At 33.8% G+C, this 64372-nt stretch overlaps 1 protein-coding gene across 5 annotated transcripts; it reads right to left on the bottom strand.

Moving 5' to 3' along the window:
• Window positions 1-12350: 12350 nt before the first annotated feature.
• On the bottom strand, window positions 12351-49220 carry LOC147382070 (mediator of RNA polymerase II transcription subunit 15a-like). 5 transcript variants are annotated; one of them, XR_015174149.1, is made up of 7 exons: window positions 48777-49220; window positions 39203-39384; window positions 38484-38595; window positions 25912-26035; window positions 13389-13460; window positions 12488-12562; window positions 12351-12412 (listed from the first exon to the last, which is right to left on the bottom strand). XR_015174149.1 is itself a non-coding variant. In XM_086429589.1 (4 exons), the coding sequence occupies exons 1-4, from the start codon at window positions 48881-48883 to the stop codon at window positions 15643-15645; spliced, it is 348 nt and encodes a 115-aa protein (XP_086285715.1). In that variant the 5' UTR covers window positions 48884-49218; the 3' UTR covers window positions 15433-15642. The 5 variants fall into 5 exon arrangements, 1 of the variants encoding a protein (XP_086285715.1); XR_015174147.1 differs by lacking the exon at window positions 39203-39384 and having other exon boundaries at window positions 48777-48883; window positions 48993-49219; XR_015174146.1 differs by lacking the exon at window positions 39203-39384 and having other exon boundaries at window positions 48777-49217.
• Window positions 49221-64372: the final 15152 nt, after the last annotated feature.

Here is a 64372-nt window from a genome sequence, read left to right as displayed (position 1 = left end):
CCTGTGATTTTGTTAAAATCTATGACACTCGATCTCCCTGGTAGCGACACCAATTTGTTCGCACGTTCTTGCAAAATCGCTTGCAGCTCATTAGGGTTTTCGAACAAATAAAATTAAATACCTTAACTGATAGATCAAGTAAGGGGTCGATCGTAAGGGAGAAAGATTCACAATAAATCAATTTAAACCTATGAAAAATATTTATTATTCCATCAAATTTTTTAAAAAGGGTTTTTTGAAAAAGGGTTGTTGAATTGAAACAAAATTAAAAATAAATTAAATTGAAAAATACGAAAAATTCTGAATTGGAAAGCATTTAAGGAAACTGAATCTACCAAGAGCTATTATTTTAAATCAATTTATTCTTAAGTTCTATTTATAACTCAAATCAAGAAACCGATAAAGACTATTGATTCATATGATTTAACATTAATTATCTAGTTAATTAGAAATGTGAAATTGACTAAGATTTCCTTTCTTTAAATTTTTTATCACTCAATGATCCTACATCACAGCGAGCATACGATATAATAGATTTCTCAATAGTAATGAATCATGCCAGAGATGAGGGATAATGAGAAATAAATAGCAAAGTACTGATAAACCAAGGTTTTGAAGAGAAATCTACTAAAAACGTGTAAACTTTATAAAGAACTTAATAAAATTAAATTAAAATGATGCATCTTGGATTCATCAAAATAAATTAAATTAAAATATACAAAATGACCTAATTATTCTAAAAACCATTAAAAATAAATAAATACTCATCCTAGAGAATTTATTCATTAAAAACAATACTTTTGGTTGGAAATCCTGATATATGCCTTATAAATTAATATTTAATTGGACATTTTCTAGTATTTATCAAATATCAACATTAATGTGCGACATGATTGTTTAAAAAAATATAAGCACTTATTAACTAATTTCAGACAATTAACCCAAATGAAAATAAAGGAACATAAACTCTGAATCTACACAAATGAGTATAAACTCAAAACCTTAAATTTTTTTCAGAAATAAATAATCAAATTTTAAAATAATTAATCATAATAAAGACAAATGAACCCTAAGCCTTTTATTTCAATCTTTTAAAAAAGTTAAAGAAATTATACCCAAATTTCACAAACAAATAATAAATTTAACAATCAATTCTAAACCCTAAAAATCTGAAATTTCATAAACAAACAATTGAGGTGCATTTATAAACAAATTTCATAAATAATCAATTGAGGTGCACTTATTAATAAATTTCAAAAAGAAATTAAAAATAAATAGCGTACTAAGATTTCAGTCTGTTGAAACAAATAAACAATGTGTTAGTGTTGAAATAAGCTCTTCATGCTTAGACTTTCAGTGTGTTGAAATAACCCAAGAAAAAGATATCAATGTGTTGAAAATGATGGGATCGGTGTGCTAAAATAATCCAAGAAAACGATATGATCAAAATATAAATCCTAAAACAAACAAAAAAAATTCAAAATTTAAGTACTAGTTGTAATGACTTGAAAATTTTAATGCGAATCTCGAGGAAAGAATTATAGATTTTGTCGTTGATTTAAAACTATGAATCCTTAATTTCAAATATTTGAGATAAACTAATTTCACCAATAGATTCAAAATGATCGAGAAATATACTTTATAGCCTATAATAAGCATGTTCAAATCAGAAGTCACATGAAAAAGTTGTCGAATCCTCAAGTTTCATGTAAACTTTTACGCAATAGGTAAAAAGTTAATATAGATATATAATTTGAGCAAGCCGATTTCACCTTTAGGTTCGAGTAAAAAAATACCCAAAATAGAATACAAGAATGTTCAAATTGGCATTCGGAAAGAATAATTTTCGAAATGACGCTTACATCCCTAGTTAAGTATAAATATCAGAAAACTAAAAAAAATTTGATTTTTCTTATTCTTTTCTCCAAACAAAATCCAACACCTTTTTCCTCGACTTTTATAATTCAGATCTACACCAAACTAGAACGATTCGAGGTTTGTCACAAAAAGGAAAATCGTACACGTCGTCGAGGACTACATTTGGACGCAAAGATTTTCAATTTTCATTGGAGGAAAAATTATGAGATTAGCTGGAAGCGATCCTAAACTTCATTAAATCGTCGAAAATAGTTTGAGGTAGGATGCTTGTCCTTCTACCCTCTAATTGTAAGATATTTTTCATAGAAAATAATTTTGATCATTGATATTATTCTCGTTTTTTCATTTATCGATAAATCGACGAAATTCGCGTATGTTCGTTTCGATTAAGCATAGTTTTAAGGTTTCTATCGATTAGATTATGTTTTCTCAAACGTACATGAAGTTTTAGATGGATAGAGTTGAAGTTTTCATGAGTTTTAGTCAAAATTCCGAAGAAGGACATTTCAACTCACCTAGTGAAAACAACAAACATGCAAACAAATTCGTGATTTTTCGCTTGCTGTTGATTCCACCAACCCAAAACAATGCTCCTACTGGCCTAAAAATCGATCCCATCGATTTTTGAATTTTTCTTTTGTTTTGTCAAGGTGGTTACATAGAAGGACCACCTTTATTTAATTAAAAACATTTAAGTGTTCCATTTACTTTAAGTTCGTTAATGAAATTAATGTTTTACCCCTCATTTGAAAATTTTGAAAATAGTTTTTAGATCAAAATTTCATTTTATTAAAATTTGATTTTTAGTTTCAAGAACAAAATGTAAATTTTGACGTTTTTACCCGATTTTCAAAATTCGATATCTTTGTCGTTATTTTGAATTAAGCTATAAAAATTACATGGTGTTTCTCATATTATCCAGGGCTTTCATTTGTAAACTGTTTTCAAGTTTGACAATTTTGAAATTTTACTTTTTTCAACACTTAGTCAAATTTTCACAGTTTTTCAATTTTACATCTTATGAATAAATCGTGTTTTCCTAGTCTTTCTACGCAACCAAAACCATCGAATGGAATTAATTGACATTCTATGGATCTCGAATAACTTTAAAAGCAATATTACTTTGATAAATATGTATGAAGTTAGACGATGAATTGATCGATTTATTGATGGATAGATAGAGAGAACGCATGTTCTTGATGGGACAGTACCTCCATTTTTATGTAGTGATCATGCCACGTAAGACTTGATAGATGGATGGATGGATGAAAATGACAGATGAATGTCACTAGAGAGCACTATCGAATTTTACTTATTTTTTTGATAAAAAGAAACTAGTATATAGTATATAAAACAAACTATTTTGTTTATCAGAAAAGATTCGTAGAAAACTTATAAAGAGTAACATATTTTTATATATCTGAAAGTGGCGAGTCAATCTAAGATAATGCTATATGTCATATGCTTTTCGGTAATATGAGATATCTTAGAATATATTACAACTTATGAGATCTGAGAATTTCTCCTACTTATTTCTTGGAGAATCTTGTGTATAAAGACAGTCTCTGTATAGTGTAGAGGTAGGTGGGGTTCACGTGCATTGTCTCTTGATAGGCTTCGATGCGTGGTATGCTAGACCGACTACAAAATCAGATTATAACGATAAGATTCCACGTCAAATTGGAAGTCTGACATATCAAATTGCCATAGGCGAGGCGGTAATATCGACGTGTTTCATTGCTTTCTTATTGACTATACCACCGTGTTTGTATTATGTATATTTCTTTATTTTGTAATGTTAATAGATGTTTTCCATTTGAAAGTTGTATGTATTATTTGAAATGATAGAAATGATAGATTAAAATTTATTACAACTATTTATTAATTATGCTTAGACATTTATTGTATGTTGTATTATGAAAACATGTATTATTTAACTATTAAGATGTTTACTTGTACATGTATGACTTGCTGTTAGAACGACGTTCATCCTATTAAATAACATTCTCTTGTTACTCAACCTATCCTTCGCATTACAAATTATTCAGCTTTTGAGAAACATTTCTTTAAGGAGTCATTCATGGAGGTCCCTAAAGAGGATCATGTTGATGTTTTGCTACTACCGTCTATTTGAGAATTTTTAGAAGACCTTAGTGGTTATTTGTTTATAGACAAGAAACATGTTTGTTTGAGAATTTTTATAATATAATGTATTAGAATATTAAGGATTTGGATTATTATTAAATTGATGACAACTTTTGATACTCTAGATATTTATGAATGTTAGTTATATTTGTTGTTCCACTACGTAGAATTTCATTTCTTAGGTATATTTGTCTATGTTAGTTCTAACAGGTTATATATGTGTTTACCTTATACCTTGAGATTCTAAATGATGAGTCCTTGGGACTCGTGTTGGAATTTTGAGACATGAGATTAGTAATTGCAATGATCTAAAATATATTTGATGCTCGAATTGATTCGAACTGATCCAATCCGAAAACATATAAAAAATCGGATTGAATTCAGATTGAAATCTTAGATATGAAATAATTATGAATCGGATTCGGATGTATACCAATCCGATCCAAACATATTTGAATAATTATTTTTATTATTCTTAATTTCATATAAATACATATAGATAGAAAAATCCTTTCAAACACATAAAATAACAAATCGAAACCAAATAAATCATTTCGCCAATTTTCACAAAATTCGACAAAATTATGAAAATGCCCCTCATAAAGTTCACTATCATTTCGCACAAAAAATTTCATAAACGACACAAACCAATATTCCCATTGAATTTCTTACGAAAAATCAATTTCCAAACATCCTAGAACATTGAAAAACGACTTAAAACACAAAAAGTCCTCTTTAAGGGCAAAATGATAATTTTATAATTTTAATAATTAAAATTCTGAAATTAATAATTAAAACATTAATTAATGTAAAGTGAAATCCTAATTAAAATTAAGTCAATCAAGTAAGACTTAAGTCAAAATCCTAAAATCTAGTCAATTAAATAAAACTTAAGTCAAAATCTTAAAATCAAGTCAATCAAGTAAGACTTAAGTCAAAATCCTAAATTCTAGTCAATCAAGTGAGACTTAAGTCAAAACCCTAATCAACCTAATAAGACCAAATTCAAACCCTAACCCTATTGGAATTCTAATTAAACTCTAAAACTATCTAATGGAATTTTAATTAAACTCTACAACTATCTAAAAGAAACATAATTAGACTCTAAAACTATCTAAAAGAAACATAATCTAACTCTAACTCTATCTAAAAAATTCTTAAAAAATCTATAAATAGGGGTCCATACAACATATTTTCGTATAAAAAAATAAACCCTAAGAAAAGTGGGTCAAAAAGCTTCCCTAGCCTCCCATAAACCCTTAATTTTAAAGTCCCAACTTTAACTCAAAAAGAACACCTAGAAACCCTTCAAAAACACCCAGAAATCCGTAAAAAAAATTAGAAAAGGTCTGAAGCAAATCCGATGACAGAACGAAACGAGGAATACTATACGAGGAACTATTCTATTAGATCTTAAGGAACAAAACCGTTGCGTTGCAAAGGTAAATATTTTTATTTATTTTTATTTTATTATTTAAGTCTTATTAGCAATGTAATTTTATTTGGGAATTAGTAGAGATCGGTATTTGCCGGGCGGGGTTGGTGCCTAACACCTTCCAACCCCGTAATGTGATCCCTAGACTCAGTATTTTTTAGTAGATTAGTTATTTGTTTATCCGTTTCGAGTCAATGTTCGATTTCTAGATCGTAATAACTAGGTGGCGACTCCCAAACCTCAAAGTCAAAAGCGGATTCGTGCACCCCGCGGATCAAGGGCGCTTTCAGCCTAATTCGACAATTTGTCACCCAATTATGGGGATTCCTAATGATAAACATAAAGAACTTGAAAGCTTGAAAGTACTTTCCCAATTTTCCCATTTCTCGTCTCTTTTATGTGATGTTGAAAATCACGCACGCTTAGGATCGCTATACCTTACATCTGATGTAGCAACCACGGACGCTTAGATTCGCTATACATTTCGAAATCTAGAGATCTCGCGACATTAAGAAAATGTGACCTTGACATTTAGAAATAATAATACTGGGACCGAAAGAAATCTCACGCTAAAATTCAAAAATTCACAATTCGACAAAATGACAAAAATACTCCTTGGGGCTCTACATCTTCAAAATGTCCCAAAAATATCTTCATTGGTCTTGAAATGTGATTCCGAGTCTAAGGAGACTAAAATTAATGAAAATAGATAATTTCTTCAAAAAATTATAAAAATGACCAAAATGTCCCTTGATGTTTGAATTAGAAACATCGATTTCTAAGAAAACATGATTGAAGAATATATTTTCAATAACATTCACGTACATCGAGAAAATTTAAAAATCTCAGGCTTAGAAAATATGAAAATTTTCATGTGAAATAATGAAAAAATCCAAAATTTTTAATAAAACAACCAAATTTAAAACTTTTTCAAAATCAAAATTAAAATTCAATTGATCAACTAAAATTAAAATTGACCAATCAAAATCGAAATTAGAATTCAAACAACCACTTATCTAAAAAATTTTAAGATTCCATCAACCAAACAAATTGAAAATAAAGTTCAATCAAATTAAAAATAAAATTCAACCAACCAATCGAATTGAAATTAAAAATCGATCGATCAAATTAAAATTTACATCCAAGGAACCAATTGAATTAAAATTAAAATCCGATTGACAAAATCAAATTAAAACTAAAATTCAATTAACCGATCAAAGTAAAATTAAAAATGCACCCAATTGATAAAGGATTATCGATTTGCGAATAACATGGGATCATTAACCATATCCCTCTTCAAACGTGCAAGAGAGAAAATTTGAAAAAAAATCGAAAATAGAAACCTCTCGTATGGGACATCCTATTAAAGAAGAATCTAAAAAAAATTAGAAAGAAAAAATGTATAAAATCCTCTATTCTCCCACAAGTTGATGGGGCACTCATTTTTTCTCTCTTTGAATGTCACATTCTCTATTTTCTCACTCCTCATTCTTCCTTGACATTTTCTCTCAAATTCTCCCATTCTCCCATGTAAAATCCCAAATTTTTAATTCGTATCTCGAGAAAAAAATAAATAGTGGAATTTTAAGAAAATCTTGAAAGTGGGATTTAGGGGTAAAACTTTAGGATGTTTCTGATCATTTTTAATGGAATCTGACCTCACCATTAGATTCAAAATGATTGAAAAACATAGTTTAGCCTGTAAGCACGTTCAAATGCGAGTCCAAATATAAAAGTTGCAAAATCCTCGATTACCGGATCGGACTAGGCTAAAATAGTGACTTTTTATTAGAGCAATAATTTTTAAAATTCGATTATACCATTGGATTCATAACGAAAAATTATTCAACATGGACTATTTATTTGTCATTTTTGGAGATCAGGAAGTCGAATTATCGCCAAAAACGAAAACGACATCAAGTTTAGGGGTCACATCAGGCTAAAAATGTAAATTTTTTATGGAGACATATTTTGTAGAAATTGACTATACCATTAGATCCAGAACGAAAAATTAGGTGAAATAGAGTATTCATTTGTCAGTTTTGGAGTCCGGATGATCAAGTTATCATCGATCGAAACAATTGACAAAATACCGAATTCGTCCCACATTTTATTTAAATAATAATTTTAATTTTTTTTTATACGTCATCTTCCCCAACGCGTCCATACGGCCGAGACATAAAAAAAAACGAATTTTTTTTCTCTTTGATCTTCCACCTCAGATCTCTTACAAACGGCTCATCGTAGACGATCGACGCAGAAGGGAGAAATGTCCGCAGCTACGTTCTCTACAAAACCCACCCAACCTTTCTTCGTTTCACTTTCTATTTCACACCCGATATCGTCAAAATCAGTCGTATTTGGATACGAAAATTTCGAAACTTTGACCTCGGATTTCGTCCGTTTCGGGATCAAACCGTCTTCCGACGCAGAAGGAAAACGTCTGTAGCCTCATTCTCTAAATAACCCAATCAATTCCTTCCGTTTTCTCGTCTTTTTCAACCCGTATCGTCAAAAATCAGCCGTACGTATGTACGTGGATTTCGAAAACTTCAACCTCGAATTTCATCGATTTCGGGGTCATACCGTTTTTTCGCCGTAGAAGGGAGAAGAGACGAGCACATCAAGATCTTCGAAACCACTGGGCCGGTTTCGAAAATCGCTTGCTTCGAAGTTCGATCCGTCTCGATTTCCGCATCGTTCGCCTCGATTTTCGCACACGTGCTTCAATTCCGCGCCTAGTGATTGTAGGAACTCTCAATTTCTATTAGTAACGTAGATTGTGAAAATTGCATTTAGGATTTTTATTAAAAATTTGTGGTGAGTTTTCCAAAATAAGAATTCTTATGGTTATTTAAAAATTCACGCCAGAATTGGCATGTTTAATGTGTTAATGTATTTTTAAACAAATTATAGTGGGTAATGATATTTTTCGGGTTATTTAAAGTTTCTATTCTGCCAGTTGGGTCATGTGCACCGCTCGGACCCTATTTTAATATAAGATTGCTTTTTTTTTTTATCAAAGATTGATGATAGGTCTACTAATTTCTAATAATTAGAAACTTTTAATTTTAACTAATTATTTACTTCTCCATGTTGGTTGAAAGAAAAGAGTCAATGGTTCAATGTTGCTTGCTTTACATGCATTTTTCAATTTTTTTTTCTTTTTTAATTTGTTGGTTCTAATTTCTAACTGGTTGTTGTTTACAGTCTGATGGATATTGTTGAAATCATTAAGGAGGCTTCAATTAATGGAACTCTCATTCGAGACTCTCAAGGTTTGAATTATAATTTAATATATATGTTACTTTTAGTTAATCCCCAACTAATTAAAATTTTTTGTATATCTTTTTAATTAATTTTCTTCTGATTCTGATGTAGTGGATACAACTTCTCATGCATAATGGAGTTCCTTTAATTAATTTTCTGATTGAATTTTTTAAGATACGGACATTGGAAATGTTGTTAACTCTCTTCGGAAAAAGTACAAATCAGAGCAGATTCGTAACATTTCTCAGACTCTTATTATGTATGATCAAATAAATATATGATCTTATTATCTCTTTAATTAATAAATAAGTATACATGCCATAATACTTAATTAATGGACTACACTAGCTAATTAGCAAACTTTTTTTTGTCTATTAATTCAAATTTCAAATTCTTGATTGTTTGTTGATGATTAACTTTAAATTTGAATATTGCAGTGGGTAGAGGAAAGTGGTAGATGAATGATCAATGTTACACCAACTATTATATCGGATTGTGTTATCATTTCTGCTAATAAAACCTCATCTGTTGTTGACAAAGAAAATGTTTCTAATTATCAAAATCACTTGGAATATGACAAAAAAAAACCTTTCTAATACTACAGAGCTCTCTCAACCTCAGCCTCAGCTTCAGGTAATAGTGATCATAGTTTTTCTTCATATATTAATTCTAATTAAAGTACAAATCATGACTAAATTCTATTTTTGTTGTGTGTGATCATAAGAATGATTATGAAAGGAAAGATAACAGTGATAAAAAGAAAATGATCATGGTCATGAGAAGAACATGAAACGAGCGACCATGACATCAAAGAATGAGAGTTTGAGGGAGGTTTTGATGATCAAAGACATCTTCTTCTATCCAATAATAAATATGAGGTTTGTCTCTTTACAAATATACTAACTAATCTATATCCAAAAATATTCTTCATATTTGTTTAGTTACAATTTAAAATTCTGTTGTTTATGGATCAAAGATTTTATTATCTTTGTTTACGTACGTACATAATTTTTTGAATTTAATTTTTGTGGTTGTTGCTAATAGTCTAATAATGGGGTGTTGTTGGGATTGTTAAAGAGGTTTCAATTGATGGATATTTCTGTCTAGACTCTCTAGGTTTGAATCCTTAACTAAAACTAAAATTTTTGTTACAAAAAATCTTGTTTGTTGATGAGGATTTGTTTTAATTGTATCTATTATTTTAAGAAATTGGATTGGATTCTCTAATTAAATTCATTTATTTATTTATTTCCTTCCTTCCTTGATGTCTGGAGAAGTTGGTGGACTACGTCTCATACATGCATGGAGTTCCTTTAATTAATTTCCTAATGATTTAATTTGCAGGATATAGAGATTGGAAATGTTGTTAAGTCTCTTCGGAAGAAGCACAAATCAGATTAGATTCGTAACATTTCTCACATTCTAATCATGTATGATCAAATAAAATGATCTTATTATCACATTAATTAATTATGTGTATTTCTTCTATCTATTCCATTCCCCAACCTACAATTGAAAATTTGAATTGATGGATGGATACTAATATAAAATTGCTTTCTGATTTACTAATCAAATCTAATATGGAATTATTTCTTTTTATATTATCTTTTGTAATTATTTCTTTAGAGTTTAAAACTATTTTTTTTTTTACTTTGAATTGCAGTGACTGAGTGGAGGAAAATGGTAGATGAATGGATTAAAGTTACATCATCAACTATCGTAGTTAGTGATCAACGTGGACAACCCTTTGTTCTAAAAATACAACCACCTAATGATCATACAAATGTTCTCATCAACAATTAAATTGCAAATAGATTTTCAATTTGACTCTTAGCACCCCTCATCAAAGAAACATTAACTTGTATATTAAAATTAGAAAAATAACCTTACCATAGAAATTATTCAATTTTTTATTAAGTTTTTTTTTGCTAACCCAATGTCCAGACCAGCTTGTGCGCACCACGACTAATCTCGGGGAAGACTACCACAGTAACCCCCACCGCCAAATAATCATAAATAAATAAATAAATAATAAAAAATAAGAAATAAAAAAATAAAAATAAAATAAAATATTTAATTTTTTAAGTTCATATATATGTAAAAGTAAGAAGTATTACTATGCTACTGTTAATGGGTGCATTTGAATAAATTCATATGGTTCCCACATAAAGGCTTGGACAAAGACAGGTTAGTTTCAACTGGCTTCATACATCTTACATATTGTAAGACAATTATATTTCCTAAGCATCCATCAACCAATAAACTTATGCCGTAAGTATCCTAGAAACATGAGAGCATAAGACGGAGAGTTTTTTATATTTTGTTTTTGGCGGGGGATCAAGTTTTTTTTGGCTAATGGTTAAAAATGAGGGCATTAAATCATTTTTCATTAATCTACTAAGAGAGCTCAAGGAGCAAGGCGTCAGTTTAAAAATTATTCACAAAAAAGGAAAGAGGTTATGTCTAAATCACCAAATATTTAATAACTAGTACTTAATAATCTTTATAAATAAAATCCACAAAGACAAATAAGAAATCCAACAATCTTTAAGTCTCACAATTGCCTAGCACAAATACTAAAGGTCTTGAAGCTTGTCCTTCATCAACTTCAAGCATCTCCACAACACAAGAATCGCCACGCAACGATAAAAAGAAGAGAAGAAACAACACAAAAGGGGATGGTGCCTGTGCAAAACTTTTCTTCTTTGTCTGCCCAGCATTTCCAGCATTTGAGAGCGCCTGTTTCTCAGGATCCGCTAGTATCAGGGATGGAGCCAAGGGAATGTAAGGAGAAGGCATTTGTTTCATCTCTTGTGATTGTAACAGTGGTTGCTTCAGATTCTGATGTTGGAGCACATTAGAATTTACTTGAATAGGATTCACGTCAGGCTGTAAGCGTTGTGCAACGTTAATGTTTGCCTGTTGGGATGCACTCACAGAACTTTGCTTTAAGGATCCCACACCACCACCCTGATGCATTGAAGTTGGTGCGTCTCCCGATTCCAATGTCGAACTAGGTTTCAGTGAATTCATCATATCGACTAGTGTAGTCTTTCTGTGCATATTAGAATTTAATTGAGTAGGATTCATGTTAGACTGTAAACCAGTCACACCGCGTTGTGGCAACGTAATGTTTGCCTGTTGGGGTGGCAGTCGCAGTATTTTGTTGCAATGAACTTTGTGGTGCTTGTCCTGATTCCAACGTCGAACTAGGCTGCATTGAACTCATCATATTAGATTGAGTACTTGGAACCCCTAAATGGGTTGATAAAGGAGGCATGGAACCATGTTGCATGCTTGTCGCAGCAGAGGACTGCATGTTTGTTGCTACAGAATTTTGCAAGTTCATTGGTTGCATCTGTGGGTTCATCTGGTTGTCGTGCTGAGTCGGCAAAATTTGAGATTGTGGTTGCGACTGCTGCTGTTGCATGGAGAGCGGGTGGCTGCCAGATGGCTGAAGTTGTTGCTGTTGTCCTTGAAGCTGTGAAGGAATGATCTTTCTGGGCCTATGAGTATTTAGAAAAGTAACAATCTGCTTCTCATAGTGACCGAGCTTCTCACTGAAACCAGGTGGAATATTATTCTTGGGCACTTGTAAGAATGATATACGCGTGCGCTCCAACAGATCTTCATCATTTGGAGCTTCTCAATTTGTTCTTTTGATGGCTGCGGAAGAGAGTCGGTCTGCCAAACAATGAAAGCTTATAGAATTAAGCCAATAAAATAAGCTATAAAATTTGAAAATTAAATAAATAGTACCTGTTGGCACTTGAGAGTGATCTTTTGGTGCATTTCAGTCAGATCAGGTAAATACATTTCCTTCATAGATTTAATCTGTAAAATAAAACATAAATTTTTTCTAATGTAAGAACCTACATATATTAAGGTGTTACACTCTGAATAGTTTTTCTCTTTTATATCAATCTTCACAAAGCACGTTCACAAACACATGTTCCCTATAGTTAATACCTACGGAGTCTGAGCTGGCAGAAGATATACGAGCTAGCTATACTTGCTCCCCCACTCAACAAGGGTCACATGGACCGCTCTTGAATCGACCCATTTTTCCTTATCCAAAAGGGAGACATTCCATTTTTATGCAACAAAATACATGCATCATATCATATTATTATTTAAAAAAATAATTTTCCTTGTAGAAAATATCTATAAAATTTGTCTTATCAAAATATATATATTATACATTTCATATTTGTTTTCTAGACCTTTGGACAAAAGGTTTTGAGATGTATCAAGGACCATTGGATTTGAGTATTTCTGTCAAGGGCTTGAAATCAATGTGTATTACATATGGTCCTGGTTCATGATAAAAATGCCCAAATCCAATGGCTACATATCATCAATTGCGTTGATTTTAAGTGTATACATCCTTAATTTTCAGTGGGCAAAAAGTGTGCCAAGTTGAATTAGCAGGATGTGGGCACGGAACATTCAATGGTTATGAGTTATGACAGCAATGCCCTAGATTTATAATATATAAAATTGCAACCTAAATCAGAAAGAAACAATGACTATACATACAAACAAGTTAAAGTGAAATATAAAAGAAGTGAGAAATCACCTTTTGATACACCTAAATCAGAAAGAAACAATGACTATACATACAAACAAGTTAAAGTGAAATAAAAAAGTAAGAAATCACCTTTTGATAAACCTCTTCTTGCCAGTCACCCGCATTTGCATGGTGTGTTTTGAGCTGTAGAATCTATAGATGCTTAAGAGAGATGAGACAGAAATAAGAATTACTAACTACTACTTCCATCAGCAAAACATTGTTTCCAAAAGGAAAGAAGAAACATTATATGCACAATTCAAGACTACTGCATTAGTTGTTGTTGGGGTTTTTATTTTTAAATTAAAGGGAGGAGGAAACATTCTATGCACAAAACAAGAATACCTGAACGCTTATAATACTGCAATAACATAAACAAGTGATTTGTTTAGATTGGGAGCGCGGAAACAAAGCAGCCAAAGCTCTCTAATCATGAGGAAAAAGAAAGAAATAGAAAATTCCAGCACATTACAATGAGACAGAAACAGGTAGGTAAGAACTATTATTATTACTATTTTTTTAAAGATAAAAATTTATTAGAAAGAAAGAAACCAAGAGGCCAGGAAGACCTGCCTAATATAGAAACAACACGGGCAGAACTTAATCTCTAACCTTACACATCATATACCACCCAAAAATGAAATCCAAAAAAATAACTGAGGATTACACATTTTTCACAGTTTCATCCATTAAATAATAATTTAGTAATTCGAAAGTTGGTTCCAGATTGTCTAAGTAGCAAGTATTTATTTACCAGGATATGATTGAGTTATCGAATGGTAAAATAAGTAAAAAATCACAAGGTTAGGGACTATCCCTAAAGGACCAAAAGAATTCCTAATTGGAAGTAGGAGATCCCTTCTAATTGATTCTTTTGTCACATTGTTTCTGTTTTTTTAATAATTAATTTTTTTTATTAGAATGAGATCAAGATGACCAACAGAATGAGAATGCAAGGAGAATCATACCACAAATCTAAGCAAATAGTTGACGTTTAAAAAATCCTAAAAAAATACACCTCTAAACTCTTTAAAGACCTTGCACCAAAAAAACACAAGGTTCCAAACAGACACAAAAGAGGTTTGCACAGACATGGACTTTCATTCAAAAACACTAGAATTTTGTTCCTTCCAAATGCACTGACAAAAAAGCAAATAGATAAAACACTCCAAAGCAACCTTTTTGCCCCACTAAAACATGAACCCCATTGATACCACGAAGCAAATAATCAGATAACATTGTTATATTTCAAAGCGAAAACAATTAGATGATGACAATTATCAAATAAAAACCCCTCATTTCTATTCAAGAACATGTGTCAGGGCCCAATCCTGACCTTGCCGAATCATTTCGTTTCCCAATATATGAAATGAGGGACTTCACTAAGTCCATTCTTATGAAATCTCAAACCAGATCATTTAACCCTTACTTCAGCTGCTTAAAAAAGTTTTTATAACAAAAACCTAGGAATCACTTCCTAAAGAGGGTGCTCTTTCACTTCAAAGATTCATCTATTTTATTCCTCCTAAACGTCCCAGCACAAAACAAAAAAATTCAAATATCATGAAACCCTCTATAGTTATAATAGTGACCTTCTTTACTCGGGCAAGAAGAAAGCTAAGAGGAGATTATCCTGTTGCCAGTTGTTCGAGTTGTTATGTTAGTGCAGTTGTTATGGCGATAAGGAAAGCCGTTCCGCACAGGGCTCAAGCTCAATTACATTGACCAATCGTTACACTCGACTAGAAAACGTCGAAAGGGAGTCACAAGCCTTCTTCCTTGAATCCATAATAAGGAACTGCCTCTATTTCATATCTCAGGGTACTAAAGCCAGATTTTCCTTTTATATTGATTCCTACGGATTAGATCAAAAAAAATTCTTGAATGAGGTATTCAACTCCAGGGATGAATCGAAGGAATGAAAATGGCATATTTGGTAGAATCGTAACCATAGAATATGACCCTAATCAAAATGCATACATTTGTCTCAAACACTATGGGGATGGTGAGAAGAGATATATTTTGCATCCCAGAGGGGCTATAATTGGAGATACCATTATTTTTGGTACATAATTTCCTATCTCACTGCTTGGGAGCTTACGGTTTCATGTTCTATTTCACTCCCCGATGGGGGTTCTTTTCACCCTTCCCTCACGGTACTACTTCGCTATCGGTCACCCAGGAGTATTTAGCCTTGCAAGGTGGTCCTTGCTGATTCACACGGGATTCCACGTGCCCCATGCTACTCGGGTCAGAGCGTAAGCTAGTGATGCTTTCGGCTACTGGACTCTCGCCATCTAGGGTACAGCATTCCATTGTTTTTTTTTTTTTTTACGAGAATGCCTTAATCTGCCAACATTGAAACAAGGATTAAAGGAAAGCACCAAGTATGGAACAAAAATAAGAAATGTACCCAGAGCTCCCTCACAAAGTTGTTTGGACCATTTAAAAAATACACCAACAATAAAGAAACAACATAAATCTATGTCACTATCTAAACTATGGTTGATGCCACTTAGAGAGACTAGATAGAATAAACACTTATATCTGACACCAGCTTAGCATATTTCATAGAACAAACGTCATGTAATATAAAAATAAATTTAATATTCATCTTGGTGAATCCGGAAATGTTGAACCAAAACTTGGTATGATTGAAAATATAAGAAGACTTTTTGTACTCCACAAGATTATTTTTTTTTGTTTTTGGTTAGTTAAATTTTATTGATAAGAGGACAAGGAGTCCTCAAAAGATAACAACATGATTACTCTCTGTTAGAATTCTGTAGAATTTATTTGTGCGACAACCCCTAGGACTTTTTCTATTACGTGTGGTAGCCCTATGGGCCCCCTTTTGTGTTTTGCGTATGTAATGGGTTAATTGTGTTCAGTTCTCTCTCTCTCTCCTCTATTTCTTTTCTTCTTCTCCTCTTCTATTTGATCTAAACTATTTTGATTCTTTATTTGGTATAAGAGCAATGGTGTTTTTTCTTCTCTCCTATTTTTTTGGGGTTTTAAACCCTTATTTTTGCAGGTTTTTTTAGTGAAACGAACTTTAGTTCGTTGTGGTGGCGCAAGATAAATGCTAGATGTGTATCTAGGGCGTGGTTGTGTGACTAAGGTTGGCTGTGAATGACTTTTGGGGGCTGCATGGTGCTGTTTTTCAGACCTCTTCGAAGGTTTAATTATAATGGGTGGTGTTTAAGTCGGTTTTTTTTGGCCAAAATTGGACTTTTCATTTACCCAAAATTGGCAAAGTTTTCTTTACGCTTCCTACCCTTGCTGTATCTCTCTTAGGTGTCTTTTACAATGGTTGTTGCCTCCCTCGTTGCGTATTTGTGGTTGTTCTAATGGATAAACGTAGCTCTTCAAGTGATGATTCGATCAAGGAAATTACTTCAATACGATTGAACGGAAATAATTATCATTCTTGGTCCCACTGTGGCTTCCAATATCCAATTCCTTAATACTATAAAAAAGATTTGGAGCTCTCTTGCAAAGATGTACTCTCAAGAGAGTTATGTGACTAGAGTGTTTGAGTTATTTGAGCGCATGTTCACTACCAAACAGGATGATAAACCCTTGAATAGACATTACAATAATCAGAAATGTATGTGGGAAGAACTATTGCTCTATCAACCCCCGAGCATTGATTTAAAAGTTCAGCGATGTCAACGGGAAGAGTTTTCGGAGGGCCTTACTTATGAACCCAGTTTCTTCTTCTCTTACTGAGTCATCTGCCTTAGCCACTAGTGATGGTATTCGTGGGACTCCTCGTAATGGACGCAACGGTATTCGCGGTGGTGGTCGTGGTGGAACCCGTGGGGTTCATGGTTGTTGTACTATCTTTGGTCGTGGTATTGATAGGTCTAATTGAAAATGCAATTATTGTGGTAAGACAAGGCATAGCAAGGATTATTGTTGGGACAAATGGGAACGTCATGACTATGCCCATAATGCATCTGTTGATACGTCTTCCACATTTGTTAACCATTTGCTTCCAAACCATCGATTATTGATTCTATGTCTCAAAACAATCTTACCGCTCAACTTAGTCAAATCCTTCAGAAGTTGTTAGGCCTACCTTCTTCATCATCTACTCCTACAACAACTATGGTCAATACAACTAATTCTGCTTGTATAATTACTCGATCCCCATCATCTTCCTGGGTTGTTGACTTTGGTGCTTGTGTTCATATGTCTCTAGTACTTCCTCCATCTTTTCTAATTTTCATTCATCTAGATCTCATAATATTTTAGTTAATGGTTCTTTTCACCCTATCATTGGCATTGGTGATCTTCATCTTACCAATTCCATGACACTCACTTCTGGCTTATTTGTTTCTCAATTTCCTTTTAATCTTCTATGTGGCTAACAAAATCGCTAAACTGTTTTGTAACATTTTCCCCAATCCTTGTGCTTTTCAAGACCTCAGGACGAAAAAGATGATTGGTTCGGGACATGAATGGAATGGGCTATATTTTTTGGAATGTGAGTCAATTCCTGCTTTGAGTGCTTTCATCTCTCCTCTACAATAACATTATTTCTTGGGACACCTGACGTTGCAAAAGTTGCATCAAATTATTCCCATGTTGAGTCCAATTTCAGTATTAAAATGTAAGGCTTGTCAGTTAGGCAAGCATCATCGTAGTAGTTTTCCTATTAATCTAGAGAGTCGTTAGTTGAGTCTGTTTGATGTAGTCCATTTGGACATTTGACTTTTTTTTAATGAAAGACTGCTTTGAGCTCCCTAAAATTTTCTTAATCTTTTATAATGAGATATTTGTTCAATTTGAACGTCATATTAAAAATTTTCGTTCTAACAATGCTCTTGAATATATCAAAAACTGTCTGATTTTTGTAGAGACCATGGTATCTATTCGAAAATAGTGGATAGTAGTAGTTTAATTTTGTTATTTCTATGTTTCTTTTTCTGTGTAAGGACATTTATGTCCATTCACCTATGTAAGGGCATTTTTGTCCATTCACCTTTTTTATTATTATATATATCTGCCAAGCTCTTAATTAGAGACTTGACAATTCTACAATTCTTCTTGGTATCAGAGCCATTAGAATTCCTCTCTTGGTTCTCCTTCAATTTTTTATTCTCTCTTATTCTCTCCATTCTATAGAAAATCAACTAATCTAAAACAGCCTCTTCAATTAGTCTCCCCATCGGGGGTTATTTTTTATTATTTATTTTCCCTATTTTTAGTAGGGTTTTGATCGCATGCTGCGATAACTCTCTGTGCTGTGTTTCATGCCCTGTTTTGTTCATCGTTAGCCTATTGGTTGGACTGTTGGGTCCCTGTTTTTGTCTGCAATAGCAGCATTGCAACCTGTGGAGGCGTGCAACAGCACCTAGGGTGCCTTTAGGGACCTACGATAGTGGCTATAAAGCTTGGTTGTGATCTATGACAGCAAAAAGACTGTTTTGCTACCTGTGGCATCAATAGAGAATAGTTCTTCTAGGTCTACAGACCTTGCAATAGGAATCGTAGGCCTATCTGTGATCTGCGACGACAACAACTATCTCGGTGTTATTTAGTAACTTTCGACAGTAGGGAGACCTATTTGGGAGGCCTACAACAACACCTAGGGTGCCTTAGAGACCCACAACAGTGAGTTGAGGGCTGTCTATGATCTCTAACGTCAACAACAACTACTTGGTTGCTGTTTAGCAACTTATGACAGCAGGGAAAGTTCTTTGGGAGGCCTACGACAACACCTAGAGTTGCCTTAGAGACCCACGACTATGAGTAAAGAGCTGTCTTGTGATCTCTAACATCAACAACAACTATTTGGTTGTTGTTTTGCAACTTACATCAGCAGGGAAAACTCTTTGGGAGGCCTACAACAGCACCTACGGTGCCATTAGAAACCTACGACAGTTAGGCAACCTCTTTGGAAGGTCTACAGGACTTGTGACAACAGTTATAGTGCTGTGTGTAATCAACGACAACAACTACGAGACCTACAACAGTGAGGCAACCTCTTAGGGAGGTCTACAAGACTTGTGACAATAGCTATAGTGATGTGTGTGATCAACGACAGCAACCACGACTTCCTGGCTTTGATTCTCAACAGTTAAGTCTGTTACTTTGGTGACCCTCCTTATTTTCGACTGTACGAGATCTCCCTTCAATCCACAAGTACCGTCACTTCTTGTTCAGCATAAACCATGACATCTACTCACGAGATAAAGGACTCCCGTACTGCTCTTTGGGAAAATTCTTCTGCACAACGGATTACTACTGCTCTGTTAGATAGTCGTAACTTTCAGTTCTGGTCTCGGTCTGTGCGACTTTATTTGGGTAGTAGAGGTAAATCCGGTTGGTTATTGGGCGCCATCCCTAAGCCACCCCCCATTGATCCCAAATTTGAACAATGGGAAATCGATAACTGTACCATTCTTAGATGGTTATTTAACTCTATGGAGCAGTGCATCTATACCATGTTCATGTACCATGAGACTGTCTCTTCTTTGTGGTCAGCCCTCACTCAGACATGCGCGTGTTATGAATGACTCGAGGATTTATGAGCTGTATCGGGATATTGCTCAAGCTACCCAAGGCACTCAGAGTGTGGTAGATTACTTTGGTTTCCTTCAGTCCCGTTGGGAAGAGCTCTTGCACTATGAGTCTATGGCTGAGTTGTCTGCAAAAGCAGTTGGGTATGTGGTTAAGCAGATTGGTCGACATCAAACATACCAATTCCTCATGGGTCTACATCCTGAGTTTGAAGTACTTTGGACACAGATTCTTAACACCACTCATTTACCATATTTATTTGAGACATTTGCGACCATTGATAGTGATGAGCGTCGTCACCATGTAGTTTCTTCTTAGACTCAGGTCCCTGGGATTATCTCTGCCCCAGCTACAGATCAGATGGCTCTAGCAATCAATTCAGGGTTCTTTGATTCTCGTACTCAAGGACATGGCAATCGAACCCGTGGAGGCCGTAAAGGGAGTGGCATTACTTGCAGCCATTGTGGGAAGGTTGAACATGAGAAGACCCATTACTTTCAGCTTTATCCCCACCTTCTGAGATCTTCTGTGGGACATCCTTCTCCTCGTGCTGCTACTGTAGAGTCTGCATCAGTTTCTCAAGCAACTCTTGGCACCATCGATTTGCAACATCTCCAGACTAAGATTACAGCCATTGTATGGGATCAAATCCAGGCTCACACTCCCTTATCCTCGATTGTTGCGTCAGTTATTATACCTCAAGGTACAACCTTTGCACTTCATGCTATTCAATCTAGTTCTATTCCACTGACATGGGTAATTGATTCTGGCGCCTCTGATCACATGACTGGTGAGTCTAGCCATTTTACATCCTCTATTTTCCCTACTACTCATAGGGAGGTTCGTCTTGCTGATGGATCCCTTACACCTATCCACAGCAAAGGTACTATCTCATTATCCCCTAATTTTTCTCTTGACTCCGTGCTTCATGTCCCTCACCTATCTCTTAATCTTTTATGTATGAATAGCATTACTAAATCTTTAAATTGTTTTGTAACATTTTTTCCTACTCATTGTATTTTTCAGGACCTGACTTCGAGGAGGATTTTTGGGAAGGGGTATGAGAAGGATGGGTTGTACATATTTGGATCTCAATCGATTGCAGCTCCAGCTTCTGTGCTTCCATCGTCTGGGAGCCACACTTTTTCATCTGTCTTTACATTTATGGCATGCTCGCTTAGGATATGCTAATTTTTAGCACTTGTGTTTTTTATTTCCTAATTTAAAAACTTCTTGTCGTGGGCACAAATTTCAGTGTTCTGTGTGAACTCTCTAAGCATACTCATACCTCATATATTCCTCGTATGCATCAGTTTAATGCAATATTTGATTTACTTCATTCTGATGCTTGGGGGCCTTCCCCTATTATTGCATTTAATGGTCATGGATACTATGTCACATTTATAGACGATTATTCTTGTTGCACTTGGGTTTATTTGATGCGTTCTCATTCTAAGGTGCTTCCTATTTTTGTTAATTTTATTAAGATGATTCAAACTCAGTACAACATCACTATTAAATCTCTCAGGTCAGATAATTGGGGGGAATATATTTCGGATGGGATTCATGCCCATCTTCATAACAATGGTATGCTCCATCAATTGACATGTCCATACATTCTTGAGCAGAATGGGGTGGCGGAACGTAAGAATCATAATCTCATGAATACAGTCAGGTGTCTTCTTCGAGGCATGCATGTCCCTAAGGCATATTGGAATATGGTAGTTCTAACTGCGACTTTTCTTATTAACCGCGTTCCGAGTTGCACCTTAGGAGGACAAGTACCTCTTCATGTTCTTGAACCCGACCGCGCTCTCCTCCCCATTACTCCTAGAGTCTTTGGGTGCACATGCTTTGTTCAAGATAGGACTCCTACTCGTACTAAATTAGATGATAAAGCCATTCAGTGAGTCTTCTTGGGTTATTCCACTATGTCCAAGGGGTATCGGTGTTATGATCCAGTTTCTCACCGTGTCATACATTCTCTTGATATTAAATTCTTTGAAAATATTCCATATTTTTGTACTACTATTACAGGAACCTTTTTCTTCGCAGGAACCATTACCTATAGTGCTACCATCTCCGATCTTTCCTTCACCTCCGTCGAAGTTTCAAATCTACACTCGTCGCCCTCGTCCATCTCCACTTTTGCCAACCTCCTCCTTAGACTCAGGTATATCATCTCCTACTCTTACACGTATACCTGCTCTTATTCATTTTGTTTCTAACTCACTTATTGCTCTTTGCAAAGGTAAGCGAGGGTGTGTTACTGATTATCCCATTGCCTAGCTTGTTTCCTATCAGGGTCTTTCTCCTTCTTATCAGGCCTACCTTGTTCTTATTGATTCTATTCGAGTTCCTCGGTCTGTATCAGAGGCTTTGCAAGATTCTCAGTGGACTAGAGCTATGACTGTTGAGATAGATGCTTTGCACAAAAATAATACTTGGGAACTTGTTACCCTTCCATCTTGGGAGCGAATTGTTGGTTGTAAATGGGTCTTTACAGTGAAATACCTCGCAGATGGAACTGTTGACCGGTATAAGGCGCGACTAGTTGCTAAGGGGTTTACGCAGACTCTAAGGAAGGATTTTGGTGCCACATTTGCTCCTGTTGCCAAATTTTCTACTATTCGTCTTCTTATCTCTTTAGCTGCTTATCACTCATGGCCTCTTCATCAACTCGATATGAACACTTTCTTGAACGGTGATTTGACTGAAGTTATATATATGGCCCCCCCTCCTGGGTTTCGTCTTCAGGGGGGAATATTGTGGGAAGGTATGCAGCTTCTCAAATCTCTGTATGGCTTGAAACAGTCCCCGCGAGCTTGGTTTCAGCGTTTTTTAGAAGTTATTTTATCTATGGAGTTTACCAATTGCCACTCAAATCATACTTGATTTGTTCATCAAGGATTGGATGGTCGATATGCCATTGTTCTAATATATGTAGATGATATTATCTTGACAGGAGATGATGCCTAGTGGATTGACAGGGTGAAGATGATATTGGGTCGTGTTTTTTAGGTTAAGGACTTGGGTCCTCTCAAGTACTTTTTGGAGATAGAAGTAGCTCGCTCTCGACGTGGTATTTCACTATTTCAATGCAAATACACATTGGACCTTCTTTAGGATACTGGTATGCTTGGTTGTCGTCCTGCCTTTTCTCCTATGGATCAAAATCATCGACTTCATATCGAATCTGGTGATCTATTATCTAATCCGACATCTTATCAAAGACTTGTAGGTCGTCTGATTTATTTGACTAATACTAGACCGGATTTGACCTTTGCGGTTAGTGTAGTCAGTCAGTTTATGCATGCTCCGCATACATCTCATCTTGAGGCCGTTCATCGTATTCTTCACTACTTGAAGTCACGTCCTGGCCTTGGGCTTTTCTACTCATCCACTGCTCAACCATATTTGTCATGTTTCACTGATGCTGACTATATGGACTCTCTTACAGATAGGAGATCTACCTCTGGTTTCTGTACATTCCATGGAGGTAACCTTATCTCGTAGAAAAGTAAGAAACAGAGTGTGGTCTCTCGTTCTTCTGCTGAAGCTGAGTATCGTGCTATGGCTCTTGGGACATGTGAGCTTTTCTGGCTTCGATCTTTACTAACAGAATTGAGATTTCCTCCTTCTGGTTCTTTTTCGTTGTTTTGCGACAACAAGTCTGCTATCATGCTTGCTTCTGACTCAGTTCTTCATGAACGAACTAAACATATAGAGGTTGATGTTCACTTTCTCAGGGAGAAAGTTCGATTTGATGCTCTTCAGACAGTCTATGTATCTTCTTCAGATCAACTAGCCGACATGTTTACAAAATCTGTTGGTCCTTTTATCTCTAACTCTCATCTTATCAAGCTGGGTTTAGTTGATATATTTGTTCTAGCTTGAGGGGGAGTATTGGAAAATAGTGAATAGTAGTAATCTAATGTTGTTATTTCTATGTTTCTTTTTCTGTGTAAGGACATTTATGTCCATTCACCTATGTAAGGGCATTTTTGTCCATTCACCTTTTTTATTATTATATATATCTACCAAGCTTTTAATTAGAGACTAGACAATTCTACAATTCTTTTGTATCATCTATCGGATTACAAGTCCACATACATCCCAATAGAATGACATCACTAAACGTAAACTCCATCATCTTTTGTATGTCATTTGCACCTTATTGTTTAACATGTCAATTCCTAAACCTTATAGGGCCGATGGTGTTCTTATTGGTTATTACCTCATTAATCGTGTTCCTACACCTATTTTAGGTAGCCAGACACCCTTCTCTTTATTATTATCTTAAAGCCAAGCCCTTTCTTCTTGTTCCGCGTGTCTTTGGGTATGTCTCCTTCGTCCACATTCTTGGAACAGTTCATGATAAGTTATCTCCTGGAATTGTTAAGTGCGTCTTCTTGAATTATTCTCGGACCCAAAAGGGTTATCGTTGTTATGATCCTGCAAGGCGTCGATATTATACTAGTGCCGATATCACCTTTTTTGACTCCATCTTTTTTCTCCATTGTGGGTGGTCAGTTCGATTTTGATATGGTTCATTCTCATAAAAGGGAGTTAGCTTTTCCCCTTCTAGTTTCTTCTCCTCCTCACTGGCAAGTTTATCAACACTCTCAGCATCAACCAAGTGTATCTTATGATCCAACTATAGTCAAATCATCTCCTAACTCTCCTAAGGATCCTCCACCTTTTGCTTCTTTTGAGGACTATCCACATCCTCCCATAGTACCCTCATCCTCCACGCTACCTATTGCATTGAAGGTATTTGTTCATTCACTTAACATCTTATTTTTAATTTTGTATATTTTCATTGTCTTTCCTTTACTTTTTGCTCTTTTGCATTCTTGTTGTCCACTATTTTTGTTCCTAGTACTTATCATCACACTCATGACTTCTTCTGGATGGAAATTTGCTATGGATGACGACATACATGTCCTCTGTTAAAATCAGACATGCGATCTTACCACTCTTCCTTCTGAGAAGACCACTATTGATTGTTGTTGGGTGTACACAATAAAGTATCAACTTGATGGCTTTGTTGATCGCCTTAAGGATTGATTAGTGGCTAAAGGCTATACTCAAGCTTATAGTGTAGACTATTGTGGGACCTCTTCACTTGTTGCTCACCTCAACTCTGTTAGAATTCTTCTATCTGTGGCAATAAGTTTTAACTGGCCACTTTACCAACTAGACAAAAAAATGCATTTCTTCATGGAGATTTATAAGAGGAAGTATATATGGATCAGCCCCCAGATTATGCAATTGAAAAGAAAGAACATCTTATGTGTAGACTAAAAAAGGCGTTGTATGGACTGAAACAATCTCTGCATGCTTGGTTTGACAAATTTAGCTTTGTGGTGCTTCGGTATGGTTCTCAACGTTCTATCTCTGATCATTTTGTATTTACTCGACATAATTCTTCCTTAGGTACTATGTCAAGCAAGTACTAAAGTGTCAAGTAAAGATTGACTAAGAAAAAAAAATAGCCTACATGCCTTTTAAATATTGCAGAAATTCAAAAAAAAAAAAAAAACAAAATCATATTAACGATTTACAAGTCAAAATATTTAATAATTCTCAGGGAAGCAGATGATGATCTTGATATGCAGTCTATCAAAGACGTAGAAACTAGATTGTTGAGTGTATATTTTCCTCCACTCTCAGGTGTGTGATGCCCTATTTAAGCCCTGTGACCCTCTTATATTCATAGTTCTCTGCCTCTCCAACAGATACGGGTCTTTCAAAGAAGTTAGTTGGTCAACATGGTATCAGAGCAATAGGTCCGTATCGGTCACAGGTTTGATTCCTGCAACCCGTGTGGGAGAGGGGGAGTGTTGACTGTATATTTTCCTCCACTCTCGGGAGTGTCATACCCCAGTAAATCACATTCATATTTCTCCCCCTCTATAAAAGATTGGTCTTTTGGAGTAGCTGGTTGATTAATGGTGTTTCCTAAGCATGTTTGTCATGCATGTCAACTTTAAAACAAAAAACACAAGAAACAAGTATGTTTTACAAACATTCATTTGTTATATTAGGTCAAAGACAGTTAGCTATTTCATGTTGTTACCTGGATCCGGGGACTTCTGGTTACTAATAGTAGAGTTTGATGGTAAGGAATTCGGCACACCAGTATTATGAGATTTTGTCTCCATTGTCAGCATCTTCCCAGATATTCTCCGTAGATAATCGGTCTGAAAAGTAGGAATTTTAGATTAAGTTTAGTCCTAGAATAATGCAAGCTGCAATTTTAAAGACCTAAGAAGCTAAAATGATAACCAATGGCACTGACAACAAGAGAAAAAATGCTGGCACATGCATAAATGAAAGAGGATAATTTCCTCAAGATACATGAAAGCCCACCCTCCATCTTCAGATGATACATGTAGGACTGATGGCATTATGTTGTAAACAACAAAATTGAAAAACTCGGAACACCTGCAAACATTATTCTCCATAGAAATAATGATTTCAAACAGGTAAATCCATGATAACCAAAATGGTGACTGTTTAAAAGCACATCATAGACACATTTTTGTAGAAGTAATGTCACACCCAAAAACTCAACCCGAATCCCCATAATTCCCAAGTTGAATCCAGAGGCATGATATATAACCCATATCATGATAGTTATTATATAAGCGTAAACGACAAATAAATAATTAGATGTCGTACCTGATCATTTCACAACAAAATAGATATGTATCCTCAAACATTAGTACACTTGACATATACATTAAAACAGTAACGACATAATACTGTGTTTGTATCTATATAAGAAAATGATAGCGAAAGACTCAAATCTAACTCTAGTTCAAAACTCATCAATAGTAACCATGCTCCACTCTTGGAAGTTTGGACAAATCATCTATAAAGTCATGACAATGAATCTCTTCGGAAGGATCACCTAAACTAGGTGCGTCTGAAATTTGTGGTGTCGTAGGGGTGAGTAACAGGGGAGTTACCCAGTAGAGGAATCTTATAATTCTAAATAATAGCACCCTATATGCAGTTTAAATATTCTAGAAATTCGTAAATCATGTATATTTGATATTCAACACATAATTGAAAATAATTGAACACCGATGTCATAAAATCTAGTAGGAAATTGAAACACAATTAAAAATCTCAAGAAATAATTGTTTATAATATAACATCAAATAATAGAGTACTATAATAAAGAATTGAAGGTCACGACTGATGTGAACATTTCGGTCTAAATACGATTATTCCAATACTTCACCAGTGTGGAACCCCACCGTTATTTCCTGATTCTATGGCCAGCCATTGCCACAACTTAGGTAACTATTTTCCGGTTCAAGTTCGCCGTTGACCAAGGCTTTAAGAAACGGGCCAAATCAAGTAGGTCATTCTTTCTGGATTACTTTAGACTATTAATGATCATTAACTAGCCATCTTCATCTATGCCAATCTAGTGTGCATGTGATCCCCGATAATCTCTATCAATCATACAACTACTTACATCTTGTTCTCTATTAAAGATAGAAAAGAAAATCTCGGACTCCTGTTGTGATGTTGTGTTCTTATGCATCCCATAATACATAACTTAAACAATGCAGCTGTTATCTTAGAATAACACATCGTTCCGGAAATGTCACAACATGTTATTCTTTATAGATTTTCACAATCTCTTTAATAAATCACTAAAATACTACATATAAGGATTTATTTTCTTTTCAAAACGTATTGAAAGTAAAACGTACACGTGTTTTAAATACCCAATCCACTTTTAAATGTATAGTCATATCTTTTTTTTTTTTTCTTTCTTTCGTGTCTTACACGACCATTAGTCGAAGTATTTCTCTTATTCTTATCTTACACAGTCTATGATTGTAGCATCACCTCTTCTTTTCTCTCTTTCGTGTCTTATACGGCATATGCCGAAGCATCTCACCAATTGGGTATTTTAAAAACACGACAATCAATTGGGAACTCGTTCTCATATTTTATTTTAATAAATTACTTTTCTTACCCAACTTTTTAATTAGAAACATTTCTTGGAAATCCATCACCAAAACGATTAAAGTAAATTATCCACTGGTTTAACTTATTCAAAATCATGCATGTTTATAAAATATGAACAAAATATATGAATTGTGTGTAAAAACAACAACTTATATAGTTGTTGTATTTTCCTTTTTAATAAGTACAAAATACGTATAAAGTATGTATAAAGTAACAAATGTTTTGAGCATTTAATCTAATATATATAGTGTAAATATTACACAAAAACAACTTTTATAGTTGCTGTATTTTATTTTTAACATGTATAAATCGTATAAAACATGTATAAAGTAGCTACAAGCATGTAATAAATTCTTTCTAAGCAAAGTATGCTTTAAACTCATAAACACATTAATATAAGTATCTATAAAATGTGTGCATGCTTTTAAGAATAATTACAAACCAATTTTTTTTTTTTTTAAACTACTAAATCCAAAAAATAAAACAAATTATGTTTTAAACTACAAAGTTTAAAAATTCTTTTCCTAAAATATTCCTAAGACTATCAAAAAAATTTGAAAAGGCCGACATCCTTGGTTCTTTTTCTTTTCATTTCCTTCTTTCCTTTATCTTCCTTTTTTCTTTTCTCTTACTTTTCCTTCTTACTATTCTCTTTCTTCTTTGTGTAGAATGTGAAAAAAAAAAAAAAAAAAACAGCTAATACAATATTTAGATATTATCAAATAATATCTAGATATTTTAAATATCAAGATATTGCTGAAAAAAATTCTAATTCTTTTAGAATTTTTTAGAAAGTGGACTTTTAGTCAATTTAACTAAGTCAAAGTTATTTGACCAAAGTTGACTTGACTTGAGTCAACAATAATTGACTTGACTGAGTAAAAAATGGTTGACTCGGTCAACCTTAGTTGACTTGGTCTTTTTTTTTTTTGGACATTACAAGTAGTGTTTTGGTCAAGAGATACTAGGATAGACAAAATTTAGGCAAATAAAAGAATGACAAAAAAAGCAAGGAAGACTTTTTTTAATGAGTTAATTTTATTAGGGGAAACTAGGGGTCAATGTGACCAACCCAACAAAAGAAAATACATCAAGAAGGAAAACAGGAGCACCCACTCTAGACACAAAAAGCCCGTAGCCTATTATTAGTCCCTGAGATTATTCTTTAATAAGTATAAGATTTATTAAAAAAGAGAAAAGACACGCTCTAAAAGACTCAAGCATAGCAGCCAAACGACAAAGAAATGCTATACCCAGCCCCATCTCCTCAAGAAATCTTCAAAAAAGACACCCCTAGATCCCCTAAAAATTTTACACCAAACAAATGTAAAATCCAAAACAGAAAAAATAATCTCTTGGAACAAGTTTTTCGTATCTTCAAAGACCCTCACTTGTTTTTCGTTCCAAATAGCACAACAAATGGCAAAAGGAAAACACTCCACAAAGACCTCTCAAACACAAAAAAGAAAATTCTAGCAATGACCAACTCTAAAATAGAGAGCAAAGTGTCTTGGGAAGACAAGCATGTATCTTGAACAAGTCAAAGAAGTGGACCAAACCTCCCCATCAAGCTTGGGGTGTATGAGAACATGATCAACTGATTCACCATCAACCTTACACATGATACAAAAAATTGGAATTACTGAGGTCTCCTAATGACATTATCCATTGTAAGAATATTTAGCCAAAGCCATAGTCCAAATGAAAGTTGAGAATTTTGAAGAAACCCTTGGGCCCTAAATTGCCGAGGCAAGAAAGGATGGAAACGACGCCTAAGAGAGAAATTGATAAAAAGACATAAGCGAGAAAACCTCGATCTTACTTACTTTCCACACCTAACAATCCTCCACATCACTGTTGAGGAACTTTGAGGCAACACAAATACTAAGCCTAGATATAGAAACCAACTCCCAATCAATGAACACCCTCCTGAAAGCAAGCTATAAGAACAACGAGCCATATCACAATCAAAAACCCTTGCCCCCAATTTTGCAGAAATTACCTTCCTCCACAAACTGCCATGATCACTCTAATCCCTAATATTACAAATATTATTCCATTTAAATCATAAATCTTCAAAAAAGACTCATCTAATCTCCTCAAAAGCTTTGCACAAGGTAAAAAAAAAAAACCTAAAATAGATATGATAATCTCATGCACAAGATGTTGTCATCCTTCAAAGACCTAGCTATTTCTCTCCTTCCATACCCAAAACCAACCTAAGGCACAAAAGATGTTGGTATATTTAAATCAATACTCTCCCCACCACATGAGCCGTACCCGTGATAAATAACAAGTAATCGACAAACTTGGTTCAAAATACAATGGATCGAAATTTCACTCTTATAACAAATTGCTATCTCTTTTTATGCTTCTCCAAATATCAAAACAATAAAGTAGTAGTTCAGATCCATGGAAGTATGAAGAAAAATGAAAGAAATAAAAGAAGAAGAAGATGATAGAAAAGATTAGGGAGAAAACTATTTGAGATTAGGGCTAATCAAACCCCTTTCTCACTATTTATATAAATTTTTTTTCCATAATTTCAAAACAGTCCCCAGACTACTAATTATTTTGTCCAACCTCCTCTAACATAAACATATTACATGTTTATACAAATTGGTCTAATAAACAATGAAATTGTACAGAGAAGATAATGCAAATGGAAATTGCATATTTTTCATTTAATGTAAAACAAGCACATTAAATAGACATGCAAAGGTGTTAAGACGCCGAAAAAGGGACTATCATGGAAGGCCAATGGCTCAATTGACCAAGCTAAGACTCAAAAAGGCTAAGGTTGCCAAAGAAAAAAATTGGTCAAAAATTGCACACACAAAAAAAAATTCAAATTGAAATTTCAAAAAACTGGTATATTTCTTAGGGAAGGGAGAAAAAAAAAGAGGGGGTCAAGTGAAAGGTAGCGGCATTTTAAAGGGGGGGGGGGGGAGTTACAACTTGCAACTATTTTGAAAATTTCTTACATAATCTTCATAGGCCAACTTCTTGTGTCCAACGGATACAGATCAATGAAGAGCAATTAAAACTTATACTTCAGTAGCTTAAATGGACGGTTCATAATAAGTTATTAGTCCTTAAGTTTCTAGGTTAGAATTTTCTACATAAGGAGTTGTTAAGAAAGTATGACAAGGGGAAAGATACCATTACAAGAGAATGTATATGAATTGTTCATGATAACTTATAGTGGTTAAGTTTCTAGGATAACATTTTCTATATAAGGTTCCTTTATTGATGCGGATAGTGCATTATAGTATATTACACGTTAAGTCTCTAGATAAAGAGTTGCTAAGAAAGCATCACACAATGAAGGATACCATTACAAGGGAATTTATATGACTAGTTCATGGTATCTTATAGTGGTTTAAGTGTATTGGTTAATATTTTCCATATTAGGAGTTGTTAAGAGATAATCACACAAGAAAAGGACATGCACTCGAAAGATCTCTTTCTAGAACACAAAATTATTCTAGAAATTTTCTCATTGAATTTGTTATTTGGGTGTGAAAGAAAATATTATAGAACTTACACTTGAGTCATTAATATGGAATGTTCATAATAACTTACAGTTGTTAAGTCTGTACGGCAATATTTGCTATATTTATTGCAGCTAAGGGGGCGATTGATTGTGCTTCTAAAAGCAACTTTACCGGCGTTTGCGTCAAAACGCAGCGTTTTGAAATTTTTAACGCAAATTTCCGTTTTTAACCGCTATTTTGAAAAGCGGATGGGAGAAGCTTCGCGCAACAGCGTTAAAACGCATTAATGTGAAATGACTTTTATGCCCTTCGACTAATTTAAAATTTCCATCACTGTCCACGATTAAAACATCGTTCACACTTCACCCTTCGATTTCAACAGCAGCAGCCGACTGATCTCATTGAAAACGATGACCAGCCGATTGATCTCATTGACAACGACGACCACCGAAGCACCGATCTAACCCTATGACGACGACGGTAGCTTTGTTCAAACGAAACCCATCGATGACGACGTTAGCTTCGGTCAAACGAAACCCACAGGCTTGAAAAACCCACCGTCGATCGACACCATTCATCGTTGAACCCAACCTCGATCAAGTCACCGACGAAAATCGACGCCATTAACCCAGTTTGCAATCGACGGCATTGACGAAGACAATTCGAAGTCAGATCGAAATCAATCCCTCCGTTTGACCCATTTCTTCGATTAACTCCTTTTCCAATCTCTGTGAGCTCTCTCTCTCTCATCGATTTCAATGTGTGATTGTTGACGAAATTGCATATTTTAGGTTTGATTAACAGAAAATTTTCTGTTAGGGTTCTAATTTTTTGGTAGAAATTTTTTTGTTAGAAATTTTTGTGAATGATTGTTGTTTGATCTTAATTGTTGCTTGTTTTGTTTATTGAATTATTGCTTGTTTTGTATAATTTTTCTTTGAATTTGTGTGAATTTGTAAAAATAACTTGGAATTTTTCGCTTTGGAATTTTTCTGTGTTATAAAATAAAATTGGAATTTTTCGATTTGGAATTTTTCAATTTGGAATTTTTTTGTTTATAAAATGAATTTGTAAAAATAACTTGGAATTTTTCGACTTGGAAAAATTACTTGGTTTTACTTATTTTAATGTTCTTCGACTTTCGTAAATAATTTTTTCCTTTTATTTTTAATATTCTAATAATTATTTTAATTTTATATTTATTCATTCCCAATTTATTATCTTCGATTATATTTTAGGGATAATCATCGAATCAACTAGATTTTGGATATATTTATAAAGGGATTGCATTAGAGATTAGTTTGTGCCATTTTTAATTTCTTGGTTGGTCGTCAAAGTCAACAAACAATGAAAATACATAGGGATTTAATAGCTGATGCCATTTTTACTGGCAATCATTGATGTATTTTTATATTCTGTTTTTTTATTTTGTATTGTAATTATAAATACTGTTAAACAATGTTGGAATAAAGATTATATTGTTTTTAAGTATATTTCAAAGATTCTATGCTTATTTATTTATTGTCTTTGTGTATGATGAATAACATTGATGGCAAGCTATATGTATCCACCATGTTGTTCATGTGGTCGAGTGATGACATTAGTCACAACTAAAACAAAAGAAAATTATGGGAGGATGTTTTATGGGTGTCCATCTTGGCAGGTAATATGATATTGATATTAATGTTAGGTGCATATTTATATTTGGTAACATTGATATTAATTCATGTGTTATTTTACTTTATAGAGACATGCAGGGTCTTTTCTGTGGGTAGATGAAGTTGACATTATCAATGATAATGTTCCTCAAGATAAAGTAACGGAGTCAAATAAGAAGAATGAAAAATATATTTTGTATGCATTTGTTGGATGTATATTTTTTATGTTTTTATTTATTTCAGTTTTACTTATTATATTAACTATAATTATTATGTTTATATGATGTCAAAATCTAAATGTAGTGGTTGTGGATGTGTTATGTATATACGATATAATGTGGATGTGTTATGTAAAATGTGAAATTTGGATCGCATATTATGCAGATATTTTGTTTATCAGGAAAATTTCATATGTTCAATTTTAAGAGGAAATGCTGTCGAAATTTTTATAAAATTTTATTATATTTATTTATATTTAGTGTAATTATATATTTATAGGGGTATTTTAGTAATTTTGATGCATTCTGCGTACATTATGTTGGATTATGTATTATGCAGGTATTTTGTTTATCAAGAAAATTTTATGTCTATTTTTTAGAGGAGACGCTGCCGAAATTTCAATAGAATTATAAATTTTTCTATATTTTTTTAGAACTATAAATATTTTAAAATTAATACAATTATTTTTTAATTTTTTATATAATTTTATTATATTTATATATATTTACTGTAATTATATATTTATAGGGGTATTATGGTAATTTTTAATGGATTCTGGGTGCACTAGCAACCTTAAGGGTATTCTGATCATTTTACCCTAATACAGGAGATTCTTGAAGCTGTATCAAACAGTAATTACCAGATTCTGGTCAACAGCACAACACTTTTATAAAGCTCTATCAAACAGGCTTTTCAATGTTTCAGCTTCTGACAGCAGAAGCTGATAGTAGATTTAAGAAGCTGAATTAATCAGCACCTAAATTTGTATGGTTGTATTTTCTATATAAGGAATTGTTAGCAGAGCACCGCACAAAAAAGAGAGAAAAGAGAGTGAGGAATAAAAAAAAAGATCATTTAACAAACAGAGAACATGTATGTAGTGAGAAAGATTGAAGAGAAAGAAAGAGGTGAGCACCTCTTGTAGGTGCATTTGAGCATGATTTACATTTAATATGGGTTGATCCATGTAAATCCAAGTCCCAGATTGATGATGATGATCCAACTCCAAGTCGGTCTTAGAATCGTGACTCATTATCCATATTTGACTCATGATACATACGAATAACTACCAATGCAACCCACAAGTAGATCCCCATTTGGAGTGTATCCACATCACATTTGTCTTAAAGTTCAAATTGGATTCAAGAAATAAAAACATATCCAATCCAAATTGGATCATGACACAAGATATGAATCTTAATTGAACCAAAGTCGGATAGAATCCACCCAATCCATATTTAAAATTATATTATAACCAAAGATCCAATCAAGGTGGCTCTCAAGTATGACCCCTTTCCATTTGATGCTTTAATCAATGCATTCGGGTAGGGCATGAAAGGAATCGAACAGAGATCAGATCTATACAGATCCAAAATCTAAAGCTGACTTTATATAGGTCAATTTGAATCTAGATATAGACCCAAATCGAGTCCTCTTCCTTAGACAGATCCTTCCCACCCCAATTCAACCCATGGACACATTCACGTCGAATCAAAATCAAATGACGGGAAATGATTATAAGGACACAAATGGTTCTGATCCATAGATTCAATTATTCGAGCATATAATCCATGCCTCAACTTTGACCCATTTCAACCATACAATTAACACTTCCTAAATCTATATTTAAAACAAATAGTAGTTGTGTCCTAGGAATCAGGGCTGCTTAAAGTATAGAGAGAGACTAGGTTGAGTGTGCATCAAAACAAGCAAGTAAGATTGGAGCCCTTTCTATTTGACTTAGTCAATTTGTAGAACGGGTTTCTATTTTGAAAAAAATGAAATTATGGAATTCTCTACCAGAGCTGCTCAACTCAGGACTCCATTACAAAGTAGAATTACCAACTTTTATACTAATTTGAAAATGGATGAGATCGGTCGAGTGGAAATAGAACCCAGCAAATAACTCTGGATTAGGCTGAATATCGATTTAAACCGATTACTGTAACCAGGAAGTCTTCAATGCTCCAGTATATAGAGAAGGGCAAAACCCAAAAGAAAGCAAGTTGAAGAAAAATGACCAAACTATATTGAAAAAATGATATATAACTGATAATAATTAAGGCAAAAAAGTATACAAGTAACGATATGATATATTACTTTCCAAATATACTTTTACTTGGCAAGCAAATATTCCATGTTGAGTTTTTTCCACAAACAAGCATGTGCAATGAATGGTAAACTTAGGTCCAAATTTTCATTTTTGAACATTTTATTCATTAAAAATTTACGAAGTTAACAAACTTCTGAAATTGCTTCCACTTTAGAAAGGACTTTAAATTACACATAATAAAAAAATTGCACATAATATTTATTCATTAGTATAAATGAATTATAATTAGATAGGTATTTATACCATCTTATTTTGATTTATTCTAAGAATAGTAGTACGTTACCATAAGCACAGACAATCATCCATGTCTTAATTAGTTGGATAAATTAATAATTTTTACATTTTAAAAATATAAAAAATGGAATAGTAGCAGAACTAAATATTTTATTTATATAAGCATGTGTTTTGTATATTAAACACACTTACGAATGTAAACCAGTACCTGTGGGCATGGTAGAACTGCTCTAAAAACAAGATCAAAGGAAAGCTGACAAGACCATTCAACCAATAAGGAAAGGTAACTACCAATTCGTGTAGGGGTTGGAAGCGAACCGTTGTCCTATTCATTTCCATATATTTACTTAACGTGACATTATTACTCTCATTTTCATCACTACTTTATTTTCCACTAATGGGCTCTCAACTATTTGTGCATATATGGAACAAAATGTTGGTGATCTGCATTTCCACATTCGATATGGTTATTTGTTGTATTTTGAAGACTTAGTGAGTTTATTGTAATGCCTATTTTACATGGTTTTAATAATCATCCAAGACTAAGATGACTCATATGTGGATTGTCATTCACACTGACTCAACCGAGACCCAAAAGACTCATTCGATATTTTGAAAATATCAGTTAACTCCGAATCAATGGGGTTTTGTAATTTTTATTAAAAATAATTAATTTTTAGTTATAAAATATGACCGTGCGACTGAGAATCTTCTAATCTACCATATTTTATTAAAAATAAATAAATTTTTAATAAAAATACATATTAATAAATAGTTTTAAACAAAGTTAAATTGTTTATGTATCTGAAAAGATGAATCAGGTGAGTCAACTTGATATTGGTGGGGATGAGATGGACTATCGAGTTTTAAAACCAAATGCTATTTGATCATTTCCCACAATATCAATGAAAATTTCTCAACATTATTGTCAATTCAAAAATACTTCCATCATTCCCTAAACTTCTACTAATTTTCATACTATATCAAATATTTTCACAAAATAGTTACATTTCTAAGCTAATCAAAATAGACACCGAACTTTAATACCATGTGTTTATCAAATTTCCTTCTCTAAAATCTAAGCTTTGAACAGGAAAGGGATTCTACCATTTACTTATCTCATCATTCAATGCTCATAACACGGGTAAATTCTCCACTGCACCATATAGACTACCATTTGCTTTTAAATTTTCGACTCTCCTATAATTATTCATTGGGCAAAACATGCGCGTTAGCATGTTCATAAAAGCACGCACATAATCATTTGTGTCCTAGTTAGTAGGATACATTATTAATATACATGTATTTAAAAAATAAAATACAATAACAGGTGAATGTAGTACTTGATATTTTTTTATTTAAGCAAGTGTCTTATATATTAAGGTGCATGAAGTTAATGTGACATTATTATTCTCATTTCCATATAGAGTACTATTGTTTTACATTAATAGACTCTCAACTATTTACATATATGTGTAAATAGTAGAACATTGTTGATTTTCATTTCCACAAGCCATATGGTTGTTTATCGTATTTTGAAGACTTAATGAGTGTGTTTGAATGCACATTTCATCGTTTCATAGTTTCAATGAAATTTCAAAGATTTTCTTTTTCATTTCCACAATGTTTTCATCATTTCCAAAACTAGTATTAATTTCCACACTTCCTAAAATATTTCCATTTCTAGGTTGACCGAAATAAACACCGAAACTGATTAGGCTTATCGGATTTCTTTCTTTGAAATCTAGTCTTGGACCAAGATAGTATTAGTTCTTTGAAATATTTCTCCTCGACCTCCTCTATTTTGTTATTTAATAATTTTTACTTATGAAAAAAAAAATAAAAAAGAGACCAACCTTAGAACATAATATTTTCCCATCCAAAAGCAAAATCCTCAAAGAAAAGCCCCTTTAACTCCAAATGGAGACCAGGATTAATATTTCAAGGATCATCTCTAGGAATGAACTTTACTTGAGACTAAAGCTGTTTTTCTCATTCTAAACGCCCAAACATATCAAAATATAAAATCCTCCCTCAAAAAATAAAGGTTGTGGACTAACAACTTGGAAAAGAGAGAGAACGTGTCGGGGTAGAATCCAGTGAATAAGAAAGAGGTTGAAAAGTGGGACCATATTGCACTGACGTTCTTGCAATGCATGAGTAAATTATTTAACATTTTCACCACTGTTTTTTTTTAAGTGGAACAGATGGCTAAAATACTGATCCTATGACTGTTAGATTATCAACAGTGAAGATCTTGTTCAACACTGTGGTACAAACAAAGAATGACATCTCTGAAGTATTTGAACCTCCCAATGGTGGACATGAAAATCTGGAAGTACAAGGACTATCCCTCAAGAAGTACAATGCTTTCATCATAAGTCTTCTTCCAAATAGGTCTGTTACGGATGTTACCCAATCATTGAAGTTTCTTCTAAAGTACAGTCCCAGGATCTTTCCTCTCCTGTCCAGATCAAGAACATTTCCCTGGCAATTTTTTCTTATTTGAAATATTGTACAGATCAGGGTATTGAAGCATATGGGGTGAGTCACAATTTAAAAAAACAATTGATAGATGCAATATAAACTTTTACTAATAAATAAACTTACAAGATTTACCCTCCAAAATATAAAGGAAACAAGCCCAATTCATAAATTTCAGTTAATGTTTGAAGCATGGAACTGACAAAATAAAAATATCAATCGTGGTTATGTATGCAAAAAATGGGTTAAAACTTATCCAAAAAAAAAAAAAATAGCATTCTGGAAGCAACCGTATTTCAGAGTAACTAACATAAATATTGCAAAGAAAAATCAACGGAATAACAAGTTAATGAGAACAAGCACGTCAATGTATGGGTAGCAGGTTGCAAGCAAAAAAGCAATACAAATTACAATTACAGAGAGAATACACCATCTTGAGTAGTGGATGTACCTGGCTTGTGGCAGCAGAATAAATCTTTTCCTCAAACCTTACAGCAATTTTCTTAAGTTCAAGTATTCCCTCAGAGCCGGAAATGGGAAGGTGCCTCTTTAAAATCTCCATTCTGTACATGTGAAACAATTAGTTTTAATAGGTTATAGATATGGGTGGGTGTTGTCACATAGAAGCATAAAAGCCACTAAAAGAAAATAGAAATTCTTAAAAGGTAAACCTAGATGCAGGTGTCGAGTTACAATAAAACGTCCGAAGTAAACTGATATTCAATGGAACTCTAGTAATTGGATTAGAATATATCATCAATAGTGCTTTAATTATTAATAGTGCTTTGAATTGTTATTGTACATTGTATTCGACTTCTTAGAGATACAAACAAGAACTTCCAATATGTGAATCCTTGAGAACAACATGATCAACCTACCATTTCGCATAAGCGCCCTTCTGATTGCACAAGCAATCAATCCATGCATCAACAACATAGGCAAGTGTATTAGCGTGTAAAGACGAGACATTCATTTCTAAGTATATCTTTCATTTATTTTTAGCTAAGTCTTCTTTAGTCTTAATGTAAGTTTACCAATCAAAAAATTATTTTAGTTATGTACACATTTTATTTTAGTAAGACATGTCATAAACTAATTTTGTTATAACTAGTATAGTTCCAGCAACACACTAATATACATAAATAAATATCGTATAAAGTTGCTACCAACATTTGTTATCACAGTGCATGACACCTTCAGCATTGGTTCCTAATGCCCATCTCATGTGTTGATTTTGCCAAATTGTGAAAAATGCCACTCTTGGGCTGACTAACCCGTTGAATGTAGTTTAGCCCACCCGTTGTTGAATGCACGCTCAGAAAACCAGCACTGAATTCTGGGGTGTAGATTCACTAGGGGTTTGGCCAAAATATTCATGGGATCAGTTTCAAAAGAGTGCATTATGTGGCACTATCTGGCATGACCAAAAGACAAGGTAGGTATTAATAATCAGTCCTAGTAGTTCCTCTCCTTGTAATGTTCTTTTGATTATAGACGACAAAAAAAGAGAAAAAAGTAAAATGACAGATGCCAACTTACCAAAAGGAAATGTAATGGTGTTTCAACTGAAAATAGGAGAACAGTAAAAAGTAGTTTATTACTAAGCCCTAATTAGGCTTTTAAAGGAGATTACATGATCTAATAAGTGAAAAGACTAAAAAAGACAAATAATCTATAAAATAATCAAATAAGAGTTATTCAACACTCCCCCTCAAGTTGGTGCGTGGATATCGACAACGCCCAACTTGGACAAAACACCTTCAAAGGCGGCTTTACTGACACCTTTAGTAAGAATATCAACAAGTTGCTGCAATGTAGGAACAAAGGGAGTACAAATCTGCCCAGAAACAATCTTCTCTCTAATGAAATATCTATCAACTTCAATATGCTTCGTTCTATCGTGCTGAACCGGATTTGCCGCTATGTTAATAGTTGACTTATTATCACAATATAGGGAGAAAGGGGCTGTCACTGGAAGACACAAATCAACTAGTAAGGTCTTGAGCCACAATAACGCACATACTCCAAGTGCCATAGCTCGGTATTCTAACTCAGCATTGGACCGAGAAACCACATCCTGCTTCTTACTACGCCAAGTGACCAAGTTGCCACCAACCTTAGTACAATACTCAAAAGTAGAATGCCTATCAGTCACTGAACCAGCATAATCTGCATCTGTTTATGCCTCAACACGAAAATGACCATGATTACTGAACAAAATACCTCTACCAGGACATCACTTAAGATATCTAAGAATACGATAGATTGCAGTAAGATGAGATGTTCGAGACAAGTGCATAAACTGGCTTACAACACTAACAGCATAAGCAATGTCTGGGCGAGTTATAGACAAATAGATCAATTTTCTCACAAGTCGTCGATACTGCCCAATATCTGACACACACTCCCCCTCAGAATCAGCCAACCTGTGATTCTGCTCAATAAGAGTATCAGCGGTACGAGAACCAAGCTGCCCTGAGTCACTAAGTAAATCAAGGACATACTTTCGCTGATAAATAAATATACAAGACTGGGATCGCGCAACCTCAATACCTAGAAAATAGCGAAGATGCCTGAAAGCGCCCTCGATCCGCGGGGTGCGCGGATCCGCTTTTGACCCTTGAGGTTTGGGAGTCGCCACGTAGTTATTGTGGTCTAGGAACCAAACTGACTCTAAAATGGATAAAAACTACTCTACTACAGAAAATCTGAATCCGGGGATCATGTTACGGGGTTGGAAGGTGTTAGGCACCAACCCCGCCCGGCCATGGCCGGTCTCTACTTATCCCAAATAAATCTACATCGCTAATGACAAACCTAGATTAAAAAATAATAAAAATAAAAAAACTTACCTTCGATCTACAAAAGTACCATTCCCTCAGATCTGGTGAAAATGGCTCCTTGTACCGTATTCCTTACTTAATTATATCTCCGGATCTGATTTCTGATCTCCGAGGTAAGGTATCTCCTTCTTGGATCTGGGTGCTTCGAATTTGTTGTAGATTTTTGGGATGTTTTTGAGAGGTTTTTGGGTGTTTTTTAGGTTAAAATCAGAGTAGGGGTGTTAGGGAAGGAGTTGGGGATCCAAAATTAGGGTTTTGGAGGGGTTGTGGAGGCTTCTTCACCTACTTTTTTTAGGGTTTTTTCTTTGATACGAAAATAGGGTGTGGAGGCTCCTATTTATAAAGTTTTTAGAAGCATTAAGGTTTGATTAGGGTTTCTTTTAGGGTTTCAATTAGGTTTTTGACTTAGTCTTTAGGGTTTTGACTTTAGTCTTATGAGATTGATTTGATTAGTTTAGATTAGGGTTTTGATTTAGGATTTTGACTTGATTAGATTAGGGTTTTGATTTAGGGTTTTGACCTTAGTTTTATGAGATTGACTCGATTAGTTTAGATTAGGGTTTTGATTTAGGGTTTTGACTTTAGTCTTAATTGATTGACTTTTAATATCTTGACTTCAGTCTTGCTCAATTGACTTTAATTTTGACTTCAGTCTCACTTGACTGACTTTAATACATTGACTTTAGTCTTGCTTGATTTACTTTTAATTTTTGGAGAACCCCCTTCCATTATTTCTTTAATTCTTTGGACCCCTAAATGGAGGGGTCCTTAAAGAAATATCCCACGAACCCTCAACAATTTTGCCTGAGAGTCCGATTAATCAATTTTTTAGGTTCAAAATTTTAAATTAATTTCATTAATGTTTCACTTTAATTATTTAATGTTTTATTTATTAATTTCGAATTTTTTAATTATGAAAATTGTGAAATTACCGTTTTGCCCCCGGAGAGGACTTTTCACGTTTTAAGTCGGTTTTTAATGTTCTAGGATGTTTTAGAATCGATTTTTCGTAAGGAATTCAATGGAAATATTATTTTGTGTCATTTATGAAGTTTTTTGTGTGAAATGGTTATGAACTTTATGAGGGGCATTTTCGTAATTTTGTCGAATTCTTTTAAAATTGGTGAAATGATTTATTTGGTTTCGATTTGTTATTTTATGTGTTCGAGAGAGTTTTCCTAAGCGTAACGTAGGCTCTAGGGTTGTTTTGAGGTTAGGGGTATTTTGGTAATTTAATCATTTTTAGTGATTTTTATCGTGAAGCTTCTTTTTGGTTTGCAAGATGATGATTTCTATGTTTCTAGGGTCGTATTTTCCTAGCGTAGCGTGGTTTCTAAGTTTTGTCAGTTCGAGATACCTCATCCGGATTTCTGAAACATATCTGGTAACAAAATAAAGTATTTGAATAGACATCCATCATTGGGAACCTTTGCGATCGGGTTGACGACTTGATTAATCAGGCGGATGCAAAAATGGGGTGTCTACAATGCCCAAGGTCCTTAATCTCAAATGAACGGCCTAAGTAATTTTTTACCTTAGAAATGCCATAATCATCATCTCCAGTAATAACAATATCATCAACATAAACAATCAGAGCGACAGTTTTACCCTGGAAGTGACGTAAGAAAAGGGTGTGATCGGCAGAACTCTGATGGAAACCAAACTGATGCATGGCCTTAGTAAAGCGCTCAGACCATGTGCGAGGAGACTGCTTCAAGCCATAAAGATAACGGCGAAGACGACAGACATGTGTAGGAGAAGCAGAGGTAAGAAACCCAGGAGGTTGGACCATATAAACCTTTTCCTGAAGATCACCATTGAGAAATGCATTCTTGACATCTAACTGGTAGAAAGGCCAGCCTCTGATAGCGACAATAGAAAGAAGAACGCAAATAATGGTCATTTTGGCAACCGGAGCAAAAGTCTCCTGATAATCAATCCCATAAGTCTGAGCATAACCTTTGGCCACCAAACGGGCCTTATACCGAGCAATAGAACCATCTGGATTATGCTTAAGTGTGAAAACCCAGCGACATCCCACAGCTTTCCTTCCAGGCGGGAGAGGAATAATTTCCCAAGTCTGAGTCTTTTCAAGAGCATTCAACTCATCAATCATAGTTGTGCGCCACTCAGGATGGGCAATAGCATCTGCAATAGTTGGAGGAAGAGAAACAGAACTCTGATAGGAGGGTGAGAGTGCAGAATCAGATACAAAATTAGAAATAAGATAAGTACAAGTACACTTACCCTTACGAGTGGCAATAGGACGATCATCACAGGGAACAGAAGGAAGTGGATCTAAAGGCAAGGAAGCGAGCTGGTCTGACAGAGAAGTGATGGTAGTATCGCGGGGACGCCGAGAGTAAACCTGCAGATGAGGGGGTGACAAACTGACAGAAGGTGGAGAGGAAGGAACTGGTAAAGGAAGAGGAAAGGAACCAGGGAGGGGATCATCTGACGAGTCTATGGGAAATCATTCGGAGTAAGTGCCAACGGACCCATTATAATATGGGGTATGCTCAAAGAAGGAAACATCTCGAGACATGAAACGCCGTCAAGAGGGAGGATGGTAGCACCGGTAGCCTTTCTGGGTAGAGGAATAACCCAAAAAAATACATTTTACAGCCGTAGGATCAAGTTTAGTACGAGTTTGATCAAGAATTTAAACAAAACATATGCACCCAAACACACGCGGAGAAAAGGAAAACAGGGGACGATCCTGACAGAATTAAGAAAGGGGCGTGGCAAACTGAAGAACCCGGGAGGGAGTTCGATTAATAAGGTAAACAGCAGTAAGAACTGCATCGGCCCAATAAGACGGTGGCACGTTCATACCAATAGAAATAGCACGAACTAACTCTAGAATATGGCGATTTTTCCTTTCTGAATGACCATTCTGTTAAGGGGTCTTAACATTGGACATTTGATGCTCAATGCTAGAATCTAAACAAAGTTTTAAGACCTCACTATAGGTGTACTCAGTACCATGATCAGAACGGAAGGACTTGATGGTACAACCAAACTGGGTATGAACCATAGCAAGGAACTGTTTAAAAATCTCAAAAACTTCACTTTTGTGTTTCGTAAGATAGACCCAAGTGGTACGACTATGGTCATCAATGAATAAGACAAAATAACGAAAATCAAGAATGGATGTGACCGGGGAAGGACCCCACACATCAGAATGAACTAGATCAAATATATCAGGTGCAGTAGTATTCATACTAACAGGATAAGAAGAATGCACATGTTTAGCTAATTGACAAGTTTCACAAGAAAAATCAAGTAAATTGTTATTATTAAATAAAGTAAGGAACATGTGTTTCAAATATCCAAAAGAAATGTGGCTAAGCATAAGTGCCAATGCATTACAAGAGCTTTATTAGATTGACTACTACAACTAATCTGGGAAGCAGAATGGGTGTTAGGTAAATCGGGTACGTCCAAAAGATACAGTCCATTCACTTCACGTCCAGTGCCAATCGTCCTGCTCGACCCCAGATCCTAAAAGACACAATGAGAGGGGTAAAAAATTACATTGCAATTCAAATTTTTTATAATGCTACTAATAGATATAAGATTAGTAGTGAGTTGAGGAACATCCAATGTATTAGTCAAGGATAAAGAAGATGTAACAGGAACATGACCTTGACCAGCTATAGAAGATAACGAACCATCAGCAAGGCAAACCTTGCAATGACCAGAACTAACATTATAAGTATTAAATAGGGAGGACAGACCGGTCATGTTATCAGAGGCACCAAAATCAATGATCCATGGTGAGGAAGTGGTGAAAATACTATGTGCAGATGCAACAGTACCTGAGTGAGCGAATGTAGAGACCGGCTGAGATGAGGTCTTCATCTGATTGAAGAATTTTCTGAACTTGTTAAGCTCAGCCTGGGAAAGAGATAACAAGTCTGATGAGGATGTACTAGCTGAGGGAGGTGCTATATCAGTAGTCGACTGAGAAACTACATGAGCTGAAGGTCGTTGAGACTGTTGACATTGTTGATTCGAACGACCATGAAGTACATAACATCGAGCCTTCACATGACCCAACTTTCCACAATGATCACACTTATGTCGCTGACGGATAGGCATAAACCCACTGGAGGATTGCGGTGAAGATAGACGAGTAAGCATAGCGGAGTCATCCCCAGAAGAAAGACGTAGGACAGTAGCGCGACAACTCTCATCAGCCAAGACATACGAATATGCGGTCTGTAAGAACGGAAAGAGATCCATACCCAATAAATGAACTCTCGGATATTCAAACTCATCTCGGAAACCAGCTAGAAACTGAAAAACCCGATTCTTATCAAGAATCGACGAATATAATATCTCATCAAGAGGATCCTTCCAGGCATAGGACAAGGAATAGAAGGTCAGCTCTTCCCACCGAACACGTAGCTGTGATATGTAGGTGGTAACTGAAGAGTCTCCTTGTGAGAGACAAGAAATCTCACGCTCCAAGTAAAAAATTCTGACGTTGCGAGTAAATGCTCTTTGCGGAATCCCATATCTATTTTGCTATCGAGGAAAACATAAAACCAACCGTAATGTGTGGTTGCATAGAAGTGACCAGCCAAGAACGGACCATAGAATCATTAGCAAACCAATGTGAGTAAGAACTATCCGTCGGTACAGGTTGTTTGTCCGCTCCTGTGAGGTAACCAATTTTCTCTTTTCCACCAATGAACATTTCAACTGACCGTGCCCAAAGGAGATAATTCGGACCATCTAATTTTACTGTACCAATTTGAATACCTGGAAAGTCGGTTGAGTGAGGAGGACCACTCGATCCATTACTATTACCAGTGACCGAGGAAGAGGAAGTCTCAGATGCCATTAAAGAGTCTATGTACTTTGGTTTGAAGGGAGTTCGAAGAGGACAAAGGAACAACTTTCAATAAAAATAAAAATAAAAATGCTATGAATATAAGCTCCAAACAGCCCCTGTGTTGTGAGTACAGCCTTCAAACATCCCTTATACGACTGCAGCCTTCAAGCAAACCCATGCTAGGATCACAACAGCCCCTGTGCTGTGAAACCAGGCTTCAAACAGCCTTTATGCTGGTCGCAGCTTGCAAACAAACACCCCTGTGGTGATCGTATATACCAAACATCACTATGCTGGTCGCAGACTCTAAATAGCACTCTTGTGGTGATCGCAGAGACCAAACAGCAGCTCTATGCTGATCGCAGAGACCAAAACAGCAACCCTATGCTGATCACAAACCAAAACAGCAACCCTATGCTGTTCGCAGACCAAAAACAACCCTATGCTAATCGTAGATACCAAAGAGCAGTCCTGCTGTGGTGATAAATTCCATACGATGCAAACAACAGGTGTGGGTTCCAAAAAATACCCCCGCTATAGTCGCAGGTTCCAAAAAACAAAAAAACAGCAGCACTGCTTTGAGTTTCTGTTGCAAACGACCTAAAAACTGTTGTCGCAAGTCTCTAGAGCCATCGATTGGTCTAAGAACAGCAACTTTGTTGTTGCTGTAAAGCTTCAATGAGGTTTAATGACCCTATCGCATGTTGCAATTAGGGAGGGAGTAAAACAACCCCCGTAGGGGTGATGATTTAGACTACACCGAGAGGTTGTGAGGTGGATTTAAGAGAGGGGTTGTGCGATGGGGTTGTAACAAGAAGAAAGGAGAGGATATGGAGGTAGGCTCTGATACCAAGTTGAAAATAGGAGAACAGTAAAAAGTAGTTTATTACTAAGCCCTAATTAGGCTTTTAAAGGAGATTACATGGTCTAATAAGTGAAAAGACTAAAAAGGACAAATAATATGTAAAATAATAAAATAAGAGTTATTCAACAGTTTCTCTATTTTATCATCCTTACAATTTACATCCCAACGTGTCGTGTCTGTCAAATATTTTCTTAGGCATTTTTTGTTTTTGAATATAGAATATATAATGAAATAGGAGGTCGAGTAGACCTATCCATTGCCACAAAGTCGTAGTTCGGGGCAAGGGAATACTTCAGAAAAAACATAGAAAATGGGAAAAAAAAAACAAGAAAGAAACGGGACAAAACGATGAAACATAAAAGAAAAAAAGTATACTAAAAATTCTGAAAAAAATGTATGTATCTTATACATAAGACATTTATTGAAAATTTTTTATGTTTCCAATATAACATGTTCTCAAACATAATTATACATGTTATGATGCCAAAAAGAGTTTACTCATAAACATATCTTTTGTTCAAAATAATAAATTATTGAAAAATGAAAAAACTATAATATTAAGATATTATCATCAAATCCCCTATTTCTACATTTATGAATCATCAAATTCAATTATGTATCCAATCCCACATTTAAAAAAAGGAAGTGTTTGGTTTAGGGTTTTTTTTTTCTTTCTTGATAAGTAAAAATAAGTGAAAATAACATGTTTAAAACAAAAAAAATGCGTTTAAAACAAAGAAAATATGACGTTTTTTTAAAAATGTGATTTTTTCAAATAGTGTGTTTTTTATCGTTTTTATTGTTGGAGCTACAAGATGTGTTTTAAACGCGTTTTTTCCTTTTAAAAACACCGTTTTTTTGTTACCAGGGACCTATCTCATATGGAGATAAGTAAAGGGGGGGAGGGGGCACCACAAACGCGGAACCCAACTCCAAAGCTATGCTCAATCCTCAGAAACCCTCTCCCAATTTAAAAGAAATTTCTCAAAGAAACAACCGTTGAAATCATCAAATTTATTCACTAGGAAAATATGAGATCCATAATGTTGATAAAGATCTCATGACATAATGCTCATTCCCTTCAAAAACAGGGCTACTCCATTCCTTCAATAATCCCCAATAGAGCCAAAACCCATAGAATCTTTTTGCAGCCAAAAAACTCTACGGTCAGCCAAAGTAGAGTGATCAAAATGAGCTAGGGAATATCCATCGAATGCCAAAAAAGTGTGTGGGTGGGGGGCAAATGAAGAGCAAATTCACGATGAATAAAAATAAGGTCAACTGAGGCTTTGCAGATAGAGCATGTCAACCAAGAACAAACCTCGAGTAATGATAAGATCCACAATCAAAGCCATATCTCAGACAAAATAAGTGGACCCCAAATCACGGTGGCTGGAAAATAATGCCTCAGATCATAATCCAATGATTGAAATTTTTTCTTCAAATCTATTTGATAGCATGGAAATTCATTTGATTTCGAAATAAATTTGAAAATGTGTAGGGTGGAAAAACCAGAGTCCATTGTTTGATTGCATCTAGAATTCAAGGGAAAAAACATAAGGAGAGAGAATGATGACCGACAGCGGTGACAGTGAGGAAGATCATGGTGATCGGCATCGGCAACGATGGTGACAGTGGTTTGGTGGTGGTTGTGAAGAAGAAAAAGCAGGGAGAGAGATTAGGATCCTAATTTGGGGGTGGAAAATTAAAATCCAATCTTTGCTGGATTTTTTGATGAGGGTGGAAATCAGAAAAAATCAATCAAACGCAATGGAAAATGGATTCCATTAGCAATCAAATACACCCTTAGTTATTCATAATGTAAAAAAATCAAGGACATAAATTAGATAGTTAGGATTGAGAAATTCAACATCACATCCACAAAATCAAAGATGAAATTCAACATCTCATAGAATCCTAATCATTTAGTACCCCCTACCTCTACTACTTTCTAATAAAATAAAATATTACCATTATAGACCAAAATCGATACTTCTCATAGAATAACCTGTAATTCAGTGTTATAATAATCTTTAATTCCCTAACTAAATTACATTCTCCACAAAGTTTACAATCAAAATAACTGAAATACAAGAACAAAAATAGTTGGATTAAATCTTGTAACTTTTGAAAAAGATGAAAATAAACAATCAAATAAAATTCGGCCCAAATAATCAGTAGAGCTAAGCTTACATCTTGTTGACAATCCTTTGACGAGAATCAGGTGGAAGCAGATTTCTCCAATCGACGCCATCCATATTAGGCTCCCCTTGAGTTGGTCTCCAATTATTGTTCTCCATCTATCCAGAAAAAGGAATCGATTTCAAAAACTCAAAAACAAATTACACGAATCGAAACCAGAACAAAAGAAAAATCGAAGAAACAGAGAGGAACCCTAGACAACTCTACCTGAACAAGCAGAGAAGAGAAGACTACTCTGTAAATCTCGTTGGCTGTAAAAGACAATTTTGACCAAAAATGTCTTTAAAATGATCTGGTAAGTGCTGACACGTGTCGGTAATGTTGGCTTTGAAGGAATGTTGGTGGGTCGCACCTTACATGGGGCCAGCTGCGTTCTAATCCGAATCTGACCAATAATCACTGGCAGGCTTCATTTGGAATTATCTGATCTGTTCCAAACATATTTGCGTTCCAGTTTGGACTTCAAACCTCTAAAAATTTAAAATATAGGATCATGTTAAAGTGCTAACTATTTTGGCAAATGTATTTTGTCCTAGTTGAAAGTTTCGGCCATCCTTAAAAAAATAAAATAAAATAAATAAATCAGTCCACTCTAAAAGTTTTAACCTAAATAAAGTTGGCTAAATAATTGGGCCTTAAACATGATCCATATATATATATATATATATATATATAGAAAGAGAGAGTCCCGATTACCTAGACAGAGGGATTACGTGGTTGTTTGCACCGTGATAGTTAAGTTAACTTGAGTTAAAACTAGATTTCAATTAATTATTCATGATTTTTTTTTCTAAGAGTAATTCACGTCATACTATTCTTAACGTGTGTCACGTCAAGTCTGATGAGGGTAATATTATAAATTGAGGATGTCGTTCAATACACAAGGGTATGTGTGATTGGTGGATCTCGAATTTCATGAGAAAAAATATAAGGGCCGGCTATCCTTACTAAGTAAATATTTCACCCTTACTAAGGGTCCTTGACTCATTTTGTAGCATCCAAACACATGATCAGATGCTTTTGGTCGTAAAGGAAAAAATTCTATGAATTTTGAAAAATAACATTATTTTTCACTGTTGAATTTTAATTCTAAGTTTGAGAGTTAAGTGGAAGTTCAGAAAATCATTGATGAAGTTCAAAAGAAATTTTTTTTTTTTTTAATTATTTGTTTTTTGATTAATTTTTTTTCAATGAAATTTAGAGGGCTATTGTGTCAAATTGTTGATGTGGTAATCCATTTGAGCAAATAGATCCTTCGTAAAAGGCTTAAAATCTTATTATGCTTTTAAGAAAAGTGTTTGCAAAATATAATATATTACCTTTCACATGTGTGTTTCTCATAGTTTAGATTTTAAGAACACTTTCCTTACAAACTTAATAAGATTTTAAATCTTACTTAAGGTCGTGTAGTTGAAATGGATCACCAAACTCGAAATCCAACACCACAGTCCTTTAGATTTCATGAAAAAACTTCAATAAAAAAAAAATTAAAAAAAATAAGAAATAACTTTTTAGTGCTTGATTCAAATTTTTGAAATTCGATGGCTACTAACTCCTAAAATTTAAATTATAACGATGAAAAGTAACCTTTTTTCTGTTAATTTTTTAAATTCATAGAATTTTAACTTTTACATCCCTATTGCATCTGAGCATGTTTTTGGATGCTATAAGGTAATCTCAACGAAATTAGTAAGATTTAAAATCTTACGTACATGAAAGTAAAACCATGAGAAAACTACCTCTTTCTCTCTTCTTATTTTTTAGGAATTAGTTACAATATGGTAGAATAATAACACGATAAACTCTTACAATTTATCTTGTTAACCTCAAGTTAATTAAAGCCACATGTCACATTTTCATTCATTCGGTCCAAGCCTTGCCTATTCCTACGGACTATCTACTTTTTTATTAACTTGGTGAAAAAAACTATGTAATTTTATTCATGTCGATTTATTATTTTATAAGTTTTTTTTTATAAAGGATTAGTTTCAATGCAAAATGCAATGATCAAAATTTATACTTAAGATAAGTATCAATGATAAATATCCATTATTGGATTTTGCAATAACAGGGTTGGGATTGTGTTTTTTCTTTTCATTTTTTTTTTTTTTTTTTTTCAGTCAAAGAACTTGGTATTTTTAGAAATCTATATAATAAAACACAACGGTGGATCCTACGGGTATGGAGTATATATAGACACCCGAATTTAGACGGGCCCTCCATAAAAAATGCAAAAGTCCATAAATATTAGAATGGACTCCAAGGCCCAAATCTTCCAAAAATTCATTTATCTTTCCAATAAATAGTTTAGGACCCCCTCTTACTTGACCCATGGGTTAGAAACCCACCCTCTCCTAAATCATCATCACACGTCCCTTAACCCAACCCTAACCAAATACAACTCAACCTAACCGTAACTCAAATACATATTCAACCCACCATCCAAATCTATTAGACTTAAAACCCAGTCCTATAACACATAATCCACCACCAAGCTCATTAGACTCAAAGTCTAACCACTATCCCAATAATCATAACCCAATAATCACAACCAATCATCACAATAACTCAAGATCATTACAAATGGAAGCATTTCACCACATCTTCCGCCCTCTCAAAAAAATCTACAACCACTCCCTTACCCCCTCTTACTTCTAACCAAAATCCATTCTATTCAACTCACCTAACACTCAACCTATATGGATTGAAAGATACAACTCATTTAGATTATAAACAATCCACTTACACTATTTCCACAAATACCCTTCCACCATCCTCAATTTACACATTATAACTCACAATTTTGTACCTTATAGACCCAAAATGAATGAAACAGTTGAGGCTGTGAACAAGAAAATCAAAAGAATCATCGAGAAAATGGTAGTCACCTACAAGGATTGGTACATCATGTTGTCTTTCACCTTCCACGCTCATTAGATTTTATTCTGAACCTCAACTGGGGCATGTAAACACATCATTTTCGCACTCGCCTGATTAACCAACTTGTCAACCTAATTATGACAGTTCCCAATGATGGATGAATATTTCAATGCTTTATTTTGTTACTAGATATGTTTCAAAATTTTAAATGAGGTACTCAAGCAAATAAAAGTTTAGAAACCACACTACGCATATGACCCAAAACATAGAGATCATCATTCTTGAGACAATCAAATACCCCTGACATTAAAAGATCCCTAAAGCCTACATTATACTTAGGAAAACCCTTTCGAACACATAAAATAATAAATTAAAATCAAATAAACTTTTTCGTCAATTTTTACCAAATTCGACAAAATTATGAAAATACCCCTCATAGGGTTCACGACTATTTCACACCAAAAACCCATAAGTGACACAAACCAATATTTCCATTGAATTCCTTACGAAAAACTAATTTCAAAATATACCAAAACATCAAAAAATGACTTCGAAACGCAAAAGCCCTCTTTGAGGACAAAATGATAATTTTCTAATCCTAAAAATTCAAAATTTTGAACTTAATAATTAAAATATTAATGAACGTAAAGTGAAACCTTAATAAATTAAATTTAAATTTTTAAACAAATAAAATCAATTAATTAAGCTCACGGGTCAAATTTTAAGTGGTGGCCCACCTGATATTTATTAAAAGGCCCATCAATTGGGGTCCCAAAGAATTAAAAATATAATTATGGGGGTTTTCCAAAAATATTATTTCATTGTACGTAAGAATGGAAACCTTAATTACCCTTAGCTTAAATAGACTTAGTCAAATGAAAATTTTCCAAAAACTCTATAAATATGAGCCTCCACAACCTAATCTCGTAAGTCAAAAAAATCCTAAGAAAGAGAGACCAAAACTCTCCCCAACCTTCTCAAAACCCTAAATCTGAAGCCCCAAGTCCCTAACTAACACTCAAACCCCCTTTTTTACTTAAAAAACACCTAGAAATCCTTAAAATTCCCAAAACATCCAACAAATACTTAGATCTAGAAGGAGAATACCTTATCTCGAATATTGGAAGTTGATCTAGTGATAGAGACAAAAGTAGGAAGGCTTATACGAGGAACGTACTCCACCAGTACTGAAGGAATCGATTGTCACAATCACTCTAGGTAAACTTTTTTATATATTTATTTTATTGTTTAAGTCATTTTTTAGCAATGTAATTTTTGAAAAAAGTAGAGACCGTTATTTGTCGGGCGGAATTGGTGCCTAACACCTTCCAATCCCGTAACATGATCCCCGGACCTGTAATTTATTTTTCGTAGATTAGTGTTATTTATCTATTTAGAGTCATGATTCAGTTCCTAGACCGTAAAACTAGGTGGAGACTCCCAAACACCAAAAAGCGGATCAGCAACCCGCAGATTGAGGGCGCTTTTCAAGGCAACTTCGTATTCATTGGTATATGGAATGAAAATAGTCTTGTTTGTCGAGGTTGAGATTTCCTCCTTCCAAATCTTAAAGGAAGCATAGTTGGATGAAAAAAATGGGTTCAAGCTCGATTCGATTAACTAAATTTGATAGAGGAGAAGCGATTTTCAACTATTTGTCATGGGCAGGTCTACTAGCGACGAATTGCTTGTACTTACAACAAGAAAGTCAAACCTCGAAAATTTGCATCAAGAGATCCTGTCTTGAAAAAAATTATACCAATCTAAGAAGATGTTAGAGAAAAATTTTGGTCAAATTACGAAGGACTATTCATCATGCAAAAGATAATGACATGAGGAGTTTTAATCTTTACAGAAATAGATAGACAAGTCTTCCATCAACTGATCAATGCTGACACTATTCTGAAGACAAATATTCAACCATAGTTAGCCATTTTGAGCCATTACATTCATTTCTTAACTAGTATCCAGGGAAAATCACCACAATATATATATTCCTGGCCCGCATGAGGATAAACTATAAACAGCTAAAAATAAAATAAAAATTAAAAAAGTCAAAAACTCGACCATTTGATTTTGAGATTGATTCAAATCACATTTTCAAAATAAAAATAAACAAACCCCATGTCTAATCTATTTTATAAAAACCCAGACCTTAACTTTTTTGTATTTTTCCACTATCATTAAAAGCCCACACCCTCTCCAAAAGTCCTTTCGACTCAAGGAATGGTCTAAGACATCATAATGACGATGGCAGATGGCAGTGCTACATGAAGACACCAATGATCTTGTAACTTGATCTAGACCTCAAGTTTTATTAATCATTGGAAAACTCGAGAGAAAAATCTAGATCAAATATTCGGAAAAAAAAATGTCTTTGAAATGTAGAGTAGCCGATCTCACGACTCAACTTAAGTTATCGAATCATAAGAAGTTATCAAGAGGAAAATCTAGATCGATCGCTCAAGAAAGATCACCACTACAAGAGTAGAGTTGCCGATCTTGCAGCTTAATTTGAATCATCAAGACACAAAGACTCCAAGTGGGAATTGTAATGTAAAAAATTCGAAAAAAATACATACATAGCCTGAAAGGGCACAATAAAAACCTGAAAGGGCATTATGAGTAAAAGAATTAGACTATACCAAGATCAAAACTACTAGCACAATGAAAACTCAAAAAATTATTGATGTACAAAAATGTAGAAACTGGGTCTAGTAGAAATAATAATTAGCACCAAGGGCAATATGAGACAAAAAACTTTTGGCCCGCATGAGTATAAACTGTGAAAGATGAAAATTTTCTCGTAATTCCAAGTCCCACACTCAATCGATCCCAGTACTGAGGCTATGGGGATGACTAAATGAGCCTAAGAGCTATTGACATATATATCATCAGTAGTTGACAATCACATAAATCATCGAAGTATCAAAGATTTTTCAAAAAGTTTTCATATTTTGTATCTACAATATTTATTTGACAAAGACAAATCCCAAAAATTCAAATAATTTCAAAACTATTATTTTAGTCGATGAGAAAAAATCTAGGATTTATTCAAACTTCATATTTTTAAAGAAATAGATACACCTGAGGCCAAGTAAATAAAAAACGTAGTGTTGTATATTTCTAATGGGAGGCAATGAATTCGATAATTTTGAAGGAAGAACACAATTTTTTTTTCAATGATGTACTACACTTGATGAGAAATTTGAGTATGAGGGTCTCAATTGGAAGGTTGCACTACTACCAAGAACACTTGACTTATTTCCTTTAAGTTCTCGTTGAAGTAGTAGAAATAAAGCATGTTTCATTCTCCTTGGCTAGTTGGGTAACCTTGGAATTTGAATGGGAATGGTGTAGGATCACTTTGACACTATTGTGCATGAAAGAATAAGTGTTGACTTTTCACTATATGTGACATCTTTATCATGGAGCCAAGGTCAACCTAAAATTATGTGGCAAGCTCCCATAGGGATAATCTGATCCTTGTATGTACCTATGTGAAGTTGTGAATAGCTTGAGAGCTTCTGGCATATGTGACGAGATGATGTTCTCGCTACTCTCACTTTCAATGATTAACCAACACAACTTATCTTAAACTTTGCAAGTGATACAGATCAAACAATGTCTTGTGGAATGGTCAACACGTTGAATGGAAAAAATATTGCAAATTACACAAAAATATGCTATCCATCTTCATCATATCCATATGCATCATAAATCTCAACTCCATCATCATTTCCAACAGTATCAACATCATCCCAATGTTCGCATTTGACCTCCTCAACTAGGGCTTGTCGACTACAATACACCTCAGAGGTGTGACTAGGTTTGTCATACTTTAAGTACTTGTTCAGCTTAGGGTGTGCATAAGGGTTGGTCGATTTAGGTTTAAGAGGGGGTGATTGATTGTTGTTGTTGGTTTACTTGGGGTACGAAGGGATGGAAGTAATGTTTCTTTGGGATTGGAATAAAGGTTTAGGTCAATTGGGAGGAGTAGAGGATGGGAGGTGGAGGTACGTGTAAAAGGCTCGTGTTGGGGTTGTTTTTGAGATGGATAAGTTTTACATAAGAGAGGGACAAAATGATGGTAATTGGTTCGACGATTATTGTTGTAAGAAGGCTTAGAAAATGACCTGGGTTCGATCATGAAAGACTCTACCTTCAATACATTGTTGATGGTGACATGAAGAAAAGTATACTGGTGAGTAGCCAATTTCTTTTAGATATTTTTATTAAGTTCATTTAGAAAATGACCAATAGTTTGGTCTTCATTCTCAAGCTAGTCATTCCTTGAAAGAAGCTAAGAGAATTCGTCCACATATTCTTGAATGCTTTGAGAACCTTGCCTACAATTTTGTAAGCTAATAAATAATGTTTGGATGTAATCTGAGGGTAAATACCTTTGCTTCAGTAATTATTTCATGACTGACCATAGTTGCATTTGCCTAAAGCCTTAACATAGTCAATCCCATTGGAGATGGTCCCACCAAGATGATGCTGCCCTGATTAGCTTAAAAGTCACAAGTATGACCTTCTTATTCTCCGAAATTCCCATGTAATTGAAGAACCTTTCAACATTGGAGATACTAACAAAAGAAATCTTCAATGTCTAAGATCTTATTGAAGGTAGGCATGTCCATATTACGCCTATATTCAAAAGGCCTTTCTTGTTGTCCAATGTTGTGAGGACATGGGAGTAGATTATGCATTAATATGTGTTCAGCCTCCTCAAAATCGTGGAAATACTGATTTGTGAGTAGGTGATAATGTTTTGTCTTGCATTAGGATCGCGGTATGGAGGTGGGTGAGTATGGAAGTCTATCATGGTCAAGATATGGATGTTTAGTTGGGAAAGGGGTAGTATAAGGATCTAATTCATCTATGTAATCCACATACAATACTATTATGGTCTTTGAGGAGTCATTGAAATTGTTTGATAGGTTTTGAAGAGTATTTTGATGGTTAGATTTAGGAAAAACATGTTGTGGGTTAATATGTGATTGTTAGAGGGTGAAAGATTTGATTTTGAGGGTATAGGATTGATGTGACATGATTAGAAAATTGACAGAGGGTCGTAGGAGGTTTAGGGAGTAGTGTGGTTTGGGTAAAACCAATATTCTAGGTAGAGTTCTGATTTTGAGGGAATTTGACCTCTAGAAGAGTTTTTCGAGACTGAATTATAAGGGTTATTGAAGGAGAGATGGTGGAAATCCTTAAAGTCTTCATCTCTAAGGATTTTCTTACATTTCATCTTCTCAATTGTGTTGAGAATCATGTCTTGGACAAGGGACTCTATATTAACTATAATTTTGTTGATGATTTTTTCTTCAAATTTTTTGAATTGGGTTGCAAATTAGGCTTCTTGGACAACAAATTTGACTTCAAATTAAGCTTCTAGATAAGATTTTATGGCAAAATCACCTTCACTAACCATCTTTTGTGGATCGTAGCAAGAGTTCCAATATCGTTTGATATAACAGAAGCATATGAATCAATAGATGCAATAGGAATTAAGGCTTTGTTCATTTGGACTTCTAGAGCTAGCTTTTTTTTTTTTGCTTTTAAACCCAAAATGCCAAATGAATGATATTTGTTTGGGGTTTTTTGGCTCATGTGGATTTTAACTGATACTCAAAAATAGCTCATAACGGAAGTTGTCTAAGAGAGGTATATCTATTTGGCTTTTGTGCAAAGTCAAATATCACAAAATAGCTTATATGTAATTATCGAAATACCCTCCATCTTTATTCTAATTTTCATTCAAAACTCTCTTCCATTTTTTCAATTTTCAGCACAGAAGCTTGAAGTCGATTGATCGACTTCGCCGCTACCTTGCCTCTAGGAAAAATTATTAAAATGACCAAAATTCCCCTCAATATCCAACTAAAGACCCTGATCCTTAGGAAAATCAAATTCAAATTGAAAATCAAAATAAAATTCAAATCGAAAATTAAACTAAAATTTAATCAAGAAACCAATTTAAAATTCAAATCGAAAATCAAAATTAAAATTATTCAACCGATTAAATTAAAAAAAAAACCAACCAACCAATAAATTCAAAATCGAACTCGTTCGACCGAATCAAATTTGAAATAAAATCAAAATCAAATTAAAATTGAATCAAGCAAATCAAATTGAAATTCAAAATCAAATTACAAAAAAAATTAAAATCAAATCATAATCAAACAAAAGTCAAATTAAAATCCAATCAATTAAGCAAAGTGAAAATTAAAATCCATCAAACTTTTAAATCAAAATCCAATTTATCGATTAACATTAAAATTAAAATCTAATCGACTAATTAAAATCGATCAACCAATTTAAAACTTAAATCGACCAATCAAATTCAAAATTAAATCAATCAAAAGCAAAATCTACTCGATCAAATTAAAATTCAAATCTGATTGAATTAAAATCGAGTTCCAATCGACCAATAAATTTAAAAATGGTCTATGAGAGATCATTAAAGAGAGTAGCATGGGATCACCACCCCCCATTCTCCAAAAATAAAAATATAAAAAATAAAAAAAGGGAGAAAGAAAAAAACGTGGGCATATATTTTCTTCTCCAACTTTATTTTTTCCATGTCCTCCATCTCCCTTTCTCCAACTTCTCATAATTACCCATGTCCTCCACCATTTTTCACATCTCTCCCTCTCTCATGTTTGATAGTAGAACCACCTAAAAAAGGATTAACGAAACCATTGAATGGAGGAAAAAATATTTTTTGGGACTACCCTTTAAAAAAAATAATATTTTTTCTACCATTAAACCTACAACATTCTTCTTCCTTCTTGAAAATAAGAAAATCAGCCACACCTTCTCCATTAACATCCACAATTCCTCTCTCCCACGTTGGACGACAGTCCCACTCCTTCTTCTTTTCCATTTTAAAAAGAAAAAAATCTATAACAATCATCTTCTTCCATTAACATTTTTTCGCCATTTTCAAACAAAAAAAAAAGAAAAATTAAGAACAGAAGATACCCCCCAACCATTTTCTTTTTTTCACTCTCTCTATTATTCTTCCTCTTCACTACACCCTTTTTTTCAACCATTCAAACAATCTAAAAAAAAAAACACACTGATTTTAAAGAAGATTCACACAACAAATTCACAAGATCACGGTACTACTCATAAACTAGTTCGAGTTTTTGTTAAAAGAATCCAAGTGTCCGAAATCATTCGGCAAAGATAATTTTTATTTTTTTATTTACATTTTTATTTTATTTATGTATTTTTAATTTCATAATTTTTTATGTACCCAAATGGATTCATCGATTTTTAGTATATGTGGCATTAATAGTAATATTTCAGTTCTCGAAGTATTAGTGGATCGATTCATTGATTTTTAATGTTGATAATCGATTAAGTTAATTTTTTATACAAAATTAGATAGCCAACTCATTGATTTTTTTTTAATCAGATCGAGTCATTGATTTTGTGATGATACAACCTATTGATTAATAATTTAATCAGATCGACTCACTAATTTTGTGATGTTAATGGATCATCTCATTGATTGACAATATTATTGGATTGACTTGTTGATTTTGGTGCACATGACGATTTCAAAAATCAAATTCCTTTGATCAAAATAGTTGAGTCGACTCTTGATTTTTTGTGCACATGACATTAAAAGTCAATTTCATATTTTTCATGATGTAACCGAATCAATTCACTAATTGTTGAGTCAACTCACTGATTTTATGTATATTTGAAGTTTCAAATAAAATTTTTCTATGAAATGGGCACATGAGTCAACTCACTGATTTTGTGTACATTAGAAGTTTAAAATCGAAATTTTTTCATGAAATGGGCATATGAGTCAATTCACTAATTTCATGTACATTAGAAATTTAAAATATAAATTTTCTATGAGATAGGCACGTTAGTCAACTTATTGATTTTGTGTACATTAGAAGTTAAAAATTGAAATTTACATGATATGGGCACGTGAGTCAACTCACTGATTTTGTGTACATTGGAAGTTTACAATATAATTTTATATGAAATGGCATGTGAGTCGACTCACTGATTTTGTGTACATTGAAAGTTTAAAATAAAATTTTTCTATGAAATGGGCATGTGAGTCAACTCACTGATTTTAATACACGTGGCAATTCATAGAATCAAGATTTCTTTGATTAATAATTTGTGAGTTAACTCACTGATTTTAGTACATGTGACAATTCAAAAATTGAAATTCCTTGGTTAAAAATGTGTGAGTCGACTCACTGATTTTAATACATGTGGTAATTAAAAAAATCAAGATTTATTTGATTAATAATTTGTAGGTTAACTCACTAATTTTAATACATGTGGCCATTCAAAAAATCAAGATTTTATTGATTAAAATTGTTGAGTCGACTCATTGATTTTAATACATGTAGTAATTTAAAAATTAAAATTTCTTTGATTAAAAATGTGTGAGTTGACTACTGATTTTAATGCACGTGACGATTCAAAAATCTAATTTCTTTGATAACAAATGTGTGGGTCAACTCATTAATTTAGTGCATTTGGCAATTCAAAAATTGAATTTTCTTTAATAAAATGTCGTTAATTTTGTGTACATGACATTAAAAATTGATTTCACCTTCTTCCAAATGAGACTGAATCGATTCAATAAATTTTGGTGTCACGTAAACCCTATTAAATCATGGGATTCCACTACACGATATTCAAAAAATCATGTAATTATTTTAACCGTAGGATTTATTTAGTAAATCCAATGCGATTTGATGATGATTGGATCATAGTTTGACCTTTAATCTTTGAATATTGACCGTGTGATATTTTTGGATCGCAGTAGAGACTGATCATTTTGATCAAGTGGGTTCGGTACCTAATATCTTTCGAAATCCGTAATCTGATCCCTTACCCATTATTCGTGAACCAATTCGATACATTTTGGAGTTATCTATGGTTCCTAGGCCTAAACTAGGTGGCGACTCCTTATTCTTTAAAAATTCTCGATTTGTATAATCGGATTCCTATTCGCTATTTAGCGACTACGGGGGGTCGAGGCAATTTCAGTTATGTGCTCCGATTTTTGTAAACTTACAATCTATTTCGATTAATTTTTTGTTGTGGATTCAATAGTGTAATTGGTTTCATCAAATTTTGTCTTAAGAAAAAAGTTCCTATAAATTGACCTACGAATTTTCTTGAGATACATGTTAAAAATTTGGGCCATTACAGATGTTAAAGGCAATGTCAAACAATTTAAAATCAGACTTAAAAAGTCCATTTACGGACTTACACAAGTTTCGAGGCAATGGTATGTAAAGTTCAATGATACCATTACATCTTTTAGATTTAAGGAAAACATTGTTGAGCTGGAATATATTTGAAGGTTAGTCGAAACAAGTTTAATGTGTTGATCGTATACATGGATGATATTTTGTTAGCTAGTAATGATCTTGATTTATTCCAAGAAACTAATAATTATTTCTCTAAGAATTATAACATGTTAATATCGGTGAGGCAACATAAGCCATTGGTATATAAATCCTCAGGAATCGATATCAAGGATTATTAGAGTTGTCTCAAAAAAGATATATCAATTGAGTCCTAGAGAAATATAACATACAATCTTGTTCTATCGGTGATGCGTTTATTGAAAATTGAGATAAGTTTAACTTGATACATTGACTGCAAAATGATTTAGAAAGGGAACAAATAAATGATATTTCAAATACCTTAATTGTTAAGAGTTTAATGTACATTCAGACCTATACCAGACTAGATATCAGTTTTGTAGTTGGGATGTTAGGTAGTGTAGACACCTTATTTTTGCATTCGCCTAATTAATTAACTCGTCAACCTGATTATTACAGTTCCCAATGATGGATGAATATTCCAATATTTTTTATTTGTTACTAGATGTGTTCCAAAGTTTGGATAAGATACTTTAAACAAGTAAAATTTTGGAAACCACGTTACACTACGAAAATATAACAAAAAATATAGAAATTATCATTCTTGAGATAAAAAGAAACTTTACGAGAAAAATCATTAAAAAATGACTAAATTACCAAACTACCCTTGACATCGAAACATCCTTAAAACCTACATTATATTTAAAAAAACTCTTTTGAACACATAAAACAACAAACTAAAATCAAATAAACTATTTCACCAATTTTCATAAAATTCGATAAAATTACAGAAACACCCCTTGTATGATCCACAATCATTTCACGTTGAAAATCCCTAAGTGACAAAAACCAATACTCTCATAAAATTCTTATGAAAAATTAATTTTAAAACATCGAAAAAAAATCTCTTAACTCAAAAGTCCTTTTTGAGGGTAAAATGATAATTTTTCAATCCTAAAAATATAAAATTTTGAAACTAATAAATAAAACAATAATTAACGTAAAGTGAAATCTTAATAAATTAAATTAAAATTTTTGAACAAATAAAACCAATTAATTAAGTCTACGGGACAAATTTTAAGTGCGGTCCACATGATATTTAATAAAAAAAACCCTCCACTAGGGGTCATAAAGAATTAAAAATATAATTTAATAAAGAATCCTTAATTAGGGGGTTCTCCAAAAACTTTAAAAATTCTAATTCTACCGTAAGTCAAGATTCAAAATTCTAATTAAAACAACTTAAACTTATCTCTAAGAGACCTAATTAAATCCTAATCTCAAAAAAACTCTTTAAAAAAGAGTTTCCATTACCTAAATTCATAGGTTAAGAAAAATCCTAGGAAAGATAGGCCAAAAATTTCCTAAGACTTTTCAAAATTCTAAATCTAAAGTCCCAAGTCCATATCTAACACCCAAACCCTATTTTTTTTACCTAAAAAACACTTAAAATTTTTCAAAGCACCCCGAAAAGTCATAAAATATTCAAATCTAGGAAGAAAAAAAATCTTATCTTGGAGATCAAAAGTAGATCTAATGATGGAGACAGAAGTGGGAAGATTTACATGAGAAATGCTCTCCGTCAATTCTGAAGTAATCGACCGTCGCAATCACCTAGGTAAAAAAGGTAAATTTTTTTTTTTAATTTTTAGGTCATTTTTTCTTGCAATATAAATTTTTGAAAAAAGTAGATATCGATGTTCGTCGGGTGGAATTGGTACCTAATACTTTACAATCCCGTAACGTGATCCCTAGACATTTTTTTTGTAGCTTAGTACTTTTTATTTGTTTAGAGTCATGTTTTAGTTCCTAGACCATAAACTAGGTGGCGACTCTCAAAAAATAAAAGGCGGATCTGCACTAGTTGATTAGGGCGCTTTTAAGTAGATATCAGAATAAACCAATAATGGACCATTGGAAAGCTACAAAGAAGTTTATGAGATATCTATAAGGGACGAAGGAATATGTTTTAACTTATAAGAGATTAGATAATCGAAAGGTGACTAGGTACTCAAATTTAGATTTTGTTGAATGTTTTGATAATAAAAGGTCTGCCTTAGATTTTGTTTTTTGCTAGCAAGTAGAATTAACTCAAAGAAGAGCATGAAGTAGAGTATTACTACTTTTATCCACTATAAAGGTTGAGTTTGTGGCATTCTTTGAGGTCACGAGTCACGTTTTGTGGTTATGAATGTATCTCAAGACTTGGAGTTATTGATTTTATAGCCAGATTACTGAAGATATATTATGATATATTGCAATTGTATTCTTTTTTAAGGATGAAAAATATTCGAACGGTGCAAAGCACATAAAAGTCAAGTACTTGGTGGTTATAGAGAGAGTCCAAAAATACTTAGTGTCAATCGAGAACTCTAATACCACTCAAATGATAACTGATACATTGACAAAATGGTTATTACCAAAAGCTTATAAAGAACATATTATTAGGATGAGTTTTTTGAAAAAATCTCTTATGTGTTAGAAATATATTATTTTTGAAGTGATTATGTAATTGACATTAACATTAATAATAAATAAAATTTTGTTTATGCTTATTTCCTATCTATATTTATGTTATAATCATATTTTGTTTTGGACTTAAGTAATACATGCAATGTCTTAACAAGACAAATTATAGGGGCATAATTAAAGGTAATATTAGGAAAGGTATTAATGGTGTGGTACATGGAAAGAAGTACAGCATAGATGACATATAAACATCATGACTCGTATTAGTATCTAACTGAAATATAGTATTATAGTATCTAATTAAATATTTGAATTATTGACAAGATTTCAAAATTTGTGATCACATGTAAAAATATTTTGGTTATAGAATCCTAAATTGAGTCTTTTTCAAAAGTAAATTATTTTGTAAAAGGAAAATTTACTTTGACACAATCGGTCTAATAGATCAAGTAGGACAACGTAAGAACCTAATTAATGTAGGGCACATTGACCTACATGTTTTAAGTTTTTGACTTGCACGAGGATTCTATTGTTATAGAAACATCAACCATTAATGATATACCTTAATATATTAGAAATAGAAATAACTCTTTAAGTCTTAGAAGAAAACCTTGATTGATAGGAATCCTACTAAATGAGGATTCTTAGGTTATCTATTCCCATTTATTTAAGTGGATTAGTATCCTACAATAGGCATGAGCAAAAACATGAATAACAACAAAGAGAATATGATTTTGAATCGTGGTGATCTCCATCAATCACAAAAGTCCTAAGTCAAACCAATATAGAGAGGGAAGAGAAAGTGGGTCTGGAAATTAGAGTATGTGGATCAAGGTTTACACGATTTGGGAT

Source organism: Akebia trifoliata, unplaced genomic scaffold (assembly GCF_017979445.1).
Source record: "Akebia trifoliata isolate Shusen 1 unplaced genomic scaffold, ASM1797944v1 Contig00055, whole genome shotgun sequence".
NCBI lineage: Eukaryota > Viridiplantae > Streptophyta > Magnoliopsida > Ranunculales > Lardizabalaceae > Akebia > Akebia trifoliata.
Note: the sequence above shows the minus strand (reverse complement) of the source record. Positions and strands in the feature narration are given on the sequence as shown.

What these genes read in the sequence shown, in the direction of transcription:
- LOC147382070 (XM_086429589.1), bottom strand. Translation starts at nt 48,883, where the DNA reads ATGGAGAACAATAATTGGAGACCAACTCAAGGGGAGCCTAATATGGAT. An exon ending in CAAAGGATTGTCAACAAGAT is followed by an intron (nt 38,596 to 48,776) that starts GTAAGCTTAGCT and finishes TCACATGTACAG; the next exon opens with AATGGAGATTTTAAAGAGGC. An exon ending in ATTCTGCTGCCACAAGCCAG is followed by an intron (nt 26,036 to 38,483) that starts GTACATCCACTA and finishes CCTACTTTTCAG; the next exon opens with ACCGATTATCTACGGAGAAT.